Here is a 63,840-nt window from a genome sequence, read left to right on the forward strand (position 1 = left end):
ACTGCTGGATCTCCATGAATGACATGGATACTTATTATTTATTATAAAAGCTTGGCTGATAGCTCATGCTTGTTACTAACTAGCTCTTACAATTTAAATTTACCCATTTTTATCAATCTACTTTTTATCTTGTGGCTTTATTACCATTTACTCTGTACTGCCTATGATGCTTCCTCTCTGTCTGGCTGGTGACTCTGCCATCTTCTTCCCAGCATGTGTGTCTAAAAATCCTGCCTAGCTATTGACCATTCAACTTTTTATTAAACAAATCAGAATGACACATCTTCACAGTGTACAAAAAGATTATTCTACAACAGGTAACTCTAACAAAGTAAGTGAGAGACCTGCATGAGAAGAACTTCAAGTCTTTGAAGAAAAACAATGGAGATCTCAGAAGATAGAAAGATCTCCCATGCTCATGAATCAGTAGGATTAACATAGTAAAAATGGCCATTTTACCAAAAGCAATCTACAGATCCAATTCAGTCCCCATCAAAATTCCAACACAATTCTTTATAGACCTTGAATGAACAATACTCAAATTCATATGGGAAAAAACAGGATAGCTTAAAAACAATATACTGTACAGTAAAAGAACTTCCAGAGGTATCACCATTCCTAATTTCAAGAGTTACTACAGAGCTATAGTAATAAAAACAGCATGGAACTGGCATAAAAACTGACAGGTGGAATCAATTTGAAGCCCCCGATATGAACCCACACATTTATGAACACCTGGTTTTCAACAGAGAAACCAAAATTATACAATGGGATGAAGAAAGCATCTCCAAAAAATAATGCTGGTCTAACTTGATGTCAGCATGTCTAACTGGATGTCAGCATGTAGAAGAATGCAAATAGCTGTCACCCTGAACAAAATTCAAGTCCAAGTGGATCATAGACCTCAACATAAATCCAGTTACACTGAACCTGATAGAAGAGAAAGTAGGAAATTGTTGGACCCCAATGTTTAGGGTCTCAAGTGGGTGCCCCAAGAACCCAGACTCCAGTTCAGTTGGTGCAACAGCATGAGGATTTTATTGAAGCTTCTGTACAGAAGGGCTCCTCTGCTCCCAAGAGCAAGAGTCGCATCTTACTGCAGCCCCATAAGAGCTTATAAAGGAAAAACCCACAAGATTAGAATTCCCATAAAATTTCATGGCCTGATCACAGAGTGGGTACAGTCACGTCCGCATGTACATTCTTCCTGAAACCTCAAGGGGGGTATCAGGGCAAGAGTGGAGTTTACACAAAGGTCACAGTGGTCCTTCCTGAAACACCTGCAACTATCCCAGTCACAGTTGAGCACATCTCTTAACAGAAATCTTTTTACATTGTTACATTGTGGCAGGGGTGGTTGAACCAACGCTGAAGTCAGCTTGCCCTTGGAATTAGATTTTTAGTTTCTCATTTCCTGGGGCTTGGGGGGTGTAAGCCTGAAGGGTTAGGGTCTTTCAGAAATAGTCTTGAACACACTGACACAAAAGACAACTTCCTGTATAGAATATCAGTAGCACAGACACTACAATTGACAATTAATAAATGAGACCTCATGAAACTGAAAAGCTTCTGTAAGGCAAAGGACACTGTCAATAGGACAAAAAGGTAGTCCAAAGAATGGTAAAAGATCTTCACTTATACCATATCTAACAGAGGGCTAATATCCAAAATATACAAAGAACTGGACAAACTAGACATCAAAAAACCAAATAATCCAATTAAAAAATGGGGTACAGATCTAAACAGAGAATTCTCAACAGAATATCTCAAATGGCAGAAATACACTTGAAGAAGTGTTCAACATCCTCATCCATCAGGGAAATGCAAATCGAAATGACTCTGAGATACCATCTTACATCTGTCAGAATGGCTAAGATCAAAAACATTGATGACAGCTTATGCGGAGAGGATGTGGAGCAAGGGGAACACTCCTCCATGGCTAGCGTGAATGCAAACTTGTACAGCCACTTTGGAAATCAATATAGAGGTTTCTCAGAAAACTGGAAATCAACCTACCACAAGACCCAGCTATACCACTTTTGGGCATATACCCAAAGAATACTCAATCATAGTACAAGGACACTTGCTCAACTATGTTCATAATAAGCAGCTTTATTTATAATAGCCAGAATCTGGAAACAACCTAGATGCCCCTCAACTGAAGAATGGGTAAAGAAAACGTAGGGCATTTATACAATGGAGTATTACTCAGCTCAGTTGTTAAAAGCAATGACGTCATGAAATTTGAAGGCAAATGGATGGAACTAGAAAAAAAACATCCTCAGTGAGGTAACCCAGACACAGAAAGACAAATATGGAATATATTCACTTATAAGTGGATATTAGTGTAAAGTAAATGATAACCATGCTACAATCCACAGACCCAGAGAGACTAGGTAACAAGGAGGGCCCAAGGGGAGATGCATGGATCTCCTGGGGAAAGGGAAATAGAAGAGAGTTTGTAGATGAACTGGGTACAGGTGGAGATGGGAACATGAGGTATCATGTTGTGGGGTAAATGGAGGGAGAGAGTACTGAAAGAGATGACTGGAAGGAGGGAAGCATTTCAGTGTCAGGTAGAAACATGGTGCAAGAGAAACTCCCAGGAATCTACAAGGATGACCCCAGCTAAGACTCCTAGAAATGGTGGTTGCATAGCCTGTACTGGCCAACTCTTGTGACCAGGTGGGACTTCCAGTAGAGGGAGTGGGAAACCAACCCTGCCACACAACCTTGGACCTACAGTTTGTCCTGCCTATGAGAAATGCAGTGGGGGTTGGGGGGGTGTAAGGGTGGCACAGAAATTGTGGGAGTGGCTAACCAATGGCGGCTGTTCCAGCCTCAGACCCATTCCTGAGAGTCCGTCCCCGCCATGACACTACTAGAAGTGCCAGAAGCCAGAGGCTGGGTGGCCAAGAGACCTAGGATAAGACCAAACATGAATAGGAGGAAAAAAAGTCAACATAATGTTGCCTAACAATATTCTGCTATACTCATAGTTTGGTAACTACCCCAATTGTCATCAGAGAGCCTTCATCCTGTAACTGATAGAAACAGATGCAGAGACCCACAGCCAAGCATTGAGCTGAGCTCAGGGAATCCTGCTGAAAGGGGGAAGGAAAGATTGTATGAGCCAGAGCAGTCAAGGACATTATGAAGGAACCCACAGAAACAACTGACCTGGGCTCATAGGAACCCAGAGAGTCTAAACTGACAGTCAGGAAGCCTGCATGGGACCAACCTAGGACCTCTACATATGTGTGACAGTTGTGTAGCTTGGTCTACTGGTGGGAATTCTAGCAGTGGGAGCAGGTGCTGTCCCAAACACTTTGACTAGCTTTTGGGAGCCTATTCCTCATACTAGGTTGCTTTGCTCAGCCTTACTACAAGGGGAGGAGCTTAGTTCTACCTCAACTTGATATGCCATGCTTTGTTGATACCCATGGGAGACCTGCCCCTTTCTGAAAAGAAACAGAGGAGGAGTGGATTGGGGGAAGAGGATATAGGGGGAGGGATGGAAAGAGAAGAAGGAGGGGAAATATTGTTTGGAGTGTAAAATAAATGAATAAATTTAATTAATAATTTTTTTAAAAGAAGTCTACCATCACACATGCATTATTTGATTCTTTCCTCACGGTGTTTTTCAGATCTTTACATTTGATTTTGAAAGCTTGATTGAATCTTACTGAAAACATTCCAGCACTCAATATTTACATATCCTCCAGAATTTGAGTTTATCAGCTATTACATCTCCAGTTTTCCTTTGTCTTTGTCCCTCTCTAACATCAATAACTGCAATGTTTTATCTTTTAATTATATCTAATAAATCTGGAATCTTTACCCTTACTCTTCATTCCTTTTTTCATATTTCTCTTTTGATGAATATTTTCAAATAATGTATTTTCTAGTTCACAGATTCTATCTTCTACTTGATCAGTTGTTATTGATGCTCCTTATTGCACTTTTCATTTTGTTCACCACATTTTTCAACTGTAGGATTTCTATTTTATTTCTTTAATTATTTCAATATTTGTTAAGTAAGTTTCTCTAATAAATTCTTGAATCACTTCTTGTATTTCCTAAAGTTTGCTGAGCCACCTTCAAGCAAACATTTTGAATTCTTTGTTGACTGTTCATTCATCTCCATTACCTTGAAGTCGGTCGCTAGTACCTTATTTGGTTCATTTCATGAAAAGTAAGAAGTTAACTGTCTGGAGCAACAAAAGGGACGTTAGGAAGCAGGAAGAGTGGAGGATAACAGGGCATAGAGGACTATGCTCAAGGTATATTATATACTTATACAAAAATGGCCTCATGTAACCCAGAATAAAGAAATTTTAAAACGTTGAAAAAGCCTCTCCACTGAAATACATGATATTTTCCAGCATATTCCAAGATAAATGCTACTTTATTCTCAGGTTAGCGCATTTTGGTGGATTTCTCTGATTAGTCATTATCCTTGACATTTATAGCTATCATTCAGTCATGACTTTTTTCAGTCCTACAGTCTAGGGAGGCAGTGGTCAGCCTTAGTCACAACTTTTGGGATTTTCTGAGCAGTTTTCTTGCCTCTGTGTTATTAATAGTAGTTAGATTTCCACGAGAAAAAGTAAATCTGGTGAACAACTGGTATCTTCCTAATCAATCTATCCTCTCTCTTTCTTTCTCTCTCTCTCTCTCCCTCTTTCTCGTTTATAAATTTATATATTTATATAAAGATTTCACAAACAGGAAAATGTGAGTGAGTCAGATGCTTTGGGAGAGCTGAAATGTTTAGTAAGTAGGAAAATTGATTACATCCTTGTGGTGGTATTGTGTCCCCAAAGGTGGTATTGTGTTCCTCAAAATATTGTGCACTCTAATAAACTTATCTGGGGTCAGAAAACAGAACAGCCACTAGATACAGAGGCTAGAAAATGATGGCACTCACGCCTTTAATCCTAGCATTCCAGAGGCAGAAATCCATCTGGATCTCTGTGAGTTTAAGGCCACATTGGAAACAGCCAAGCATGGTGACACATGCCTTTAATCCCAGAGAGTGAGCCTTTAATCCCAGGAAGTGAGGGCAGAAAGCAGAAGGTATATAAGGCCTGAAAACCAGGAACTGGGCTGGTTAAGCATTCAGGTTTTTAAAAAGCAGTTCAGCTGAGATTCATTTGGATAAGGACTCAGAGGCTTCCAGTCTGAGGAAACAGGATCAGCTGAGGAACTGGCAACTTGAGATGGCTGTGGCTTGTTCTGCTTCTCTGATCTTTCAGCATTCACCCCAATAACTGGCCTCAGGTTTGATTTTTATTAATAAGTACCTTTAAGATTCATACTACTACACATCCTCTATGTGCAATTATCAAGTAGCAATTCCATAACCTAAAAGATGTCCATGCCCTGAAGTTTAAGAGGTTTGATTAAACATACGTAACATCTTAGCTACTAGGAGTTGTTGCTTCCAGATGGCATCACAATGATAATGAAATTAAAATGAGGCATTCTGAAGTCAGACAGCTTGTAATAAATATTTGGTGGTTGCAGAAGGAGAATGTCAAGGAACAGTAAAGAGTTAAAATGTAGAAGAAGGAAAAGATTAAGAGGAGTTGATATCTTAATGGCATACACAGATTGCTCCCAACTTACAATGATATTATCCTAATAAACCTAACACAGGTTGAAAATCTGTCATAATGCATTCAATACATCTAGCCTACTGCACATCACAACTTAGCCCCCTTAGTACTTACTTCAGCCCACAATTTGACAAAAGCCACCTATCATAAAAAGCTGTTTTATAGTGAAGCACTGACTGTCCATACATTGAATTCAGTATCTTACAGACTCAGAATCCGCTGCTTTCCTTTGCAATCATGTAGTTGGCTGGAATCTATGCCTTCCTGCTGCTGTTTTGCAGCATGAGAGTATCATGCTATAAACTGCTTGCTTGGGAAGAGATAAACCCTAATATTTCAAATTTCAGTTCAATTTGTATTTAGCCTCTAATACACTATCATAATTTGAACATTGTAAATCAGGAACCGTCTTAGCATGTGTATGTGTACATATATCTGACTTCAAAACTTTGTCATGGTCTGGAGTTACTATCAAAGAGACAAATCAAACATTGAGTCCTCATTCTTTCTGGGTAAATGAATCCATTGAAATACTTCTCTAACAAAGTTACAAATTGTTTCTTGCATTTTCTTAAAGTCTTCAAAGCTAATGTTTTAAAATTGTCAGGCAGTAAACTTTGTGCTGGACAGTAGAGTGACATGTTTCTATCATGGATTCAGCCACTTGAATACACAAACAGAATATATTCTAATATATGTAACTAGAGGTTTCCATGTGGAATCCATTTGTTTTCTTTTGACCCTGTGCTTATCTAACTTTCTGTCCCTGTACACCCTCTTCCATCCCAGGCATTTTCTTCTGGTATCAGTATGAACTCACTACACTCATAAGCACTCTGAGTAAGTAACTAGTATTTTTACACATTGTGGCTTCGTGGATGAAAAATAGTCACCCTGATTTACTAGTCTGTCCTCATCTCCATACTTTTTCCCCTTGTAGAACACAGCTAATTAGCTATTTCAGAGAAAATGTGAACAACATAATTTCATTTTTAACTTTTACACTGATGCCCTTGGAATGACGTGGACCTGTTGGAAGAAGTGGGTCACAGTGTGGTAGCCTCAGTCTTTGTTATAGACCACTTACACCTCATGCCTTTGTGTGATACTCTGAGAAAGTGAAGTTGTACGTCAGATCTCATGGTCATCATCAAGTTTTTCCTCAAGGTTTTGATCTGTATCTGACAATAATTCTGTAGGACTATTATTTCCTTTGAAGTCTTCATCCCCTCTGTCCTAATTTCAATTTCCCATTGTGGATGATCTGGGTTACTTAATTTCTGCCCAAAATAGTGTAGATGAATATCCATATTGGAAATGGGGTTAGATTACATAAGCAATTCTCAACGTTCTCTGCACCATGGGGATTTTACAGTGTTCTCTCTGAACAGCATAGTAATTGTAATAGAGCTAATAGTGTGCTAAGTCTTGTGATTAGCATTGCCCATGTGTTATCTTAGTCTTTCTCCAGAACTACTAGCCCATGAGGGGAGGGGAATAGTATTACTTACAATTTGCAGATTAAAAAACTGAGGATTTAAAAAGATAAGTAACTTATTCAAAAGCATGCAACTGATGGGTAGCTATGCCAAAATTTCAATTCAAAAACGTCTGAATCCAGACCTTTTGGGTGTGTGTGTGTGTGTGTGTGTGTGTGTGTGTGTGTGTGTGTGTTGCCCAGAGGTTGACATCAGGTAGCTTCCTTTGTCACTGCCTTATTTTCTGAGACAACGTCTCTCTCTAAACCTGAAAGTTTCTAATTTAGCTAGACTGACTGGCCAGCAACAGAGATCTTCCCGCCTCTGTCTTCAGTGCTGAGATTACAAGTGTTTTACCTCAACTTTTTAAATGCATGCTAGTGATCAAAACTCCCAAACACTTTGCCAGCTGAGCCATCTCCCCAGCATCAGACCTGCACTATCTTTTAACCATTCTTGTACATTGCCTCAAACCCTATTTCGAAAAATAGTCTACCCAATTTAAGCCTTTAAAAACAATAATCAAACAAACAAATGGTTTTTTAGGTAAACTAAGTGGAAACATTAATTTGTCTTGCCCCCAACTGACCTCATCACTGAAAACATGAACAAGTTAACTAAAATACAGTCCTTAGGGAAATTGTACCGGTGGAATAGCCCTGATACATGTTAACTCTTGGGTACAGTGTTTTTTCATCTTGCTAATTTATGCTTCCCAAGCTGACCTCAGTCATCTCAGGGGACCAACAATGGCTTGTTAGCTAAGTTAGTTATGATTGTTGTTTAACAATATTTTCAAGTCTGAATACTAGTGCAACTTCAAGGCTAAGTTCCAAGCTACAAAGATGTCATTAGTAAAAGTCACTTGTCACTTTGAACAAAGAAAAGGGTAGGATGGAATGTACACTTAGAACTCATGGGGTAGGAATTTTGTCTGTTTTTTAAATGCTTTACCATCATGTTGTCGATTAGCAACACGTGTGATCTAGAAGTAGTCACCATTGCAGCCTGAAGATTTTACAAGAACAAAAAAGCCTTGAGGCACATCCCTTGAGATCTCAGAATTTTGCCAAGGATTCTTGTAAATTCATAATGTATAGAAGTCCAAAGGAGTCCATCAAAAGGTAAGAATTTCATCCCTTACATCAGATTTTATATTAGAAAACTCATGTGCCTGTCATCAGGTCAAGGCTTGAGTAGCCATTGTTCAAAGAGAGGCTGAGTGTGGAGCTTTGCAAAGGAAGCCACTGTGTCATATTCCTACTCAGAAGCAGCATTTGATACTTGGAAGCTTTGCAAGAACTCAAGCATTGTGAAGCCGTGCTTGTCAAACTGATGCCAGGCAGGGAGAAACATCTGTTCCAAAGAGTAAGAGGTCACACATCCTAAGTCGGATAATATATACTCAACACTAAATCAGCCCTAAAACAGAGATATGAATATGTTCAAGGAGTTCTCTGCTTTTTGAAAATATCTACAATTTTAATTTCACAGCAATAGAAAATAGAAAATACCAGTATTAAAAAAGAAATAATCAAATGTTTTTGGATCCTCCTTTTGCATTAAAAATAAAAACTGTGATGGCACACATCTTGTTCAAAGGCATTGCTGCAAAGAGAGGAAAATGCCTGGCAGCCATAGCACATTGTCCTAGAGCAGGCCTCAGCTGGATTTGCCTGGTGTGTTTTTCACTGTCTTCTGCATTCAGTGTTGAGCTCTCTCATTTTCAACTCTTCTTTCTCCAGAAACTAGAGCTAGGCCTTGTACAAGATAAAGTCTCCAAAAAAAAAAAAAAAGGAAAGAAAAGATAAAGTCTCAATAATATTTGTTAAAATAAAGCCAAGTGTTGTAATGTACACCTTTAATTCTAGCACTCAGGAGGCAGAGGCAGACTGAACTCTGTGAGTTTGAGGCCAGCCTGCTCTATGTAGCAACTTCCAGGCCAGATAGAAATACACAGTCGGAGCCTGTCCCGCAACCCCCTTCCCTCCCTCCTTCCATCTCCTCCTTCTCCTCCCCTCTGTGTGTATGGAGGGGGATGTGCAAATTTCCCTGGAAACATCACTCTCTCCCCAAAATGTTTATAATGTACACACATTTGTCAAAATTATTCAAGAAAATAAATATTAAGTAGGTAATGAAAGAGTAAGAAGATTGGAGAGGAAGTAGAAGTTCAAAATCAGCATGATTTTTTAAAATTTATTTATTTTTGTTTTATGTGTGTAGGTGTTTTGACTGCATGTATTTATATACACTGTGTGTGTGTCTGGTGCCCATGGAGGCCTGTAAAGGGCATTCAGTTCTCTAGGACACTGAAGTTAGTAATGATTGTGAGCTGTCATATGGGTGCCACACATACTCAACCATTGAGCCAACTCTCTAGCCTGAAAATCAACATAATTTTGTGATGGGATGCTTGGGTGTACAAATTTACAGTGGTATAGTTTATTTGTTAATATATATATATTAATTATATATTATTATATATTATAATATATATATATAATTAAAGGACTTCTACTCTCCAGGACAGCTGTCACTTACTCTGCATCTAGTGCATTGTTTAATGAGCTATCATTTATGACAGACTTAATTCCAGGTTGATCTCAGCATTAACTCCTGACCTGTCACTTACCAATTGGGCAAGCTAGTTAAACTTTTAAACCTCATTTTCTTCATTCAGAAAATATGAGGGGCTGAAGAGATCACTCAGCAATTAAGAACATTGGGTACTTTTCCAGAGAAACCCAGTTCAGTTCCCAGCACCAACATGGTTGTTCACATCTATAACTCCAGTTCCAGGGGATCTGACTTCCTCTTTTGCCCTCACATGGGCATTCACATGGTCCACATTCATACATGTAGGCAAAACACCTATACACATAAAGTAATAATAATAATAATTTTTAAAATTAAACATACATGAACAATAAAATCACAAGTTTTATGTGATACCTTCATGGTTCACTTGTAGACATATCGTATCAACCACATTAAATTGCCTGCCTGGATACTGCCATTGTTGAACTTCAGGAGTATGCTATCAATAAAAGGGTCCAGCTTTGGCTCTGCTTCCTTTCTAGATGCTACTGACCAAAAAAAAAAAAAAAAAAAAAAAAAAAAAAAAAAAAAAAGAAAAACAAAAAAACAGCAAATCATACATAACTTTTATTCAAGAATGTCACAGCTGAAACCTGGCAGTGGTGGCACACGACTTTAACCCTAGCACTTCAGCCTACTCTATAGTTTCTGGCAAGTCAAGGCATCATAAGGATGCAATAGTTTTTGTTTGGATGCATCTAACATCGAAACCTGCAGTACTGCTGCTGCTGTTGCTGCTGCTGCCACCACTGCTGCTGTCGTTGTTTGGGAAGATCCAGTGCTTTTGTTTAACAAAAGCTGAGGCCAGAGAGATAAAGGGATTTTCACTGATACAAAATTGTCTTGATCCTTTTCCAACAAGATCATTATAAAACAGAAGAATAATTAAATGGGCGAGTGAATAGCAGAGGGGTCCAATTTTGTTTTATCTCCACTTTGCCAACCTCTTGTCCTCTGCTGCTATTAACTAGACATCAGCAGCTCTTCCAACAGCTGCAGCCAGTGTGTCTCCACAAGCTACCACATGCTGTATTGCAGGCAGAGCTTTTGCCCTGGCTATGATGGTTATGATGCTGTTCCTCCAGCCCTGCTTATCTCACAATCAGAATCTCCAAACTAATATTTTATTCCCCTCCTTGGGTAAGTCCAGATTGATGCCAATATCTAAACTTAGGTTAGTCCTGCCATGCAGATGGACTTAAAGTCAAAATATTTTAAGATGGGGCTAGGGAAATGGCATGGGGATCTGAGTTAGAATCTTTAGCATCCGCGTGAAAAGCTGGGCGTGACCACACTGTTGTGGGGCAGAGACAAGATCACTGGGACTTAACGACTTTTAGCATGGTTCAAATAGTGGGCTCCAGGTTCAGTGAGAGACTCTGTCTTGTGGGAATAAGGCAGAGTGCACATACATGCCCATACCGCACACCACACACACACACACACACACACACACACACACACACACACACACACTTTTATATAAGCTAGTATCTTTTTAACAGTAAAAGGTGGTATAGAAAACTAGAAATGGAACCAAGTGAGCCACAGAATCTCTTCCAGAAAATATGAGATAGGTTGCCACATATTCTATCCACTCAGAAATTATTTTCATTGCCAGGACAGACAACGAAGGAATGAATCAATGAATCTGCCCACTTTACTGAATACTTCATAGATGCTAAGCATTTTAGATTATTTTTCTCATAGATGTTGTTTCATTTACACCTAACAATAACCTTATAGTGAAGTAGTGAGATGCTAGTCCAAGGAGATAAGGTAAACTGATTTACAAGATTACAAAACTAGTTAAGTGAGAAAGATGGAATTCTAACACACCCCATGTAATTCTATCATAGCCTACTTTCTGTCATCTTCCCTGGAAACATCACTCCCAAATTTATATAATATATAGGAGCATACATATGTAACACACACACACACACACACACACACACACACACATACATACAACTGAAATTACATTATCAAGAAGGCAGTTTTATTGACCTACAGCCACTGAGATTTTCTTTTGAGGTTTTTAGCAAATAAAGTTTCTTTCAATATACCCTTTTCTCACTGCAATTAAATGTTGTCTACAAATCAAAACTGACAGAAACTGACAAGGTGGGATTGTGCAAAAATTTTGGTAAATGGTGTTGTCCCATCAATCCCATAGAGGAGATGGCATCTCTATCATCTTTGAGTCCCCTTTAGCATCTTGTGTATTTAAATGACTAATTTTTAAACTGATCCATCATCAATCTTGGACAAATCAAACACTCTCTTCCTCGAAGAGATAGACTGGGTAACCTACAGAATTCTCACTCTCCAGGCATCAGAGAGTTTCAAAGGCCACTAGCCAACTGGTACAGGGGTAAAGCGATGGGCAAAGAACTTGTAAGCTGTTGCTCTTGGTTCATGCTGGTGAATAATCTCAAGAGATAATAATAAACTATCTTTTTAAAAAGGAGAAGCCTCTTGGGAGTTTTCTGAGTTGTATCTGTCTCAGAAGAAATTGCCTGATCCTTTAAAAATAGTTTTCTTTAAAAATATTAAGAGAGGAGCTGTTCCAAGTGAAGATTCTTGAAAACTTTGGGGAATTGTGTCTTGCACTAGGCGATAGTCAATCCATGCTCTAAATCAACGCACCTAAAATCAGCAACAAAACAGTTTACACTCCTAAGAATTTAGCCACAAGGGGAAGGAAAAAAAAACTTTACTTGAAATCTTATGGTTTTGATCCTCCCAAAGTCACACAAACAAACCAATGTTTGTTTTGATATAAAAATTATTGCCCCCAATTTTTCAAATTAAAAATGATCCTTAAAAGGTCCTGTGGCTTCAGTTTTCCAGGAACATAGCTTTGTACCCTTTAGATCCTAGAGCATAATACATTCCAACCCAGGAAGGATGCATGGATTCAGTGCCACCCCAAGACTTATATGAAGAATGAAATCAGCACTGTTTAGGGCTGTGTGTTTTCACAACACCCAATGTTTGGCTCAATATTTTGCCCATGTATGACCTAACTTACAGCTTTGCCTCATCACCAGGTAGGAGAGGAAATGATGAATGTGAAGCATTTTCATAAAGAAACTAAGATGGGTGGTATGCCATAATGCTATGATACTTGGAGTTCTATTTTGTTTAGTGAAGTACCCTGGACTATGCAATATTTTTCAATGATTGTCCTCTCCTTTTCTCTAAACATTATTATGAAATGAAAGTTTTGTCATCATTGAAATACAAATGCTTTAAAATTAGGTACATTTATGCCTAAATGGTGACTTCCTGAGCCTAGGAAGGCTAAAGAGAACATGATCTCTAGAGTCCCAGTGAATTGAGTAGTTCATTGTGTATGGGTTTACATTAATTTCAAGACACTGTTCTGATCTTTGAACTAGAATCTTGGCAACCAGGAGGCAGGTGTTTCAAACCCTAGGCACCTAATGAAAATTCTTGGGGCATTGCACAAGGCATCAGGTCCTAGCTCACAGAGGACTCTTTGCTTCATCCCCATTCTGTCCCTCATGAAGGATAAATTGAACCACCCTCCCTCTCCCTCTGTCCAGAAACAGCATTGCCTTTAGACAAATATTTTCCCCCATGATTAGGAGACAAAGAACAGAGGTTCTTTCTGCTGCACTGGCGGGCAGCCCTTACTGGATAAGTCACAGTCTAGGTTATGGCAGCATTTTGAGTCTAAAAACACTATAACCTATCAATTTGTCCTTAGCTCCATCTTAGCTGTATTTTCCCCACAATGACCAACTAGAGTTCTTCCTAAGGCTATAAACGTCAACCACTCAACAAAGCAACTTAACAGATAAAGAGTGAGGCAGTACAACATAACCTAAGGTTAAGTAGAAATGCTGCATAACCAAATTGATCAAACCACGGCTTTCCTGTGTTATGGTTTTGGAAATTCCGACACCTTCTTTTTCTTTCTTTCTTCCTATTTCTTTCTTTAGAAATAAACATAAAGGCAGTTTATTGACAAAAGGAATACATTTTTGAGAATGGGAGTGGGCTAGTGAAATGAGGAAAAAGCACCTGCTCAAGTGCTGGATGACAGACACCTCCTTTGATTTACATATCATTTGCATAGTGGCTGTCTCTTCCACCTTTGTATGTCACTGGGTTTTTTGTTTGTTTGTTTTTTGGGGTTTTGTTTTTTTGTTTTGGTTTGGTTTTGGTTTTTTGGTTTTTTCGAGACAAGGTTTCTCTGTGTAGTTTTGTTGCCTGTCCTGATCTCGCTCATAGACCAGGCTGGCCTCGAACTCACAGAGATCCACCTGGCTCTGCCTCCTGACTGTTGGGTTTAAAGGTGTGCGCCACCGCTGCCCAGACTGGCTTTCTTTCTTAATTTAGAGTTAAGTTCAACAATGAAGGTCAGCCATATGGCCGATAAGCACCAGCGGGACAAAGGGGGACTATGTGGTCAAGAGAAGGAGTAAGGAAACCCAGAGTGTCAAGGAAAGCATGCATAGGAAAGAGACAGAAAGAAGAAAGGGAAAGTTATGCTTTTCTGCATCACTGACTTCCTTAATCTCCTATGTGTGTCTTCACCTGTTAGATTGGCTTGGTGTTGATCATACATGACTACTGAAGTAGTGTTATGAATTAAGTGAGCAAATTCATAATAAAGCATGTTTCATTGTGCCTATTTGTCGTAAGAAAGAGTTCCTGACCTCAGAACCCCAGCCCTGATTTGGAAAAACTAAAAAAATAATAATAATTAGGAGCTGGGTGGTGGTGGTTCACGCCTTTAATCCCAGCACTCAGGAGGCAGAGGCAGGTGGATCTCTGTGAGTTCAAGGCCAGCCTGGTGTACAGAGTGAGTTCCAGGACAGCCAGGGCTACACAGAGAAACCCTGTCTTGAAAAATCAATATATTTATTGATAATAAAATAATTATTATGTTATATGTATTATATGTCCTATATCCAATTATATACATATACAGGATACAGGACATAATGATACAAGAAAAGGCAGTGTGATGCCACTTAAATCATAATGTCATGAATAATTTCAGGAGGGGAATTTTGAACTACAGTACCCTATAGTGATTTCATGGAAGAAGAACAGATCCTAGAATTTGAAAAGTGGATAGCTTTAGACTAAGCAGAAGAGAGGAGACTGAGAGAGGAAGTGGATGAAGTTGAAAGCAAGACTGAGATTAGAGTAAACCACAGAGTACAAACATGAGTATTTCATTGTCAATGTGAACAGTGAGGTCCAAGAAAGGCAGATGTATATGAAAGTAGACATTTAAGCATTTAAAGAGGCAGTCACATTTGCAGGAAAATTAATGGAACTACAGATCATCATGTTAAGAAAAACAAGGTAGATTCAGGGCTGGGGATTCAACTTTGTTGGTAGAGTTCTTGCCTAGTGGGTACAAAATACCAGCACCCCATAAAACTGGGCATGGTGGTCCACACCAATAATCCCAGCATTCAGGAAGTAGAGGCATAAGGACAGAAGTTCAAGATCAGGTTCAGCTCCACAGTGAGTTTGAGGCCAGCCTGGGCTACAGGAGACTCTTTCTCAACAACAACAGCAAAAGCAAAATGAAACAATACTCTAGGTTTTGAAAAACAAGAGTTTATGATATAATATCATAAAATACCAACAGCACAATTCTATCTAAATTATGAAACACATTTGCCTATTCAGTTCTAACTTTTTTATTTCAAGTTTCATAGAATAAATCAATATCCTGTTTCTCCATTTTGCAGCTTTGAACTTTTAATTGGTCTTATTCATTGATTTGTTCAGCACATACTTTGGAGAACTCCTCTACATCAGGAACTGTGGTACGCACTTCATTCAGATGTCATCAAAGCTCCCACCACTGAGGATTTCTCAGTCTTCGGCACTTGGAGAGAAAGAGAAGAGAGACAAGGAGATAGCAAATGTACAGGTCATACGTTCCAAGGACTTCTGTGAAATGAACTGTGCATGTTGCTGCTGAGGTACCTTGGAAGGTACTCTAGCAGTGAATGGAGGTGTTAGGAAGGCATCATATTCAGTAAGAGATACCTTGAGACTCCTGTCATTTTACTTTGAGGTAGGTCTTACACACTCCCCGATGGAAACAACAAATAAAACTGCCAGGATCCAATTCTTCTTTCGTCCATTCTCACCTGACCCTGGGGTGCAGATGGTGATTTTTGTGGCCTTTTTGGTGATGTACCTGACTAGCCTCAGTGGAAATGCCACAATCGCTGTGATTGTCCATATTAACCACTCACTCCACACCCCCATGTACTTTTTCCTAGCTAACTTGGCAGTTCTGGAAATCTTCTATACATCATCTATTGCACCACTGGCCTTGGCAAACCTTCTCTCTATGGGCAAAACTCCTGTTTCCATCACTGGTTGTGGCACCCAGATGTTTTTCTTTGTCTTCTTGGGTGGAGCTGACTGTGTCCTGCTTGCAGTCATGGCTTACGACCGGTTTGTCGCAATCTGCTACCCTCTGAGATACACACTCATCATGAGCTGGTCCTTGTGTGTGGAGATGATGGTGGGGTCCCTGGTGCTGGGATTCCTGCTGTCACTGCCACTAACTATTTTAATCTTCCATCTCCCATTCTGTCATAACAATGAGATCTACCACTTCTATTGTGACATGCCTGCAGTCATGCGCCTGGCTTGTGCAGACACACATGTTCACAGGACTGCCCTGTATATCATCAGCTTCATTGTCCTAAGCATCCCCCTATCTCTGATCTCCATCTCCTATGTCTTCATCATTACAGCCATTTTACGGATCCAGTCTGCTGAAGGGCGCCATAGAGCCTTCTCTACCTGCTCTTCTCACATCATAGTGGTCCTCCTGCAGTATGGCTGCACCAGTTTTATATATTTGTCCCCCAGTTCCAGCTACTCTCCTGAGATGGGCCGAATGGTGTCTGTGGTCTATACTTTTATCACACCCATTTTAAACCCTTTGATCTATAGTATGAGGAACAAGGAACTGAAAGATGCTCTAAGGAAGGCATTGAGAAAGTTCTAGGTAGGATTATCTTGTGATTTATTTAAATAAAGGCACTTCTGAAAGTGAAATGGGATGCTATTACTAATTATGAAGGTTCCAGGCAAACTGATGCAATCCTGTAATTCTGGCACTCGGGAGGCAGAAGCAGAAGGATTGCAAGTTGGAAGCCAGCCTAAGCTACATAGGATAATCCCGTTTCAAGACAAATAAACCAACTAATTATAATAATAAAATAATGGTAGGATGACATGCATAAATTAGGAATGTCCTCAGCACTTAGAGACATGTGGTCTGATACACTAAGTCTAATTTGACTTCCAGAGAAAATTTATGCTTCTGTCTTTCTGAAAATAAGGCTATATCACATAAGGCAATATTATGCCCTGGGATGGAGAGAGGCAAAGCAACATTCATTGGGCAGCTACTATATACCAGGCAGTTTGTATGAATTAACTCATATACCCCATACTAAACATCATCATTGTAACTTTTCAGAGAAAAAAAAATTTAAGTGGCTAAAAAATCATGTATCCAAGATGAGAACACAGTATCTACAAAGCTAAAGGCTAAACTCTCTCTGGAAGATGTTCTTATAATTCTGGGCTTGCTTTGCCAATAGGACAATATGTAACTGCAGACAAGTCTCCTCATGTCTGTGGGCTCTAGTTTGCTTATTGTACAACGAGGCCATGAATGGAAAAATAATAAAAATATTTAAAGCTTTATAGTTAGCAATATGTAGGATAATTTTTCTTTTGTATTTTGTCGTTGTTAATCAAAATGAAAACTCACAACAGTGTTCAGAAATTTTAGAGAGACTTTCAATAATGAAAAAAGTGGCAATAAAGGGGAAAGTTGTTTAATTTAATAAGTGAAAATAATGGAAATGATGAAAGTGGGCATCACTGAATCTTATAATTTTTGAGAATATCTCCTCCTCCTCCTCCTCCTCCTCCTTCTTGGAGCTAAAGAGATGGCTCAGTGGATAAGAACACCTGTTGCTCTTGAGAGGACCTGAGTTCAGTTCCCAGCACTCACACAGTTGTCCATAACCATTCCTAACTCCAGTTCTAAGAAATATTATGCCCTCTTCTGACCTCTTCAGGCACTGAACACATGTGGTACACATACATTCATGAAAGAAAAGCACTCATACACACAAAAATAAGTCAAAAAGGATTTCTTCTGGATGTTCATCAGGATCTGCTCTGGCTCCCGGTAGGAGAGATCACTACCTTGTAAGATGGACCATCCCTTACAAGATAGCTCAAGTCGTTAAACTTCATCTCAGGCTAAAGTCTATCTACAACTCACATCCTTCTACTGGTCCCTTTGTTTCTCCTCTCTAGAGGTTACTTCTATCTGACAGTTCTTCAAAGATATGTGGCAGATTTTGTATTTTATTTTACACTATACACAAAAATCAACTCAAGTTTTGGAAGTGTAACTTATTGGAAGAATCTCCACCTGGCATGCATGAAGCTTGATTTCCAGCACTACATAAAACTGTATGGTTCATGCCCATAATCCTAGTTCTTGAGAGGTGGAACTAGGAGAATCAGGAGAGCAAGCTCATCCTGAGGAATGACAGTTGACTTCTGACCTCTCCATTCATACACATGCACATATGCCTATACACATGTGTGTTCGTGCACTTGGGTGGGGGCGGGTTAACTCAAAATGGATTAAAGACTAAGGGCTGGAAAGATGCCTCAAAGGTTAAGAGCACTTGCTGTTCTTCAAGAGAACCACAGTTCAGTTCCCAGCACCCAGTTCAGTGGCTTACAACAGTCTTTAGCTCCAGCTAAAGGGGATCCGATGTTTTCTTCTGGTATCAGTGGGTATCCCACACATATGTGTACACACATATCCATACATACACATACACACACACACACATGCACATAAGTAAAATAATAAAAAAAATCTTTAAAATGGATTTAAGACTTAAACATAAGATCCAAATTATAAAATGCCTACAAGAAACATAAAAGGAAATATTCCTGATCTTGGTCTGGGCAATGGATTCAAGGATGACACCAAATACATTAGCCACAAAGTGAAAATAGGTAAGTCAGGCAGCATCAAGCTAAAAAGCTTATGCATAACAAAGGAAACAACAGAGTGAAAAAAGGACACAAAGTAAGATATTGTATTTGAAAATTATACATCAGAAACAGAGTTTATCTCCAAAACATGTATGGAACTCACATAACTCAATACTGAACATCTTAAAAACTAGCAATTTGATCTAAAAATGACCTAAGAACATAAACAAACATTTCTCTCAGAAGACATACAAATAGTCAACAAGTATATAAGAAGATGCTCAGAGTCATAAGTCACCAAGGATTTTGTAAATCAAAACCACAATTCAGAACCTCAATCATGTTAAGCTACTATCAAAAACAAAAGATACTAAAAGTATAATAATAAATAAGGAAACAAACAAACAAAACAAAAGATAGGGCTGGAGAGATGGCTCGGCAGTTAAAAATATTGGTTGCTCTTCCAGAGGGCCTGGTTCAGTTCCCAGCACCCACATGGTGGTTCACAACCTTTGTCAAAAATTATATGTTCATAGGTGTGTGGGTTAATGTCAGGGTCTTCAATTCGATTCCATTGGTCCACATATCGGTTTTTATGCCAATACCAAGCTGTTTTTTATTACTGTAGCTCTATAGTAGAGCTTGAAGTCAGGGATTGTGATGCCTCCAGAGGTTGGTGTCCACGTTTTAAAACTATTTTCCTCTGAAAGTTTATTCGCTATTAACTATTATCCATATGAAAACACAAAGGACTCTGAATAACTAATGCAATAATAATCCAGAAGAACAATGCTGGAGGAGGATAACAATGTAGAGGCACACGTCTTTAATCCCAGCACTCAGGAGACAGAGGCAGGGGGATCTCTCTGAGTTCAAGGTATACTTCACACAGTGTGTTAATATATAGACTACATGAAGGACTGAGAAGAGAATTAAATGCCAAAAACTCACCCAGGGGCCGGAGAGATGTCTCAGCAGTTAAGAGCACTTGCTGCCCTTGCAGAAGACTCAGTTTGGTTCCCAGCACCCACACAGCAGCTCCACTTCCAAGAGAATCTACCTGCAAATCCTGGCTTCTTTGGGCACTGCAGACATGTAGTGCACTGACACACATGCAATCAAAACACCCATACACATGGAATGAAAATAAGTAAAATCTCAAGTTATTGTAAGTTAAATCCACGTTCATTTACATTTGAGTCGTGCTAAGGATTGACCCCAGAATCTTGTGCATTTTGGGCAAGCAACTTAACTGCTTAGCTATTTCCACAGTCCAAAGTTAAATTTGTAAGTACTAATGGGTGAATAAATATCAAATGGTTATGTGTTCTAAACACAGAGGAGTTAAGCTGCACTACACCTATAAAATAAATATTTCTTTACATGGACGCTTAAGTACCATTTCCTAAGTTTAATCTTCACCTGGTTATTAAAAAGCCTTATTTATTTATTTGAAAAACATTTCTTCATCATCATGGCAGGCATGAAAAAGAGTAAGATACAGTTTTTCCACTGAGAAAGATTATATATCTATGAGGAATAAAGATACACACAGAACGAATTATCATAAGGCTAAAGTTTATATTTTAAAAAATATGCAAGGGGCTGGTAAGACATCTCAGCAGGTAAAGGCACATACCACCTATCCTGAAAACCTATGTTTCATCCCTGGAGCTCACATGATAGAAGGAGAGAACAAACTTCTGCGAGTTGTCCTGATGTCCACATTGATGACATGACACCTGCATGCCCACACACATACATATATGCATACATACATACACATAGAGTAAGTAAATATAATTTTAATATTTATTTTTAATTGTGTGTAGCTGTGAGTATGTACATGTGAGAATAGGTGCCTGAAGGCCAGAGGCATTGGACTGGAATTACAGGCCATTGTAAACCATGAGGGTACTGGGAATCAAACGTGGGTCCTCTCTTCCTTCCCTAAATATGGTTTGTTTGTTTGTTTGTTTGTTGTTTGTTTGAAACAGGGTCTCACTATGTAGCTCTGGCTGTCCTGGAACTAACTCACTATGTAAACCAGGTTGTCCCTGAACTCACAGAGATCATTTTAATTCAAGTGATGGGATTAAAAGCATACACCACTATGCCCGACTCCTAAATATACTTTTAAAGAGATATACAGTATATGTTTTCTTTACCTTAAAAGAAATGTGACCACCCACCTAATTGTGATGGAATATCTATAAACTCCTCAAAGCCTAGTGATTATATTGCTTTTTGCCCAATTTCTGCACTTTCATTGACTTGTGGTTAGAAGCATAGAAGATGTTTACAAACTTTACAAGCTAATTCTTAAACAACAACAACAAAAATGAGGTCAGTGTCTTGATTTCAGTTGCCCACAAGGGGCAAATTAATTTGACTTATCAATGGTGATGAGCTTGGTAGTTAGACTCAATCAGAAGTGTAACCTGAACAATATAAGTTCATCTTCAGAATTGTATTTTTTTTTGTAATTTAATTAGTTTTTATTGTATGGGTTTTGCCTGCATGTATATCTGTGTATGACATACAAGCAGTATCCATGGAGGCCAGAAGATAGCGTCAGATCCCCTGGGACTGATGTGAGCAACTTTGTGGATGTGGGACTGAAACCTGGGTCCTCTAGAAGAGCAGTCAGTGCTCTTAACCACTGAGCCATCTCTGCAAGCCCCATCTTCAGAATAGCTAACACTACACATGATAAAAACAATATCTTACCTTTTATCAGCTGGAGCTCCCAGCTGACAGCACCAACACTCTGCCTCTTAAAAATTTTTCTTCTGTTTAGAAAACCTGATGCATCATATTCATGGGGTCGGGGGAGGGGGACCACGGTGCAAAAACCAAACTAGAGAGACCAGATCTGTTTCCACCATCCTGAAAATACAGATATTCGTTTTCATGGGTTTCCTGCTAATGTATACTGGCAATAAGACTTGAAATGGTAGTCTCTCAGGGTCTGGCAGCTCTCAAACTCTTTCAGTCTCCCACCAGTGTCCCCCCAGGCTTGGTCAACCTCCTGACCATGAGAAGAATACTGTCTTTCCGTTTCAGACCTAGGTGATAAATGTTGTACATCTTCTCACTCGCTTTGGGGGGGACTTGTTCTTGGAGTCCAGCCATCACTCTGCAAATAAATTTGGGGACCATAAGAAATACCCACAGCTGAGTGCCTCAGCTGAGAACTTCAGATCTCCCAAATGACAGACTGTACCAACTTCTAACTTCAGGTGATTCCCACTCCCAACAACTGACTGACTCTCAGCTTCCAGGCAGCACCAGCTAATGGTCCATGTTGTAGAGATGAGAAGTTCCCATGGTGTCATGGTCAAGTTTTAGATTCATTAATAAAATAATTGTTTTCATCCTCTGAATCCAGGATGGTGTGTTGTACACATTAGATAACTACAACAGTTCCAAAAGTTAAATAATTTTTATATATTGTTATATAAAGTTATATATTGAGTTATATAATTGTATGTTTTATATAATGAGTGTCTTACGGTTTCTGTTTCTGTGCAGAGACATCATGACCACAGCAACTCTTATAAAGGAAAGCATTTAACTGGGGTTGGCTTACAGTTCAAAGGTTTAGTCCATTATCATCATGGCAGGAAACATAGCAGCATGCAGGCAGACATGGTGCTGGAGAGGTAACTGAGAAGTCTACATCTTGATCTGCAGGAAGCAGCAGGAGACCTTGCCACATGGTCATGGTTTGAGCATATGAGATCTCAAAGCCCGCCCCCATGGTAACACACTTCTTCCAACAAGGCCACACCTACTCCAACAAGGCCATACCTCCTAAGAGTGCCACTGCCTATAGGCCTATGGTGGCCATTGTCTTTCAAACCATCACAATAGGGAACTAACTCAATAGGGAAGAAACACAATGCTAGATAAATACCAAAACTCATTTTGAATATACCAATGACTTATACATACCATATGCTATAGGCTGAAAAATAGCTCCCCAAAGCTATCCAGATCCTAATTCCCAGAACTTTTGTATGCATTATTACAAGGGCTTGTGTAGGGGTTGGGGGGGAGATGGGGTAGAGTCCCTGCAAGCTCTACTGCTGGCAGAGAAATGAACCATGAGAGAAAGAAGGAAACTTGGTTCAGCACAACTTAGCTAGCCAATCTGGTTAAAACTTCTAGAGTCTGTTTTTTGTTTTTTTTTTCATATTTAAACACAGTACAACTTTGGGAGTAAGTTTCCTTATGACAATTATTACAATAAAACTTAGGGCATGACTATATCAAAACTCCTTGGTAGAGTACGTGTCTTTTGCAAAGCACTTGTGACTTCTTTCTAGGAATGTGTTCTTTTGACTGAGAATGCTCAGGATAAGGGTCTAGGGAGGAAGGGTTTGTAGTAAGCATGGTAGTAAACTTGTTTGCAAAGTACATGGGACCTCTCTCATAAGGATGGATTCTATTGACTGAGAAACAATGCTCAGGAGTGTGGGGGATTGGTGAAGCCTTACTCTACAGAATAGCAAACATCACTAGGCTGTAAACAACATCCACTCCAGCCTTCTGGATGGAAAGCAGGTATAAATCCCTTCCACCTCATGCCCTCTACCCAGTATGTTACTTGACATTGTAGAAGAAATTCTGGGGGCTGAAGAGATGGCTCAGTGGTTAAGAGCACTGCTTTTCTTCTAGAGGACCTGGGTTCAACTCCAAGCACCCACGTGGCAGTTCACAACTGTCTCATGCCTTCTCTGGACTCTGTGCTCTGTGGGTACCAGACATATACATGATGCACAGACATACATTACAGGCAGAACACTCATACACATAAAATAAAAATAAAATGAGAAAAAGAAGGAGGAGAAGAGGAGGAGGGGGGAGGAGGAAGAAGATGAAGACAAAGAAAAAGAGATTGTGAAGATTAAACTCCTGGGATGGGGATTTTATTCTAAGTTTTTCAGGTATACCCATTATCACAGAGTATAATAGAGGGAGGCAGAAGGGTGGAAAATAAAAAATGTCACAATATGAGTAGAGAATGAGAGTTTAGAAGATAAGCCTTACATTTTCCCATTGCACAGAGACTAGACAACAAATTATACAGCTAACTCTCCCAGGACTTGACGATTATCCCAATTTTCCCAGGGTCTCCTAAAGATGCCAGCACCCTAGACAAGAGGAAGCAGTCTAGAGAACACAATGTCCACACTCCCAAGAGGTGGGGTGGATGGCTTTTGGTCCTTTGATGGGTCATAGATGTTTGTAATCATTTAGGGGGGTTAGTTACAAGTTGTTATTGGTCATGACCAGGAAAAAAGCTAAACAAGGGAGTTAGATTCAAGGATCTCTTTCTGAAGAAACAAAGGGGGGTATAGTATAAAAATAATGAGATAGAAGGGTAGATTGTTGAGTCTACTTTTGAAGAACTACTAGTCTCAAATATTTTACATTGATATGGATACTGTGTACCCTAATAAACTTATCTGGGGTCAGAGAACAGAACAGCCACTATATATAGAGGCCAGAAATGGTGGCACACACGCCTTTAATCCTATCACTTGGGAGGCAGATATCCATCTGGATCTCTGTGAGTTTAAAGCCACACTGAAACAGCCAGGCATGGTGACTCACGCCTTTAATCCCAGGAAGTGAGCCTTTAATCCCAGGAAGTGATAGCAGAAAGCAGAAAGGAATATAAGGACCAGGAACTAGAGCTGGTTAAGCTTTTAGGTTTTGAGCAACATTTCAGCTGAGATTCATTCTAGATGAGGACTCAAGAGGCTTCCAGTCTGAGGAAACAGGATCAGCTGAGGAACTGGCAAGGTGAGGTGGCTGTGGCTTGTTCTGCTTCTCTGATCTTTCAGCATTCACCCCAATACCTTGCTCCAGGTTTATTTTCATTAATAAGACCTTTCAAGATTCGTGCTACATTATACTGTATACATATTTCTATTCTTGTTTAAGGTATTGTACCTATGCAGCTCATTTTAGAAGGTTATGTAAAGTTCTAGTTTAAAAGCTATTTAGGGTCAGGCAGTAGTGGCACACGTCTTTAATCCCAGCACTAGGGAGGCAGAGCCAGGTGGATCTCTGAGTTCAAGGCCATCCTGGTTTATAGAGTGAGATCCAGGACAGGCACCAAAACTACATAGAGAAACCTGGTCTTGAAAAAAAACGGGGAAAAAAAAGCTATTCAGGATAATAAATAAATACAGGTTAGTAGTTAGTCATCTATAACTATCAAACTTATAGTCATGTTAGATATGTTCTCAAGGTCATATAGAGATATATTTTAGATAGGTGATCTTCTAACACTTCAAAGACCTACAGAATATGGTATTTATAATGTTTTAATAAAATAAGGCTTTTCTTGACAATGAGTTATGTCTGCTCCTGGCAGCACCAATCTACTTCAAAAAAGGATGGTCATCAAAGAACTTCCAGCTGGAACTTACTTTCTTTATGGCAAAAGCTAGCCATTTAGTCAAGAAACTGCCCTTGCCTCGACTGCTGACAGTATGCTGTCCAAACTGGGCCAGCAGGACACAAAGAAAAGCAGCTGCCAAACATTGCCAAGACAGGGTAGGATGGCCCTTCCAAAATTCCTGCTTCACAGAAAAGTCTGTTAGATATTCTAGACCTGTAGACCAAAGATGGAGCCCCAATGTTGCACGGGAACTGTGGGTGACTGTCTAAGCAGCCAGCTGTTTTTGTCATTTTTTTAGTTTTGGAAGTTGCTTGCTCTGCACTTCCTGTTTATTCAGGTAATATTATATCCTCCTGGGGTCTTTGATGGAATTGAAGACTAGCAGTTATAGTTATAGCTTTCCTTAGTTATGATAAAAGGTAAATTAGGCACAGAACTTTGGACTCATCAAGATAGATAAATATTAGAGTATTTTCTCCAAATATGCAGAATAAAAATGGACTGGACATTGTAAATGTAATTACATCTGTCTTCTCTATGGCTAATTCCTGTCAACTAGTCACTGGCTTCACCCTCTGATCCAAGGTTAATTTTTTTTGGGGGGGGGGGATTGAGACAGGGTTTCTCTGTGTAGCTTTGGGCCTGTCCTGGATCTCGCTCTGTAGACCAGGCTGGCCTCGAACTCAGAGATCTGCCTGGCTCTGCCTCCCGAGTGCTGGGATTAAAGGCATGCGCCGCCGCCGCCGCCGCCGCCGCCGCCGCCACCACCACCACCACCCGGCCAAGTTAACACAGTCTTGGAGTTTCACAGTGCAATCAAATATCCTGCAACACTTCACCATAGCGGGCCAACCTGTGAATTTTCTGCTGGACATGGTGCTGCTACTCATTAGGTATTACAGGAGTCCCTAGGACCCCTTACCAACCAAATAGTGGAAGTACAGAGGGCAACAGGGGATGTCAAAGAATACAAAATGGACCATTGACCAGACTGTTAACCTAGGACAAGGACCTGTGACTCATTCTTTTATTGTTATTCCTGAATGTCCCTACCCTTTATTGGGACAGGAACTCTTGAACAAACTACAGGCAACAATATAGTTTTCAGGAAATATTCCTAGGTGGCAATTGGGAGGCTCTGCTAAGGCTTAACTATATATTTATATCCTGCTCAATAAGTGTAAAATATCTGCTAATCCAAAATCCAACCCATTCCCTGGAAGGGGAATGGAAAAAGTTATTGATCCAGGAAATTCCTACATTTTGGTCAGAGGACAATCCTCCTGGCTTGGCAAAACATATGCCAACATCATAGTGTAACTAACATCTGGGGCAATGCCCATTTGAGTCAAGGAATGCCCCATCAGTCAGAAGCCAGGTGGGGACTAGGACTCACATCAAGCGCTTCTTTGAAGCAGGCATACTTATTTCTTGCCAGTCAGCCCAGAATACCCCTTTGTTGCCTGTCCAAAATCCTGGAATTTGAGACTATAGACCAGTGAGGAAAGTGAACAAAAGGGTAGAATCCATTTACCTGACTGTTCCAAATCCCTACAGTTTGCTCAGCTCATTACCACCAGAGCATATTTACTGGAATGTGCTGTTTTAGTATCTCTGACTTCTCTCATGTTATTGACAACCAAACTGATGACCTACGTAAAACATAAAATCTCGCAAACAAGTTTTCACAGGCCAATATGGCTAAGATGGTTCTCTCCCTTCACTGGCCCTCTAATATTATTTCTACTGGTTATCATAATCAGGCCCTGTGACCTCCAATGTGTCACTAACTTGACTACCCATCAGGAAGACAATGCTAGAATCATTGCCACTGGACATTATTAAGACATCCCCTATCAAAGATTTGACGGGGAAACATAAGGGGGTGGGGGGGTGAGGAACCTGCCTGACTCCATTTTGAAGGCAGGAGCCATCATGCTGTATTGTTAAAAGTAAGTTTCTATTTACTGTAAAAGATGAGTTGTTTTTGTCTGTTTTCTCCTGGAGCCTGACCCTGCCCCAACCCATGACCTTGACTTGTTTTTGAGAATACTCTTACCCTCCCTGCCCCTCTCTAATCACCCTCCCTAAACACATGGTGACGGAGTGGTGGGGGTTTTTGTTTGTTTTTTGTCTTGAGATTTTTCTGTATTTCTTTATTGCCTCATTGTTGTAGGATAATCTTTTTGTATACTATGATGTCTGTTTTACCTCATTTGCCTAAGGCACCTTCTGATTGGTTAAGAGCTAAACTGCAAATAGCTAGGCAGGAGAGGGTAGGCAGAACTTCCAGGAAGAGAAAGGAACTCAGGCAAAGAATCTGGCGCCTGGGATTCCACAGCAAGATGCGAAGGAATTTAGAAGTACTGTACTGAGAAGTAATGAGCTATGTGGCAGAATGTAAATAATATAAATTGGTTAATTTGTTGTTGTTTTTGTTTTTCAAGACAGGGTTCTCTGTGTAGCTTTGCACCTTTCCTGGAACTCACTCTGTAGCCCAGGCTGGCCTTGAACTCAGAGACCCTCCTGCCTCTGCCTCCTGAGTGCTGGGATTAAAGGGATGCACCCCCACCGCCCAGCCTGGTTAATTTAAGTTTTAAGAGCTAGTTGGGAGCAATCCTAAGGTAAGGCCAAACTTTCATAATTAATAAGAAGTCTCTGTGTCATTATTTGGGAGCTGGTGGTCCAAAGGGACCTGCTTACCACACTCCATTGTCCCTCTTCTGTAAACCTGCTTTGCAACCACTTACGATTTTACTCCTTACAAGAGCCCGAGAAATGGATTTGGGCTGCTCTCCTTAACCCGACTTAGGAGGCACTTGATGGCCAGCTCTTGGGTGTATCCCAGTAAAATCAAGCTTGCTTCAAATTTGGCTCAAAATTGTGATGATGGCTTTATTCTTTCCCAATGTAATTAACACTTCTCTCAGATGTTTCTCACTTTCCCACTATATAGTAATAAAAAGAGCATTTCATCTCTTTTCCAATGTGATAAGCAGGTTTTACAGAAGGCAGCTGTTAATGCCTCACGGCCCATTATGCTATTCTTATCTCATCTGCAGGGCACTAGCATCTCCAAGGCATTCCAGAGCAAAGTCAATGGTCCTTAAGAGATGCCTGGCTCCTTATTAAGTTGCTTGAGTCATCACAGGGGGCCTGTGTAAACTATTACTCAGGTCTGAGCACTCTAATGACTGGGATAAAGTAATTCATTTCTGGGCAAGCAAAAACAGTGCCATCAGGTTAGGGCTGGCTTTCACATCCTCACATATGTCTGTATACCACGTACATGCCTCATGCCCCAGAGGTCAGAAGAGGGCATCTAATCCCCTGGAACTGAACCTACAGTTGTGACCCACCTTGTAGGTACTGAGATTTGAACCCAAGTCCCCGGAAGAGTAGCCAGTGCTCTTAAATGGAGACCATCTCTCCACACACCCAATATTGTTTTTAAGACAGGCTCTTATTATTATTAGCTTTGGTCGGCCTAGGTCTCATTATGTAGAGCTGGCCTCAAACACACAGAGATCCACCTACCTCAGCCACCTGAGTTCTGAGATTAAAGGTGTGTGCCACCACATTCAACTGTTTTACAAGTTTTTTAAATGCATGATATATGTATAAAGTAAATAAAATTACCTTTACAAATTGGAGAAAACATGAAACCAAAGAAAGTTGGTTTTGCTGTGAGGTCTCCACAAGAGAAGACTACTTGGACATGGGTTTAAGCCAATAGAAGGTCTTTATTAGCTGGCTTCCGACTACAATGGGTGTTCAGGACCTCAATGCAGTGCTGAGCCTTTCTCAAGGTGAGATTTAAAAACAAAAACCATACCCTGAGTTGGCACACCTTAGTTAACAAGGACAGTTAGCCAGAAGCCAAACTACAGAAACCAAAAAGCAAGGTCAGTACATTTAGGAACTTTCCAATCTATGGGACTTTGATGGATTAGATCTTTGTTGTCTCTCTTTTTTTCTTTTCAGCAGGTGTTGCTGCCTACATACATGCTGAGTTTCAAGGCTTGAATGGTGTTTCCATTATGTCATTAGTTGTGTTAAGCTCTGGGGGCCTGTAATAGTATGGTGATGTCTGATTCTCAGCTTGATTATTTTTTTTTAAGGCAAGGTCTATCTCATGTAGCCCAGATGACTTCCAATACTTCACTAAAGTATTCTTTAACTCCTGATGCTCATGCCTCTATCTTGATCTGAGTTCTGGAATTATGGATGTACAACCTCAATACCTGGTCTCTTCTCCGCTCTTCTTGAGACAAAGTCTCTGTATCCCTGGTTGTCCTGGAATTCAATATGTAGATCAGGCTGGCCTTGAACCTACAGAGATACACCTGCCTCTGCCTCCCAAGTGCTGGGATTAAAGGCAGGTGCCCCCCCCCTTGAGGTAGATACAATTATATCCATTTTACAATAGAAAAATCCCAAGGGTCAGGTGTTTAAAAAATAAAAATAACCAGTATCTCACAGCAGTGAAAATACAGACATTCCCCACCCAGAACGTCTATTTGCAAACCCAATGGTTACAGTAACCTAGTTGATTAATCCAGTCACAGTTAACATGTTAAAGAATTTACAGTCACGCGGTGGCGCAGACCTTTAATCCCAGCACTCAGGAGGCAGAAATAGGCAGATCCCTGAGTAGGAGACCAGCCTGAACTGTGAGAGGTACATAGAGAAACCCTATCTAAAAACTAACAAACGAACAACAAAAACCCACCCAGTCCTTGAGGTGGGGAAGGAGAGGTGCGTCAGGGCAACAGCAGAAACGCTATAGGGCAATAGAACACCAAAGCACTAGACTTCCAGAACCAGGTATTGAGGCTTGCAAGCTTGTTCCTCAACGGAAGTGGCTGTCGCCTTGCTGTGAACCTAGGCTTGCAAACCTTGCAGCGTTAACCCCAGCCCCCAGGCTGCGCCGCCCTTTTTAGGGATCTCCCGCTTCCCACCAGCCTGAAGTGTGTGGCGCCTAAAAACGCCATAAAGTAACCCTCCTAAAATGTGCCTCGGGCTTTTTCCTAAGAAAAGAGACGCCGTCAACACTTTGACCCCTTATCAATCACAGCCTCGGCCTCCCGCAGATTAAGCCAGCGACCTTTCCCTTTCCAAGAACCCTGGCTTTCCATATTATCCACCCCCGCACAGGCAAAGTCAAGGCACCCCGGTAAGGACGTTAAAGAAGACCACCCAAGAATAAATCCCCGATTTTCTCAGCCGAGACGCTTCAGGGACGAATCCTGTGACAATCACAAGGCTTTTCTCCGCCCAATCACCGACGGGAACCTCGTGACCCCGAGCACCGCGCAAGGTTGCCTTTGGAAGCTCGGAGGCGGAGCCGCAGGCCCAGGCTCCCTAGGTCGTCCCCGACAGCCCGCGCGTGCGCAGTGTCTCGCCTCGGGATTTCCTTCCCGCCGCTCACACTAGGAAGCCAAACGCCAAATCTGTCCCCGCGTAGCCGCCGCTGCCGGGACGCCCGCCCAGCCCGAGGCGCGCCTGCGCACGTCCCCACGCACGCTCCGGCGTACGGCGGCGGCCAGGGGTCGCGAGCCGGTGGAAGACCCGCGCGCGCGGAGCAGCCCGGGGAGTCGGCGCTTCTTTCCCTCCCTCCCCCCATTCCCCTCCCCGCTCCCTTCCCCCCTCCCCAAGAATGTTCCGCTACGAGGTGAGTAGCTGCGACCGGAAGTGACCCCTCCCTCGCCCGCGCGCCCCTTTTTCTTCTGCCGCCCGCCGCGTGGGTCCTGTTCCGCTGAGGAGGGGGGCAGGGCACGGGCGGCCGGGGACCCCGCATCGGCCGTGGGGCTCGGGCGGGGCCCGGAGCGGACCTCAGGGGGCGGGACTGGCGAGAGCCGGCCGCTGGGTTGCGGCGGGGAGGGCCCGTTAAGTGCGGTAACCTGACCCTACACTTGCGCCTCCGCTCCCGGATCTGCCGAGGTGATTAGCATGGCTCCTACCCGGTTGCTTTTCCTGAGGCAAGATCCCCGAGGAATGCCCACGGAAGCTTTTCCCGCCCTGCACTCGGAACCCCTTCGCCCCTATTACACACACCCCTCTGCACGCGGGCAGCCGTCAGGTGGAAGGGCTGGGACTGGCCTTTGGGCTGAGACTTTAGTCCACTTGTAAAGCAGGCTCGGAGTGGGGAGGGGGGCGTGTCCAGCAGAAGTTTCTTCTGGGTGCGTGGAGGAAAGTGGGTTTGGTGACGTTGTCCACAGAATGTCGCTGTTTGCTGACCATCGCCCACTGCTGCGTGACCTTGAGCAACTCCTAATCTTGGGACGAAACAGATTCCGGATTTATAGTTTAAGGACTGAGCTAGGGAAATCCTTACAGAGCCATCCTGATTGGGTCAAGTAGATCGTTGTGATTTCGTAGAGAACTGCTAGAAGTTGCTTCTGGTGTGGAGGCAGTTGCAGGGCGGGCTGGCTCTGTGGAAGTTTGAGAGGACCGTAGCATGGGTAGAAAAGTTCCCAGGTGCGGTATATCACAAGCCGTCCCACTAGAGTGTGGCATTCCAGTTTGGAATCTTTGAACATTGAAAACAGTAGGTAGGATACTTGATTTTACAACTTTTTACACAACTCACTTTGTATAAACATGAAGAAAGATGATGAGATACAGTGAATAGAAATTGCCAGAAGCACGCCTTTAATCCCAGCACTCCGGAGGCAGAGGCAGGTGCATCTCTTGAGTTCGAGGTCATCCTGGTCTACAAAGCAAGTTCCAGGAAAGGCACCAAAACTACACAGAGAAACCCTGTCTCGAACCCCCCCCCCCAAAAAAAAAAAAAGAAAAGAAATTGCCAGAAGCAGCAGTGGTGCATGCCTTTAATCCCAGAACTGAGGAGGCAGAGGCAGGTGGAAAGGCACCAAAACTACACAGAGAAACCCTGTCTCGAAACCACTACCAAACCCCCCCCCCAAAAAAAAAAAGAAAAAAGAAATTGCCAGAAGCAGCAGTGGTGCATGTCTTTAATCCCAGAACTGAGGAGGCAGAGGCAGGTGCATCTCTGTGAGTTCGAGGCCAGCCTGGTCTAAAAAGCTAGTTCCAGGACACCCAGAGCTGTTACACAAAGAAACCCTGTCTTGAAACAAAACAAAGTTGCCAGAAGCAAAGGAAACTTGGTAAAATGAATATAAACTGAAGTGGGAGGAATGACTGAAATTAAAAACATCAAGCTAATCTGGTGACAGCTTTATTTACTCGCTGGAAGGGGAGGCAGGAGGATCTAAGCCAGCCTGTACCTAGAGAAATGGTAGAACATACCCAAGGTATAATGGTGATTCTGGCTTTTATTCAGCATTCTACAGTCTGTGCCTTGTTTGGTCTTCACACAGATTTATTTGAATCAAGTTGTATTTGGCTCAAAATTACAGTTTAAGGCCCTGAGGTTTAGTACCTAGCACAGAGTCTGAGACATAGAGGCCCTCAAACAGCCCTACTATTTAAATTAATTTAAAAAGTGAGTTGCTGGGGCTGGAGAGATGGCTCAGTTGTTAAGAGCACTGGCTGCTTCCCAGAGGACCCGGGTTCAATTCCCATCAACCACATGGCAGCTGACAACTATAACTCCAGTTCCAGGGGACCTGGCACCCTCACACAGACATACATGCAGGCAAAACACCAATGCACATAAAATAAAAATAAATTATTAAAAGGAATTTTTAAAAGTTAAATTGCCTATGATTAGACTGTTGCGTAAGAGTAGAGCAAGAACCTTTGACTTTTTCTGATGTTCAACTTAATTGTGGGTGAAAATGTTTTGAGTTCTGCATTCTGGCTAGATTTAATTCTACAAGAAAGAGGAAGAAAAATGGAAAGATTTCAAAGGGTTGGGAAAATGACATGGATGTAATGAGGAAAATGTAATTTTGTTGAGAAAGCTATATTAAACTCACCGCTATCTCAGCTAGTGGTTGTAAAGGAATTGTGTGCTTATTTATAAAAAGTCTTGAGATGTTATAGTCATTAAAAAGAACCAATACTAGGACTTACTTGAAATGATCACATAAATGTCATGAGAAGTTAACTGTCTTTCTCTTTTTTTGTAGTCTTTAGAGGATTGTCCTCTAGATGAAGATGAAGATGCATTTCAAGGCCTGGGAGAAGAAGATGAAGAAATTGATCAATTTAATGATGATACATTTGGGTCAGGTGCAGTTGGTAAGTGAAATCTTTCTCTTTATGGTGTCTGTTCATCTTATCAAGTGCTTTGGTCTTAGTAAAGTCAATCTCTAATTTAAATTTTTGTTGTTCTGTGTGTATATGCATATGAGTATGGGTAAGCATGTGCTGGGGCTGTCTTGTGGAGTTCAGAGGACAGATTTCAGGAGTTGGTTCTCACATTACACCTTGTTGAGAAATGATCTCTCTTGTTTCTGCCTCAGAGCTACATATTACAGGATAGGTGACCCAGAGACTGAAGTTATTCTTGTGTCTCCACCTCCTGTCCAAAAGTAGGAATGTTGGGTTTACACATGTGGACCCAGTGTATCCAGCTGTGCTCTGGGGTTCAGACTTAGGTTGTCAGACTTGTGCATGAAGTAGTTTTGGTTTTTTGAGACAGGGTTTCTCTGTATAACTTTGTAGCCTGTCCTGGAACTCTTTCTGTAGACCAGGCTGGCCTTGAATTCACAGAGATCCACCTGTGCCTCCCAGTGCTGGGATTAAAGGCATGCACCACCGCTGCCTGGTTAGTGAAGTGGTTTTATCTACGAGATGGGCCTTCTTCCTGGCCCACTTTGTTCTTTATGTACTACTACAACCTTCACACAGTCATAGTAGTTTACCTTCTGTTCTGTTCACCTGGGCCTCTTTGCCTTACCTATAATAACAGGTAATCTCTATGCATTGTAGCTCTAGGTTGCCAATATAAGGAATTTAAATAATGGAAAGGTAGACATTTAAATGATGTTGAAAATAATTGTAGATGAAGGGAGTGTTTGTAGAGCATGCAAAGAAAACTAATGGACTTGTAGAAAATTCAGTTTCTATGTAAGACATGTTTTAAAATTCAGTCTACCACAATCAAGTGGAGGAAGAAGGAAAGATCTTAAGTTCTAGGCTAGCCTGGGCTACATGAAAAAGAACCCTGTCTCAAAAAGGGGGAAAACATTCTAGACCATTACTAGTATATTGTATAATAATTTCTGCTGTCTCAAGGTTTCTTTAGTACAATGAAAACACTTTCTATACAAAGAATTTTGGTGATAGAATGTCTTCATGAGTTAATAAAAGTACTTAGAACAAGTTGGGAGTAAGTAAACTAATAAGCTAAAGTTTATGCTTTAAAAAAGAACAAGTAGAGTATACAGATGAGAACATGGAATGTAGATATTTGCTGCTTTGGCTGTTGGGACACAGCAGTAACAGTGTTTAGATTGGGGATGTGTATAAATATTTCTGATTTCTTCGGAATTGCTGAAGTTCAGTCTGTGCAACAAGTGTTCCAAGTTAAATAATAAGAGAGCCAGGAAAAATAAAGCAGTAGTAGATGATCCTAAGGTGTTCAGTATCAGAAAACTTTAAAAATGTTATAGTGGTTACTGGTTTTGCAATAATTTAAACAGCTTAAATTCTTCAAAGCTCACAAAGTTGAATGAAGTGGTAAAAATAGAAAGGTTTGCTCCTGTCTATCATTTACAAAATTCAGTAGAAAACCAAAATTGTCGCAAGGGAAAGCAACAAGAAATGCTAAAGTAGAAGCAATGCTTGGTAGAAAAGGGAATTAAAGAACTTTTGGAGGATAGCCAGAGTTCAGGAGATGAGACTGTCCAGGAGAATGACATGATCCAAGATGCTGTTGTCTGTCTCCATGGAGATAGCAAAGGAAGCTATGTAGAATAGAATTACAAGCACTGAGAAGTGATATGAATTGCAAATCTTACTTAGGAGGTAGTTTAGCAGTAACCCCTAAAATACAATACAAGCTGCAAACAGTGTATATATACTTCTCTCTAGATTTTTCTATTATTTACTGGATTTCTAGATTTCCTAAAATGAGACAGCATAATAATGTGTTCTCAATTTTGAACCGTGACAGAATGATTTTTGCCTCTCACTGACAGAGTTTTGACAGGGTCCCCACTGCCCCCTTATGTTTTTGTCTGTCATCACAAGATGACTTGAAAAGATCACTGACTTGAAAAGGATACTAGAATATGTAATCTATTTTATGTGATTGGGTGAATGTTCTTGGGGTGCATAGTAGAAGAACAGTTGTAGACTGTAGAGGCAACAGGGTAACATGGCTAGCTTACTTTGCACCTGAGAACAAAAGGGTGATTAAGGACTTCTTTGCCAACAAAGGTTATAATAGAGAAAAGTTTTCCAAAGGTCTTCTCTTTACGTCCAGAGTTTGGTATGCTGGAATTGTAAACTGAAATTCTTAATTCCTTTACAGCATCTTTGTTATGGAAAAAAATAATGCTTTCTAAGTTGATCTGTAACTTCTTTGGAAAAACCATTGTAGATACACAGAGTTGATAGGAGTTTAAACCAGTGGGTGAAATGTTAATTTGATGATTTGTAATTCGTGGAGTTGGCACCTTGAATAAGGCCTGTTAGTATAGTGGATACCTTAGGTCACTGGCACCAAAAGTTCTGATGTGACCTTTCTGTAAGAAACTTAACCTTTATCTTCTGCATAAAAGTTTGCAATATCTCAGAGCAACAAATTGTGTTAAGTAATCCCTGTCCATTCTCTAAAAATAAAAGCTTAAACTTACCTGGTGGTCACAGACTCCATTCTCAATAGTTAACATATTGTTAATCTTTACAGCAGTGTTTGTTTTCCCTGTACTAGGGGTTGAACAAATGCCTCACAAGGTGAGTGCTGTACCATTGAGCTATATCCCCAGCCCCAGTATTGTCCTAATTTTAACAGGTAAGCACAGTGACCGAGGGCTCAGAAACCATAAACACAATTAGTGTGAACTACTGGCTGTAGTACAGGTGTCTTTGGGGAAGTCTGGAAATCTCCATTGAGGTGGAAGAGCTCCCTGTTCCTTCTCCCCTCTTCTCATTAGCGTAAACTTAATGACTTAGATGATCTCCACTTTCTGTTTTTATTTAGAAATAGCCTGAATATGGGCTTCAAGTGTGGTTAAAGTTTATGGAAAAAGTTCATTCCGGGTATGCAGGTTAATTAAGTGAAGGAATCTCTCCTTCCTTTTATTATTCTTTACGTCTTATCTGTTTGACCAATAGTATACTTAGGTCAAACATTGGCATATAGCTAAGCAACTGTATTTTTACATTGTGTTCATGTTTTAGTTCATTTGTATGTGCCTGTTGTTTGTGAAGGTGCATATGTGTGTGTTTTTAATTTCACTTTTTATGTGTATTTTGTGTGGTGTACATGTGTGTTCATATTTGCATGTGTGAAGGTGCATGTGGAAGCCAGAGGTTAATGTTAGATTGACTTCCTCAATCACCCTCTGACTTTATTACTGAGATAAGTTTTCTCGCTGAATCCAGAGCTTGCTAGTCTTTCTAGCTAACTTGGCCCTAGGATTCCTCCCCATCCCCACCTCCCAAATCTCTGTACCACTGGGATTACAAATGGGACACACACACAGGTTTTTATGTGGGTGCTAGGGATTTGAATTCTTGACCTCATGCTTGTGTGCCAAGTGCAGAGCCATCCACTGAGCTGAGCCAACTCTCCAGTTCAGTTACTCTATCTTTTTTTTTTTTTTTAATTTTTATTTTATGTTCATTGGTGTTTGGTCTACATGTATGTCTGTGTGAAGGTTGTCAGAAGCCCTGGAACTGGAGTTACAGACAGGTGTGAGCAGCCATGTCAGTGTTGGGAATTGAACCCAGGTCCTCTGGAAGAGCAGCCAGTGCTCTTAACCACTGAATTGTCTCTCCAACCCCAGTTACCCTTTTCTTAATGTTTCACGATTAGCCACTTGAATTCTATAATTTTATTTTATAAGTTATAATTATTTTATAATTTTATTATATATATATATACTTATAAAATAAAATGTATTATAAATTTTAAAATAAAATATAAAAAAAGTAAAATATAAATTTATATAGATATATCCCCCAAGACAGGGTTTCTCTATGTAGTGACTGTCCTAGAACTAACTCTGTAGATCAGGCTGGCCTTGAACTCAGAGATCTGCTGGCCTCTGCCTCCCAAGTACTGAGATTAAAATTTTTATGCACCACCCACCCACCTAAATTGTATAATATTTTTGTTTGTTTGTTTGTTTTTTGAGACAGAGTTTCTCTGTGTAGCTTTTGAATCATGTCCTGGAACTCACTTTATAGATTAGGCTGGCCTCGAACTCACAGAGATTCACCTGCCTCTGCCTCCCAAGTGCAGTGATTAAAGGCATGCACCACTACCACTGCCCTGAATGATCCACAACTTTTTAATTTATTTTATGTATATGAGTGTTCTGTTGACTTTATGCCAGAAGAGGGCATCAGATCCCACTATTGATGGTCATGAGCTATTGTGTAGGTGCTGGGAATTGAATCCAGGACCTCTTGAAGAGCAGCCAGTGCTCTTAACCACTGATCTCTCCAGCCCCCATGATCACATCATTTTAAGGACACAGTAAGAAGACTAATAAGTTCGGAGCTTTCATGGAGTTCCGAAAGAGCAGACCTTGAGTCCTTTAACATCCAAATCTTAAATTTGGAAGTCCTACCTGCTTTGCTTTTTGAATTATTAGTATTATATATTGATGCATTTCTGCTTGATAAATAGTACATTTTAAATACATAGCCTGACCCTAAAAAACGAGTTAGCCTACATAAATACTTAAGATTCTAAGATATGCATCGTGTTTCCTACAGTATAGTTTTAAATCCTCGGAATGTTTTTCACTAGGGAATAAGCTAAATTAGTTTGTTGATAGAATGGGATCATATATAGTAGTTTAAAAGAATGAGAAAAAAAATAAATATACCTAGTATTTATACATGAGAAGATATCCAAGGTACATTGTACAGAGGGAGAGTTAAAATTTTGCCTCTATTGTCATCTTCACAGTGTGACCTTCTTTGACCATCTATTTATTTACATTTTTAGTCTACCTTTCTTCTATATTCCCATGGAATTTTCTTCTAATGCAGTATGTCATTTGCTTATTCATTGTGTATATTTTCTTTATCTGTCTGTCTTCTTGTTTGAATGAAGGCTATGTGAGGGTAGCATCCCTGTTGTGTACATTGGATCCTGTGTTCCTGAAACAGTGCTTGTCATATAATAGAGGCTTAAAAAATACTGAATGAAATTAATATATTCAAAGACTTAGAGTCTAAGTGGTTCTCAACCTTCCTAATGTTTTGATCCTGTAACACAGTTCCTCATGTTGTGGTGACTCCCCAACCATAAAATTATTCTCGTTGCTACTTCATAACTGTAATTTTGCTATTGTTATGAATTATAATGTAAATATTTTTGGAGATAGGTTTGCCAAAGGGTCCGTGGTCCACAGGTTGAGAACTGCTGACTTAGAAGAAGATGGCAGTTAAAATATGAGAGAAGTTCTTCTGTTAGTGCTATAGGATTTTACTTTTTCCTGAAGTTTTTTCCTGAAACCTTTGAAATCCCAAAGTCAGTTTCAGACTGGGATTCAGACACTGTTAGTTAATACTTTAAACCGTTGATCCAAAAGCTTGATTGATTTTAGAGAGAGAAATCGTGTGTGTGTGTGTGTGTGTGTGTGTGTGTGTGTGTGTGTGTGTGTGTATTCCCACGTGTATGTCCAGGTGCATGCCTTTTTGTGTGGAGGCCAAAGCAGGTGTCAGAATCCTTGGAGCTAGTGTGCTAAGCATCTGCCGGACCCCTGGCTTGTTATGCAGGTTCTAAGATCCAAACTCCAGTCTTGATGATTATACAGCAAGCACTGTTATCCGCTAAGCCATTTGTCTAGCCCCCTAGAACTTGTATTTTATTCCTAATATAATGTTTTTTTCTTTTTATTAGTGAAAAGTTCACTTTATGTATATCCTGTCTGCTTACAGAAACTTAAATGTCATAAAACCGTTTTGTTATGACAGACAGACAGATAGATATATAGATATAGATAAAGGGTTTTTTGTTTTGTTTTGTTTTGTTTTTTGTTTTTGTTTTTTTGAGACAGGGCCTCATTGTGTTACCCTGGCTGCTCTGGAGCTTACTATGTAGGCCAGGCTGATTCAGAGCTCACAGACATCTGCCTGCCTCTGCCTCCCAGGTGCTGGGATTAAAGACGTGCACCACCCTGTCCAGCTGAGCTACATTTCTTATATGAACTGACCTGTCTTACAGATGATGATTGGCAGGAAGCACATGAGCGCCTGGCTGAGTTGGAAGAGAAGCTACCTGCGGCAGCTGATGAGCAAACAGGCAATAGAGAGAGGGATGAGATGGACTTGTTGGGTGACCATGAGGAGAATCTAGCAGAAAGGCTCAGTAAGATGGTGATTGAAAATGAGCTAGAAGATCCAGCTATCATGAGGGCAGTGCAGACCAGGCCGGTTTTACAAGTAAGTTACTCTGATTTGGGAACTAACAATAGCTCAGATAACAACAGATTAATAATTAAAGTACTGAGCTTTGTCATTTGTTTTCTGTTTAATAACAGAATTACATGTGCCATAGAAAATTATTAATTGGTCAGATGGGGTGACTCAAACATAAAATCTCAGCACCGGGGAGGCTGAGGCATGCAGATTACTGTGGGTTGGAGTTAGCCTAGCTACCTAGCAAGTTCAAGGACAGCCTGGGCAACAGATAAGATCCTATCTCAGAAAACAAACCAAAAGGTTGATAACTCCTGATGTTGGCAATTCTGTAGATAAAGTTGAGGAATCGTGTATTCTGGGACACTGTGACTTCTTATTCCCAAGTAGTTGAGGTTAAAGTCTGAGAGCCATCTAGACTCTGTATGTATGTTCTTTTTTTGGCAGCCTCAACCCAGAAGTCTAAATTCCAGCATCTGGGATGGATCTGAAGTTCTGAGGCGAATCCGTGGACCACTACTTGCTCAGGTATTAAATACTTAACCTCTTCATGTATAATGACTTGTATCCACAGATAAGTTGGCTCCTCTTGTCATCCTTCTTACGGTAATAATATAGTATATTATTTGTAATAATACACTGTAATAATGTAGCAGTATGTCTCATTCATCAGTGCTAACCTTGACTGCTACATCCAACACTTGACGGTTGGGCCTGCTGATGCCCTTCCTTAGCCCTCAGTTTAAAGGATGAGAGGGAGTTGTTAAAGCTCATCAATGTCAGTGTGTGATTTGAGCTAGTTAGAAATCTAGGCACAACTGCAGATCAAGGACAAACTGTTGGACAGTGGTCGGGCACAAGGCCAGAGGGATGATTATAAACAGATAATGTAAAGGAATTTTATGGGAATGATAAAATTGGTCTGCATATTTATCAAGAGTCAGAGAATTGTATACTAAATAAAGGATAACTTACTGTATATGAGTTAAAATTTTAAAAAAATTAAGATAATTTCTCAAAGTATCTGGCATCTGTAGAGATTATTAAAATATTATAATCAACTTAGCTAATTTCTCTGTATGCTTTTTAACCACTTCCTCAATTAGGAAATGCCTACAGTGTCTGTATTAGAATATGCCTTGCCTCAGAGGCCCCCACAGGGCCCAGAAGATGATCGGGACCTTTCTGAGCGAGCTTTACCAAGGCGGTCAACATCACCTGTCATTGGAAGTCCTCCTGTTAGAGCTGTTCCTATAGGCACCCCACCTAAGCAGATGGCCGTTCCCAGCTTCAACCAGCAGGTACCTTTCATTAACGTACACAGCCCAGAATATTGGGAATCTGGGCAAAATTATTTGGGATACTGGGAGGAGGGTGGGCATTGTGGGTAGGCATTAAAAGAATAGCCAATTAGAGAAGAAGTTAGTACGAATGAGACACATTCCCTAGTACCATTTGCTGCTGCTGCTGCTGCTTCTGATATCTTTTAACTGGGGGAGAAAAGAGTAGTTAGCCACATTAGTGCATATATCCTTTTTTAAGTGTTTTGCTGGCTGCCGGGTACATTAGCAGAGAGATAACAGAAAGCTGGGGGGAGTGGGAACACTCAGCATTGTCCACATCCCTTTTTACCTTTAAGATATCCCTGCTTTCCCTAGAGCCTGTGCAGTCCTGTTCCATAGACTTTCCTCCACCTGAAACCAGCAGCTGAAAAGGAAGGCCAATTTGGAAGGTATGGGGGGAGGGTGGTGTTGGTATGGCCTAGTTAGGCTCAATATCCTAAGAAATGGTGGAGTCACAATGTATCACAGCATTGCTGAGCATGGCGGCCATATCACTGAGGCTTCAGAATAGGACTTAGTTAATCCTCCAGCTTTCTTATCATTCCTTGCCCCTCACTAGAACCAAAATATATCCTCTTGGAGAAAATTTTCAAGTCAGAATGTCTGCTGGTACTTCCCTCAGATAGCATGGAAGGGTGGGGATACTGGAGAATTAGCTAAATCTTCCTCAGTTAAGATGAAACTGATTTGTGAGAGGAAGTAACCAAAGTTCTATGTTTGAACCCATAGCCAGAGCAATTTGCTTAGCAGTAGGGCTTTGCATTGAGTTCTGTGTCTCTACCAGTACTCGAGGGGAGGGAGTGTAGGAAGGCAAAAGACTGATTTCATTGAATGTAGTTGTGTATGTTTGTCTTAATAGATTCTGTGTCCGAAGCCTGTTCATGTACGGCCCCCGATGCCACCACGTTATCCTGCTCCCTATGGTGAGAGGATGTCTCCAAACCAGCTCTGCAGTGTTCCGGTATGTCACTTTACAACATGTAGGAATGTTTAATGTGAACTTCATAATCACCATTAATATGTAGTAGCTCATATTTCCTAGATTATCTGTATTCCTTGTAACCTCTCCTTATTTTCTGGGGTTTGTGGTTCCAAGGTCAAAGGACAAAGGTTTGCTTTGTTTCATGCCACTTTAAGATTCTAAGCTTAGCTGGGAATTGCTGTATATGCCTGTAATCAGGCACTCAGTAGGCTGAAGCAGTAGGATCCTTAATTCCAGGCTAGCCTGGTCTACATAGCGAGTGAGTTTCAGGCTACCAGTTTGAGCTACTTAAGCAAGACTGTCTCAAGAAAAGGAAAAGCACAGAAAGATTCTAATTTCATTTTTATTTCTGCTGCTTAAGCCTTTCATTCTACTGCTATCTTTTTCCTGTTAAATGGACATAGCGTTTCATAATTTCTAACAATCTTTTCTGACATAAGACTCTACAGTTTGAGAGTTTTTACACCTAACTGTATACCAGATGTATACTGAGTTTGCTTAATACATTGATTTGCTTGATCCATAATATGAACATAATTTCCCTTTTTTGTGTCCTTAGAACTCCTCCCTTCTGGGCCACCCTTTTCCTCCTAGTGTTCCTCCTGTCCTCAGTCCCCTGCAGAGAGCACAGCTTCTTGGAGGAGCACAGGTAAGCCTAAGGTTAGCCATGCCCATAAAGATGATCCTGCTGTCCTAAGATTCATTGCTTGACACCTAACAAAATGTACATACTTTGTTATCTCAAGTGAAGATATTAATGGAAACAGTGTTTCCATTGGTAGTGCATGCCTATAATCCCAACACTTGGGAGGCTGAGTTAGGATCCTGTGTTTGAGACCAGCCTGGGCTATACAGGGAGTTCCCAAACAGCCTGAAGTACATAATGAGACCCTCTCACAAAGTGGGGTGGGGCCAGTGGGAATTACTAATTCTATTATGTTAAAGATCTTGTTCCTCTTTGCAGCTACAGCCTGGACGGATGTCTCCCAGCCAGTTTGCACGGGTCCCTGGATTTGTTGGTAGCCCCCTGGCTGCCATGAATCCTAAATTGCTACAAGGGCGAGTTGGGCAGATGCTTCCCCCAGCACCAGGCTTCCGTGCCTTCTTTAGTGTTCCACCCCCTGGTACACCACCTCCCCAGCAGCATCCTCCTGGCCCAGGACCTCACCTGCAAAACCTAAGGTATACAAAATGTGCCTCTGTTGATCAATTGTCAGCCAAGTCCCTTTTAGTTTTATAAGTGTAAAAATTGTTTCTCATTTAGTTTTGTGATGTAAAATTCTTATGGTACTTGCTCAGTATAGTGTTTGAGAAGTTCCTGGGTCCTCAAGTTCTCAGAGAACTGCTTGAGTCTTCAAGCTCTCCACTGTCTTCAGAGTATCATGCTTCCTTTGTACATGATAATAACTGCTTCTTTTACTAAAGTTTCACTTCATACCCATTTTTTGAACATTCATGCAGTAAGATGTACAGTGCTGATGACTAAAGATTTACTACAAATAAGTAACAGATAGAAACAGGCCAAGAAGCTAGCTGATCTCAGTGCCAGCTGAGTTGCTGGTTTTATAAGGAGACAGACTTGTTTTCTGCTTTGGTAAAATTGTGTCTTATTATATAAATCATGTCAGTTCATGTTCTCAAGAGAAACATCAATAGAAGATACATAAATGTGGGGAAAGTTAATTTTATTCCAGGGAACTTACTGGCAAATTGGAAATCCATTTAGTAGGCTAGAAACTAAGATTCACTTTGCAGTCTTGACCTTGAAGTATGTCAGCCAGTAGGCTAGAGACCCAGCAGAACATCGTTTCTGGTCTTGATACAGGTTTCTTCACTGAGTGACTTCTGGTTTTGGCTGTTAGGCCTCCGAGATTATGGAGGGCAGTTTCATAAAGTCAACTGATTGTAAATGTAAATTTGTCTCTAAAATGCTTTCATAGCAGCGTACACTGGGGTTTGGTTAAACTTGGGTATCATAGCTAGTCAGTTAACATGTAAAATTAACTGCCACACATACAATTTCTGTGTCATTCCCTCAAAAAAATTAAAGCTGAATACATTAAGCCTGGTAGGAACAAGAAGAATTGTATTGTTTTACTACTAATGCACTGGAGTAGTTCACTGAAGGAACACTAAAGGTGTTTCATAGTCATCCTCTTAGGTTTAAGAATTGGTCATTGTGGAAGAAATAAAAACTTTCACTTCTAAAAGTTTGTTTAGAATACACTCTGGCCATCCCTTGAGTGAACCTGTATCCTGTATTGACAACCTTTTTTAAAGTGAAGTCATCAAGATAAGATAATCAAGAACCATTTTCTTTTTTCCTTAGACCTCAGGCCCCAATGTTTAGACCAGACACAACCCACCTTCATCCACAGCACCGGCGCCTGTTGCATCAGCGGCAACAGCAGAGTAGAAAGTGAGTACTCGTCGCTCTCCTGACGTGTCAGAGGAAGCTGCTGGCTTGGGCTGCTTTTTTGTTTGTTTGTTTTTGGTTTTGTTACTACATTTACTGAAGGTGGAATATATTTTGTTGGCTTGAATGCTGTCCTTTATGTTTTGTTTTATTACATTTAATTTATGCTGTGTGTGCATATGTATATCTGGAGGTCAGAAGACAGCTTTGCAGGAGTTGATTATTACCTTCCATCAAGTTGGTTCTGGGGACTGAACTCATCTGTCAAGTGCCCTAAACCCCTGACTGAGCTGTATTGCTGGCCCTTCTCTTTGTTCTTTTTGGGGAGGAAGGTAGGAGAGGGGAAAAAAACATACGTGTGTGTGTGTGTGTGTGTGTGTGTGTGTGTGTGTGTGTGTGTGTGTGTGTGTCACTCACTCCCTCTATATGCTAGCTTTCTCTTACATTTATTTACTTACTGTATATGACAGTCAGTTTTCTTCCAGCACATGTGTCCCAGGAGCTGAACTCAGGTTATCAGTCTTGTTGTCAGTTACTTTAAAGACTTGAGTCATCTGGCTTGTCCAAATGACCCTATTTTTATCAGTGAATTCATAGTTAAAGTCATGTTGACCTTAAGTCATAGTTAAAGTTGAGCTCTGAAATTTATAGTCCTTATCATATTTATAATCTCCATCTTAACTACCTTTTTCTTCGTCTTCTAGTTCAGAAAGAATCTTAAAACACAGTAGCCAGTTGTAAATGTAGGTGTTATGTGAGCACAATGGCCATCTTTTCCTCACATTATTTCATCTTTGTTTAGATGTAAATGTATTTTTATATATGTACCCCTGGCTGTGTGGCCAAACTATGGTAGGCTTTGAAAACTAAAAACAGCAGGATACATAAAGCCTCTGCCTTCTGTGTCTGTATCAAGTCATTCTATAATTATTTGCCTAGATAAATTATCTAGATTTATATATCTAATTAGGAAACTAGATAGAGCTGTAAGGGGTCCTCAACATCCGTTTTTGTTCTCTTTGTATAATTCCTTTTCACTTTCAAAAATGTTCTAGAATATATTTTTCCAGGGGAGAATAAGGAAACCAATGTGGACTTAGAAACAAAACTCCAAGTATTAGCTATATAGAGAAAGATTAATACATTTAACTATATTAAAATATTAATCCTTGGTTGATGACACATGCTTATAATTTTATCACTTGAAGGCAAAGACCTAAAAAAAAGAAGAAGCCAAACAGTAATAAACAAAGACCACTAAAAACAATATTTGGGTGCTCGCTTCGGCAGCACATAGACTAAAATTGGAACGATACAGAGAAGATTAGCATGGCCCCTGCGCAAGGATGACACGCAAATTTGTGAAGCGTTCCATATTTTTAAAAAATTAAAAAAACCAATATTTTGAGGAAGAAATGAAAACACTAACAAAACACTTGCCCAAATATTCAGTTCTCAATAGAAGAAAATTTATTGAGTGGTTCCTAAAACTGTAGAGATGTTCAAGCACACTTATTTCAGAGTAACGTTAAAATTAGATAGTTACCATCATCAGACACATAGAACTTGAAGTGTCTCACTACTTCATTTGGGGTGAGAATTGAGTATGTAGCTCCTCAGGAGAGGATTTAGGCAGTAGAAAATAAAGTTAAAAACATGGCTAGACCACACCTCACAATTTCACTTTATAGTATTCCTAGGATACTTTTGTGATGTAAAGAAGCAAGGAGTAAAATTATGCCCGTTACCATTTATGTAATCAAAAGCATACAGAATAATGTTGTGTAAGACTCAAAGCCCAGCAGTGGTGGCGCACACCTTTAATCCCAGCACTTGGAAGGCAGAGGGAGGCAGATCTTTGTGAGCTAGAAGCCAGCCTGGTCTACAAAGTGAGTTCCAGGAGAGGATCCTAAGCTATAGAGAAACCTTGTTTCAAAAAACAAAACCAAAAAAAAAGACTGAAAGTCAAAGCAAGTGTGGTGGCTCATGCATTTAATCCCACCACTGAGGAGGTAAAGGCATTGTGGGTCTCTGAGTTCCAGGACAGCCTGATGTCCATAGTAGGTCAGGCTAACCCGGTCTGCATAGTGAGATCCTGAATCAAAGAAAAGGAAAGAAAGAACATTCAAAGACAGATGAACAAGCAGTATAAAGGTATGGACATGCGGAAGAGAATCCATGTAAAGACAGCTTGGTGGTTCTTTTAAAAGAAGACCAGAGGTCAGTTCCTAGCAGCTACATCATTCAGTGCATAACCACCTATCACTCCAGCTCCAGGAGATCTGACACCCGCTTCTGTCCTGTACATGCACAAGTCACATCAAATTTTTAAAAATAATCTTGAAGGCCTTCAACTCTCACCTGTATTACTTGGTTTTTTGAGACAGGTTCTTACCGTGTAGTCAAGACTGGCCTCAGACTCTATCCCAGGCTGGCCTCAAACCCACAGTTCTTAGTAAGCCTTGAGTGTGTTCTTAGTAAGCCTTGAGTGTTGGGAATATAGGGCTGTATCACCATGGTTGACTGTGTGACTTCAAAGTGAACCAAATTGGCCTAAATACATTTTTAAATCTGAACGATAGGTAGATATTTATTATAGTATTTGCTTGAGCTAAATACATTAAAATGTTTTATGATTTTCATTGAGTTAAAGAAAAATTATACAGACTTCAGGATCAGATTAGCCAGTATTCAATCTTACTCTACCACCTGTTAACCAGCTTTGATTTCTCCTGGTCTCAGTGTATTGTCTTAAGTGAAGAAAAGAAATCTACCTTGTGTGTGTGTGTGTGTGTGGCTATAATTTACACAAAAGTCCAGATGTGCTTAACAAAGGGGAAGGTACTTAGATCTTAGTTTGATTTCTGTGATTATGTATCACGTAGCTTTTTCCCCTTTGGTTCTGTTAGGGTGCAGTTCTGTTTTTCTTCACAAAGGCAAAGAGGGGTGTTTTTGAACCAGCAGTACTGTATTCCTGTATTTCGAAAAGCATGGTCTATGTGCTGATTTGGCCTGAATGCATCGACTGTTTGCCTTTCAGTCAGCATCGGAATCTCAATGGTGCCGGAGACAGAGGAGGTCACCGGGCCAGTCATCAAGATCATCTCCGGAAGGATCCATATGCTAATCTCATGCTGCAGCGGGAAAAGGATTGGGTCTCTAAAATCCAGATGATGCAGCTGCAGAGCACTGATCCCTACCTAGATGATTTCTATTACCAGGTAAATAGCCAGTGCTTGTTTTGAGAACAGTTTGTCTACTTATGCTGTAATAGAATTTTCTTTTTCTTAGACTTTTCTATGGAGATATTGTCCCCTGAATGCAAATTGACTAAGCGATTCCATCCATTTTTTAATATTCAGTGTCAAGCTATATGTGCTCAGATTGATATTTTCATTTTGGCATTAATAATCTGGTTCTTCCAATTAAGAATATTGGTGGTGTGGGGCTGGGGATGTAGCTCAGTGGGAGAGCACTTGGCTTAGCATGTGCAAGTCCCAGGCTTTTATCCCTAGTACTCCTCATTACATGCCAGAAAAGAAACATTCAAAGACAGATGACAGATGAGCAGAAAAGAATATTGGCAGTCTAACTTTAAAGACATCTTCATTAATTCACACTTGTAAAATAATCTTTTAAAAACATTTGTTTTGTGGGCAGTGCGGCATAGCTGTCAAGGTCCGTCCACATGTGGATGTCAGGGGGAACTAGTTTTTTCCTTTCACCAGGTGGATCCCAGAGATTGAGTTTAGGTCATTGTTAAGTCTCAGACTCCAGGACAAATGACTAAGGTGCCTATTTAACATCCAAATGGACCTGGCCACCAGTTTCTCCCAGAATCCTTTCCTACCTACTTGTTATAGGGTATGACTGGCATATCCCACTCTTTATCCCTCCCACCCCACCCCCTACCCCCCAGAACTCTCTAGCCCAGGGCCTGGGCAGCTCTTCCCTGTATAATGCAGCCATTTTGGTTACCTGCCTTTTTTGTATTTTTGTCCTCTTGCCTGCTTTACCTGGTCTTCCTCTCTCCTCTCTCCCCTCTGCCCTCTGCCCTCTCCCTTCCCCTCCCCGTCTCACATGGCTCAGTCTTGTCCCCTCTGGACTCTGCCAGATGTCCCTGTCTCTGCCTATGCTCTCCCATTTATCTACAATAAACCTTCTCCTCCACCATTCCTAGGAGCAGTGGCCGAGGTACCTATTTAGCAGTCACCATGCTTAGTGACAAGTGCCTTTGCCCACTGAGCCATCTTATCAAGCCAGTTAATGTTTTTGAAGACTAAGGGGTTTGTGGGTGTGTGAGTGTCTGGTTTGTGGTGCATTGAAAGTTGGGCCTTGAACATGCTATAAACCTACTCTGTTGTTGAGGTTTACCCATAATCCATAGATTGGATTTTTAATGAAGCCAAGGATGTGTGTGCATGCCTTTAATCCCAGTACTCTGGAGGCAGAGACAGAAAGATATCTTGAGTTCGAGGCTAGCCTGGTCTACATAGTTCTAGGACAGCTGGGGCACATTGAAAAATCAAAAAAATAAAGTAGCCCAGCAGTGGACATTGAAAAAAATTTAAAAAAATAAATAAATAAAATAGCCTCGCAGTGGTGGCGCATGCCTTTAATCTCAGCACTTAGAAGGCAGCGGCAGGTGGATCTCTGAATTTGAGGCCAGCCTGGCCTACAGAGTGAATTCCAGAACAACCACAGCTGTTAAACAGAGAAACCCTGTCTCAAAATAACAAAAATAAACAAATAAATATGTGGTAAGCTTTCTTGTTGGACTTTCTTAGACTGCCAGCCTGCAAATAATGACACAGGGACTTACTAATTATGAAAGCTTGTCCTTTAGCTTAGGCTTTTTCCCAACTAGCTCTTACAGCTCAAATTAACCTGCTTCTGTTAATCTACATTCTGCCATGTGGCCTCTCTTCTATTCTGTATGTCCGACTTGCTTTGCATCTCCTGGCACCTAGATTCATCTCCTCTTCCTCTCTCTACCTGAAAATTCCACCTATCCTCTCCTGTCTAGCTATTGGCCATTCAGCTTTTTACTAAACCAATCAGAATGCACCTTGGCAAAGACACATCTCCACAGTGTGCAAAAGGATTATCCCACAACATAAATAAATAAAATATAACAGAAACTAGGCTTCAGTGTATTTCTAGAGTCCTCATTGTAACTAACACTGGTGTAATTAGTGTGAAGAACAGTGGTGGTCTGTATTTGTTTTGCAATGAAAAACCATCTTCTCTTTTGATAGAATTACTTTGAAAAACTGGAGAAATTGTCAGCTGCTGAAGAAATACAAGGTGATGGTCCTAAGAAGGAGCGAACCAAGCTCATCACCCCCCAGGTGGCCAAACTGGAACATGCATATAAGCCTGGTAAGGTTCTAGTTCTTTTTTTCGTGAGTTTTTTTTTTTTTTTGGTTTTTCGAGACAGGGTTTCTCTGTAGCTTTGGAGCCTGTCCTGGAACTCACTCTGTAGATCAGGCTGGCCTCGAACTCACAGAGATCCGCCTGGCTCTGCCTCCGAGTACTGGGATTAAAGGCGTGCGCCGCCGCTACCACTGCCCGGCTTCTAGTTCATTATTAAGAGAAATTTGAGACACTACTGTTTTGATAAACTTGAGATATTTATATGTGGAGAGTATGAGTAGCCTGACAGATGAGCTCACAGGTCCTTTGCTCTTTGAGAGTCTATAATCTTTCAAAACTTACTATGGTTTTTTTTTTTTTTTTAGTACTCCTAAAATGAAGAGGAAATAATTTTTCTTTTGATGATGATTTCAATGAAGGGCTGGAAAATTGATTATGCAGGGGAGTTGCTGTAGATGGCTGTGGTGGCTCTCCTCTGTAACCTCAGTGTTGAGGAGGCAGAGACAGAAGGATCACGAGTTCACAAAACCAGAAGGAAAGGGAAGGGGGTGCCTCACTGCAGACACTCTTGCGGTGAATTATTACACTGTGGGCAAAGCACAAAGGAAAGCTTACTGAATGCTGTCTGCTGTATTCCAAGTCGTTATTAACAGAGTCTTTTTTGTCCTTGCAGTGCAGTTTGAGGGCTCTTTGGGTAAGCTTACTGTCTCTAGTGTGAATAATCCTCGAAAGATGATCGATGCCGTTGTGACATCTCGGAGTGAGGATGATGTAAGTGCTAGCTAATGGGGTGTTCATTTTGGCAGTCATTGGAATGAGATGAGGCATGGTGGATTTGTCTGTAATCTAAGCTGACCTGGTATGTCCTAATTTTTTTTTAAAGTTTTTCACACATAAGCTGAAATATACCTTCATTTAAAAAAAAAAAAAATGTCTGTGTGTGGTGTGTGTGTGTGTCACATGCCATGGTGCACTTGTGGAAGTCAGAGGACAACTTTCTAGAAATAGATTCTCCTTGCAACAGGGACTCCAGGAATCAAATTCAAATGGTCAGTTATATCCATGCAGTAAGCACTGTTTACCAGTTGAGCCATCTTGCTGGCCCTAATGCCTTTATTTATGAAGCGGCCAGCCAGAGCATACAATAGCAGGAGTCTTTGGATCTGATACCTCTGGCTGCAAATAGTGCCTATTTACTCCAGTTTACTACTTAAAACAGTATTTCTATGTTTTTTAGATTTATTAATTTAGTTTAATAATTTATGAGCTGACTCAGTCAATGACCTTTGTTTCATACTGTTGTCATTTTGGATTGTTAACTTTTAAGGAGTCTGGATTCTCAAGTATTTTCACCAGTGAACCTAAAGGTGCATTCTTGGTAAAAATGGTCTCAGTAAAGGTAAAGAATTCATACCGAATAACCTTTTTTTTTTTTTTTTTTTTTTTTTTTTTTTTAAGGAAACAAAAGAAAAACAAGTTCGGGACAAGAGAAGAAAAACCCTTGTCATAATTGAGAAAGTAAGCATTTATTTCTGTATTTAATTTCAATTTAAAGAACTATCAAAATGTGTGTATCCAAGAAGTAGAAGAGTGAGCAGGAAATCAGTGTTAGTTAATTTTTTTGTAATTACATTTGATGATTGGCGATGGCACTGTGCATGCATGTCAGATGACAACTGGTAGGGTGGGTTCTGACCGTCCACCTTGTGGTTTCTGGGGCTCTTAACTCAGAGTGTCAGACTTGGGGGAGGTACCTTTACCTGCTGGGTCATCTCACTGGCCCAGTTTCTTTTATATTACCTAAGAATTGATTTGTGTTAAGTGCTTCTTGTTTACCAGAGTTTTCTAGAAATGATTGCCTATGGAATCCTGGAAAGAACACTTCACTGGGGTTTTGTTCATAGCCATCTCATCAGCCCAACTCATCTTCAGTCTAGTAAAAATTGGAATAAAAGTTTCGTTGTTACATGAACTAATTTAGTTTTACAGCATTTATTAGGCATTCCTTATGTACTAAGGGAAATGATGATACATATAGACAGTCTGTAAAGCACACATACACAGTGCAATATTACATACCTAATACCATACTACCCTACTTAGAGCACAGTAGTTTAGAACACAAGTTCAAACCATCCCTTTTCTGAGTCTAACGTGAGGCTGAGTTATTTAACCTTTTATGCTGTCCTTAGTGTCTTCATGGAGAGGATTGTAGTTTTGTTTTGGGGTTGAGTTTGCAAATGAATTGAATTCGTGCAAAGTGCTAGACCACTGGCTGACACCAGTAGTAAAGTTAACTTTAAAATAGTGCCTGGTTATGTAGTTGGAAGTTTTTCTGTCTTGCCTGGTCCCGCAGCTGCTCAGACCCAAATAAACATACAGAGGCTTACATTATTTTCAAACTATGGCCATGGCAGGCTTCTTGCTAGCTAGCTCTTGTATCTTAAATAAACCCATTTCTATAAATCTGTACCTTGCCACATGACTTGTGGCTTATTGGTGCCTTACGTCTTACTTCTCTGGCGGTGACTAGCAGTGTCAGCTTCACTGTTCTTTCTCCTCCCACTGTCTCTCTTGGATGTTCCCGCATAGCTCCATCCTGCCCTGCCATAGGCCAGTGCAGTTTTATTTATCAACCAGTCAGAGCAACACATATTCACATCGTACAGAAAGCCATCCCACAGCATGGTCAGACTGGAGAGATGGTTCAATGGTTAAGAGTACTGGCTGTTCTTCCAAAGGACCCTGGGTTCAGTTCACAGCACCCGTGTGGCTGCTCACAATCTGTAACTCTATTTCCAGGGGATCTGGCATCCTCACACAGACATACATGCAGGCAAAACCCCAATGTATATAAAAATTAAGTCTTTTTTTTTTTTTTTTTTTTTTAACTCTTGCCTGGTCTTTTGTTTTACATGCCTTTAATCTCAGCACTTGGGAGGCAGAGGCAGGTGAATCTCTGTGAGTTCAAGGCCTGCCTGGTATACAAAGCTAATTCCAGGACAGCCAAGGCTACACAGAGAAACTCTGTCTCGAGAAACTAAAAAAAAAAAAAAGAAAGAAAGAAAGAAAGAAAAAATTGCCTGGTTAGCAAAATCTTTATCAGGAATCCAGTATGGTGGGGGCTGGAGAGATGGCTCAGAGGTTGAGAGCACAGGCTGCTCTTCCAGAGGACTCAGGTTCAATTCCCAGCACCCACATGACAGCTCACAACTGTTTGTAACTCCAATTCCAGAGGATCTGACACCCTCACACAGACATAAATATAGGCAAAACACCATTAAAAAAAAGAAAGGGAGGGAGGGAGGGGGGGAGAGAGAGAGAGAGAGAGAGAGAGAGAGAGAGAGAGAGAGAGAGAGAAATCCAGTATGGTGATTTTAATCACAGAGGCAGTTTCTGAATGTGAGGACTACATAGTAAATTCCAGAAGAGCTACACAGTGAGACCATATCTCAAAGATTAGCAGGGTTGGAGAATATGGTAAAATGTTTGCTGTGTAAGTTTGAGGAACAGAGTTTGCATCCTCAGCATCCACATAAATGCCAGGCTGGTATGGCACCCCTCTCAGTGCTCAGGTGCAGAGACAGAATCCTTGGATCCTAGACAAAAAGATAGTTAAGCCTATTTGGCAACCTCTGGGTTCAGGTGGGAGATGCTGCATCAATACAGAAAATACTGAAAGATGGAGGAAAACACTTGACAGTCAAGCTCTGACCTCTTTATGCACATACATTCTCTCTTCCTCACTCACTCACTTATTACTGGAAGGTGACCCTAGTGGCATTGTTAGGAAAGTTGGGTGTTTCAGCCTAATATTGCTGCTAGGAAATTTGGAAAACAATTACTTCACTGTTTTTACTACCAGTAAAAGAGACTATCAGTCCAAGAGAGAGAAAGACTGATGCATGAAGGATTATTATTTCACTGTGTTTCCCTGCATTTAATCAAGCACTTTAAAAAAGAAAAGAAAAAAAGAAACTTAAAAAACCTCATTTTGTTTGAATTGTACTCTTGTATTTTTACTTGTTAGCCCTAAACTGTGAAGATGTTTATCTAATACTCTGGTCCTGAGCTAGCATGTTATGGCTTGTTCTGTCTCTCCCCTAGACCTATAGTTTACTCCTTGATGTTGAGGATTATGAAAGGCGCTATCTCCTAAGTCTAGAAGAAGAGCGGCCTGCCCTGGTGGATGAAAGAAAGCACAAAATCTGTAGCATGTATGACAACCTGAGGGGCAAATTGCCTGGACAAGAGAGGTAAGCATTATGCACTTCAAGGAAATGGGAGATTCCTTCCATTGCCACTAAACTCCACATACTTGGGATTGTGGTGTACCTTGTCCTACCATTTCTATAAGCTTAGCATCTATTCTTGGGTTTTGTTGTTTTTGTTTTGAGACAAAGGCACACTGTGTAGCCCTGGCTGACCTTGAATTGCTTCCCAAATGATGCTGTTAAGGGTATGTGCCACCAGGTCTGGAGAGATGTTCAAGAGATTAAGAGCACTGGCTGCTCTTCCAGAGGTCCTGAGTCCAATTCCCAGCAACCACATGGTGGCTCACAGCCATCTATAATGAGATCTGGTGCCCTCTTCTGGCATTCAGGCATATATGCAGGCAGAACACTGTATAGGTATATATAATGAATGAATAAATAAATAAATAAATCTTTAAAAAAAATAGAGGGTTGGGGATTTAGCTCAGTTGCAGAGCACTTACCTAGCAAGCCCAAGGCACTGGGTTCAGTCCTCAGCTCCAGAAAAAGAAAAAAAACAAAAGGAAAAAAAAGGTATGGGCCACCACACCACACTAGTATCTATCTTTTGTCCAGACTTGGGTGCTACTTCGTATAAAACATTCCATAATCCTTTTGAGTTCTTTCTTGCATTCATATATTCAACAATATATAGTCAGTATCTTCTATGATTGTGCTAGTGCTGCAGATACAGAGGGGACGCTACTCGATTTTGGTTTTGAGGTGACAGATTATATCTGGAGTATGATTAATAGTGTGTTCTACTTTGTAATTTTTATGTATTGACTTTTCTGCTAACGTGACGCTTACCAACATTTGTACTTTCTTGAGATTTCCATAGAGTGTATATGTGTAAGCCAGTCCATCTTCCAGTGAAGATTGTTACCTCTTTCTGAGTCATCTTTCTCCTGCTCATTGTCTGAAGCAAATCTAGTTGTGATAATGTCCTATAAATCCCAAATATTTAATGTAAGGTGACTGACTACACCTGCTGACAGCTCCTTCCCTTCGCTCAGATTCTCCTGAGCCAGAACTTACACGCACATAAGAATAGACTTCTTTTCAGCACACTTACGTGCTGTTGGTCTGATAAATGTCATTTATCCATAGATAGGCATGTTATATAACCATTAAATGCATTTAACAGAAGCAAATTTATTGATAGATTAAAGTGTTTAAAAGGTTAACTGAAGTTAGATATAACTAGATCAGTGGTAGAGCACTTGCCTACCATACAGGAGGCTCTGGACTTCATTTCTCGTTCTGGGGAAGAAAAGTGAAAGAAGTCAAATTACAAAACCATATAAATTCTATGTGCCCTGTTAACACTTATAAATTAACATTCAATTTTTACTTAAATGTGATCACATTTTTACATATAATATGGGAAATAGTTTTTCATATTTGTACAACTTAATTTTACTATTTATTATCTGGTTGGAATTGGAGAGTAATCCTCAGTTTGGGTACTACAGATGACTGTGAAGATAGGGTTGCATATTAAAAAAAAAAAAATGTGGGTTTTCTGTATTGCCCTTGTTGACATTAGATGGCATTCTTCTTGCAGGCCAAGCGATGACCACTTTGTACAGATCATGTGTATCCGAAAAGGGAAGAGAATGGTTGCCCGCATTCTCCCTTTCCTCTCCACAGAGCAAGCAGCTGACATTCTCATGGCAACTGCCAGGAACCTCCCTTTCCTTATCAAGAAGGACGCACAAGATGAGGTACTCACCACACAGGGCAACTTTCCTTGTGCTTCTCAAGTTGGAAAACTTTGACTTTTGGTTACTGTTATGGATGTAAAACATCCCTCCCTGCTCTGTTGTCAGTAGCTTCGTGTTAGCCTGGAGGTTTAGTTCAATGGTGTCCCACAGGTAAATTTTTGATTAAAAGATCTCTGCTTGCGGGGCAGTGGTGGTGCACACCTTTAATCCCAGCACTTGGAGGCAGAGCCAAGTGGATCTCTGTGAGTTCAAGGCCAGCCTGGTCTACAGGGTGAGATCCAGGACAGGCTCCAAAACTACACAGAGCAGCCCTGTCTTGAAAAACAAATAAACAAACAAACAAAAAGATCTCTGCTTATCCTTGTAGTAGCTTTTCAAAGATTAGCAAATTTTCTTGTACTTTTTCAAGTGCAAGACAAGAAATTAATAAAGGAATAGTACTATTGAGCATGGAATTCAGAGTAGCGAGATACTTGTGAGGACATTATAGTTGACTACAAATTGAGTAGTAACTGCCTGAGTTATCTGCAGAAGACATGCCTATATAACATGAAACACAAAAGAACTGGAAATTGCTACTGTAGCTTTTGAGATTTTAGAATCTACAGAAAGAAATGAAAAGTTTAAATCGTATGAGAAAAATGCAACAGAATGAAACAAAATACATTTTTTTAATTTATTAGCTTTTTCAAATTTTACTTATTAATGAATAATTTACATGTGCATGTGTGTATGTGCATGATTGGTATCCATGGAGGTCAGAACAGAGCATTGGATCCCCTACAACTGTAGTTACAGTTTGTAAACCACCATATGGATGCTGGGAATTGAATCTGAGTCTTCCATAAAAGCAACAAGTGCTTGAGCTGTCTCTAGCCCCAAGAGACTCCCAAGAATGAAAAATGGGATGGAGGAAATTTTAAAGATTTTAGATTTATCCTAGAGAATAAAAGGCCAGAATAAAAAGGTATGCCTATTTTAAAGCATAAATGCCAAAGGAAAAGAATGGCACTCTGTCAGTCATGATCTCACAGAAACTCATCAGTGGAAGCAAGTGTGGGAAAATCTTATCCATTTGGCAAATACTCGCTGAATATCTCTACATGCCAGGCACCATTTTATATTATGGAAAGAAAGCTAGGAATAAAAAAAATACCTTCATAGAGCTTACTTGCTAATAAAGAACACTTAGTTAACTATGGTTAACTATGTGGTAACTCATGCCTGATTTCCCCACATTAGGTAGGCTAAGGCAGGAGAGTTGCTGTATATTCGAGGGCAGCCTAAAAATATGTTTGTAGAATGTAGTTCATTCTCTCTTTTCTTCTCTCTTTGTCTCTGTTTGTGTGTATGTATACATGTGTATGTGTACATGCATATGCTGAATTTTTAACCTATGTGAATTAAAAAGTAATTAACCATGTCTCAAGAATCCATTTTCTTCCAGTAAGAACTGGTTCCAGGTGTAAAGCATGGGAGTACAGATAACCCTGGTCTTACACCAGAGACAAGAGACTAATAAATTACTAGGGATACACAAACCAATTTGAGAGGACTCCTGTTTGCCAGAAGTGGTATACTTAATATCAGAAAGAAAAATTACAGCAGTAGACTGCATTAGATTTCACTTAATGAGTTCATAAATGATACCAAAAATATATCAATCATTTGTAGTGAGTGCTGGGCCAGTAACTCATCTCGAAAACTGAAAAAGGAAGACTCAAGTATTTATCCTGCCTTTCCATTACAACCAAATGTCCTGGCCACAGTAATATCATAATGATTTTGTATATAGTGAGCATCCTGTTGGCCACAAGCACTGGTGGGAGGTAGTGAAGGACCAGTTGGCAGAAGGTAACGCTCTTGTTTGTTTTGTAGGTGCTGCCATGCTTACTGAGTCCCTTCTCTCTTCTCCTCTATCATCTTCCTTCAGTGACTGTCACCAGCCTTCTGCAACAGCTAATGAACCTACCTCAAAGTGCAACTGCACCAGCACCCTCCAACCCTCACCTCACTGCTGTGCTCCAGAACAAGGTGGTCTTGTCCTTTAGTGTCCCTAACTTATGTGGCATCTAAAGTTGACATAGGAAAATTATGACTGCTGTAGCTTCCTTCCACTCAGGAATTACATTACACTAGCAAAGGCTAGAAAACAAACAGTGCTTTGGAGGAAATAGTATTTTATGAAATTTGTGGCATCAAGCATCCCGTCTTTTTTACAATTATTCCTGTCCTCTTTAACGGTAGATTCCCATACTCATGAGGTTCCTGTTTCAAGACAGTTCTGAAAGTTAAAGCTGTCGTGGCATGAGGAACAGAACTGGATGTGGATGATTAAAGTATAGACTAACTGCCTGTCCTCTTTGTTAGGACTTTCCCAGAAATTCTAACAAGCTTCTGCTGAGTAGCAGTGGCCAGGATTTAGTCACATGGCATACCTAGCTGCAGGCAAGCTACGTACAGCTTTCATTTATGTTCTGTTAAAGATGCAAAGGTTAAGGCAAAGCTTGGTGCACTTGTGTTTAATCCCATCATTCAGGCTGTGATCTCTGTGAGTTCGAGGGCAGCCTAGTTTACATATCAAGTTCCAAGACATAAATCCTACCCCAAAAACAAAACCTTTTTTTCTTTTTTAGTTCAAAGCCTCTTAGAGGAAACCTAATAAGAAAAGAGGATTGTGAGTTTCTAAACAGGCAGTGTCGGTCCTTGCCTGCCCTTTTCCAGCCTTATGATCCTGAGTGTTTGCTCAGCCAGTTTCCTGATCTGTGATGTGCAAGTGTTGATGCAGGCTTTGCACAGTTGTCCTAGTGTTTAGAATCTAGAGGAAAGACACACCTCTAATTCCAGGCTTGCCTGACCCTCTCAACCTGGCTACACAAAAACCTTGGTGTACAGCCATTCCCATCAGTGCCAGGGTCCCATCAACTGAGGTGTAAGAGGCTTAGATGCACTGTTTTGGGTTTTGCTGTTGTTGCTTTTAGATTTATTTTATGTGTATGAGTGTTTTGCCTTGTAGATGTCAGTGAATGGTTGTGGGCCGTCATGTAGTTTCTGGCAACAGAATCCTGATCCTCTACAAGAGCAACAAGTCCTCTTAACCACTGAGCCATCTCTTCAGCCTCCTAGATGCATTGTTAAGTTTGATTCTATCTGGCTTTTCTTCCAGTTTGGCTTGTCACTGCTCCTAATCCTCCTAAGCCGTGGGGAAGACCTACAGAGTTCAGGCCCTGCTATAGAATCAACGCAAAATAACCAGTGGTCGGTACTGATTGTTTATCTTTTCTTTCAAATTCTTGTAAATAACCTTTGCTCTGCTTTCTCTTCCCCTTCTGCTTCTCATATTGTTTTGGGTTTTCTCTATCAGGACAGAGGTGATGTTGATGGCAACCCGAGAACTTCTACAGATCCCCCAAGCAGCCCTGGCCAAGCCAATCTCTATACCCACAAATCTAGTGTCCCTTTTTTCTCGCTATGTTGACCGGCAGAAACTGAACTTGCTGGAGACAAAACTACAGTAAGTTCCAAATACATTTCACTACCTTGGTACTTTAGACATCATATTGTGGGGAGGATGAAGCTAATGGGAGTGAGAGATGGAGACATCCATTAAACGTGTGTGCTGAAACAAACCACTGTGTTGTATGCCACAGTACCTCAGAAAATGACAGAAGCTGAGAGAACAGATATATCTAGGGTCTTTATTATGAGAGTTCTCTGGAAGATGTAACTTGAATGCAAACGATTCATCCTACTTTAACTTACTTATACAAAAAGTTGTCTTTCTCTCTCTCCATCTCCTCAGGCTGGTCCAGGGGATACGATAAGCCCCCGGTGTGTCCTGTACCTCCTTTTTGGCTGCCGCCTGCACTGCTGCCATCACCAACGGAGTGTTTTTAATGAGGGGAGGGAGGTAGCTTATGACCCAAAGGAAAGTCTGTGGGATCGACCTGTTTGCAGAGGTTAGCTCTGAATGCCAGGTATTTCCCCACTGCTCTGATACTTCTGCTGGGTGATACTTCTGCTGGTTTCTTTTACCTTCTGTGTTACACTCTGCATGTCCTACTTTTACTCAATTCTTCTCAACTTTGCATTTTCTTTGCCCTAGAGACACAAATATAATATCCCTTTATCCCATCACCACTATTACAGTTCAAAGTAGGTTGTAGTCTGCCAAAGGTTCCCTCCACCTTTATTAATATGACTATAGGAGAGCCAAAACTAAGTAGAAGTCAAAATATAGGTAAATGTACACACACCCCTACACACACATTCATGTGGTCTCCAGAGGGTCCTTAAAGGATGAGTTTTAGTTTGAAAAATATTTAGTTGACATATACCTCTAAAAATAAACCAGCTGATATATTTTAAGTCTGTTTCTGTTCTATCTTGTAATTTGGTGGATTCTACTTTTTTAATATATAATACAGGGTACACAGCACATTACATTAAATCAAACTTGTTAAATGGCTGATGCCCAGCTCTAGGCTGAGAAGTCTTCTTTCTCCCTACCGGTATTTCCTTTGTTCCTGACCACCGTAATGGAAACAGCACACACACAGTTAAGCCTTTTCCTGTGATGACTACAGCGTGCTTGAGCCTGTCCCTCAAGTGCATTCAAGAGTACCCAAGATGAGCCTCACCTAGAGCCTGCTTCTGCAGTGTGGCTTCTGTGCACCTGCACTGTCTTCCTGATGTGACTTCTGTAAGCCATGCTTCTGCTTCTCTTCCCCATTTTCATTTAGTGTCTTGGGTAGAAGCCTCCAAATGTAGCCATGGCTGCTAAGCTTGGGCTGCTCAGCTCTTCGGTCTCCTCTGCCCTGCAGCAGAACCGCTGTCCTGGCTGCTTAGTCTTGCCTGAGCCCCCATCCACTGGCAGCCGGGGCCTGGGTTGGAATCTTAGGGATACTGTCCTTCCACCTCTCTGACCTTCAGCAGTCAGCCAGGGTGAGGGACCTTGCTCCCTAGTAGTTGCAATTCTGAAAAACTAAATTGGATTTATTTTATATTCCCATCCTGATCCTGCTTTCTGCTCTTCTCACCTTTTTGAATGTAGTCAGGGGACAGGCTATGATATTTAAGGAGAATAAACGTTTTGCACATACATGTATTGTATAACAGTAAAGCCCTCCGTTACAACCAGCTGTCCTTGTTCTCATCTCCATTTCTTCTCATTCTGTGGCCTCAGGCTCCACCAGCTGCTCCCAGTGACAGTCTCTAGCTTCCCTCTACCATCTGCTGACTGTCTCCACTGAGCCTTTCCTACCTTCCCTTCACACCTGAGCAAGTAAACACTTGATTATTTTTCTTCCTTATTGTGCTTTTTGTTCAGTTCTAATAAATAAAAGTTTCTAAATTTACATTTTTATAGGGTATTGTAAATAAAAACAAATTGTATACTTGAAAACGTGTACTTGTATTTTATACCTTTTTTTGTTTCTGAATTTGTTTTTAATGGGTTTTCCATCATACTTGGATTCACTAGCAAAACTCCTTTTTGTTGTTGTTTGTTTTGTTTTTTTCCAGAGCTGAGGACTGAACCCAGGGCCTTGTGCTTGCTAGGCAAGCACTCTACCACTGAGCTAAATCCCCAACCCCAGCAAAACTCTTGATGTTGGAGAAATACCACTTTGCCCTCAACAAATTCATGTATTTCTAGAAAGATGCCTCTCTCTCTCTCTCTCTCTCTCTCTCTCTCTCTCTCTCTCTCTCTCTCTCTCTCCTTTTAAGAGACTTGGGTAGCTCCTTTAAGCATTTAGCTGCCCTCATGATTTGTATTTTTCTTAGGTATAGCCCTGCAGCTTGTTTAATCTTTAAAAACAAAAAAACATTTTGCTAGGCACATATCTATAATCCTAGCATGCAGGAATGTGAAACAGGAAGATCATTCATCATTTTTACTCTTAAAGTGAGCAATATTGAAAATTAAGCAAACTAGTAAAATCAGAGGAGGATAAGGAATGGAGAGAATGGTTAAAGGCACTTGCTGTGTTTCCAGAGAACCCGAGTTCAATTCTCATCACCAACATTGGCAGTTCACAGCCCTCCATAACTCCAGTTCTACAGGATCTGATACCCTCTTCCGGTTTCTGTGGACACAAAGGCGTGGTGCCAACGTACGCATGCAGGCAAAGCACCCGTACACGTACTTTTTCTATTTTTTTTTTGAATCGGAAAAACAGTGGGAAGGGAAGTTGGATCCAAGAGCAGAGTACTAGATGGAATGTTACTTTTGTTAAGAGTAGAATTTATAATGGGTAGAGATGTGTTTTTCAAAAAGGGTTTCTCTGTGTAGCCCTGGCTGTCCTGGAACTCACTCTGTAGACAAGTCCTCAGAACTCTCAGCAGTCACCCTGCCTCTACCTTCTGAGTGCTGGGATTAAAGGCATGTTGCCATTACCTCAGAGGTTTTTGTTTGTTTGTTTTTTCAATTTATTTTACATCCCGAATGCAGCTTCCCCTCCCTCCTCCTAGCCCCTCTCCTCTGCCTCCCTCCTGCTTCTGCCCCCCTCCCGAACCCCACCCCCCATCCATTCCTCCACCATTCTATTCAGAAAAGGGCAGGCCTCCCATGGATATTGACAAAACATGGTATATCAAGTTGTAAGGCTAAGCACCTCACCTTGTATTAAGGCTGGGCAAGCCAAACCAGTTTGGGGAGTAGAATCCAAAAGCCAGCCAGAGTAAGAGACAGATCCCACTTCCATTGTTAGGCCTACAAGAAGACCAAGCTACACAACTGTCACATACATGCAGAGGGCCCAGGTCAGTCCCATTCAGGCTCCCTGTTGGTTGGTTCGGGCTCTGTGAATTCCTATGAGCCCGGGTTAGTTGATTCTGTGGGTTTCCTTGTGATGCCCTTGACCCCTCTGACTTCTATAATCCTTCCTCCCGCTCTTCAGCAGGATTCCCCAAGCTCCGCCCAATGCTTGGCTGTGGGTCTCCACATCTGTTTCCACCCGTTGCTGGGTGAAACGAGAGATGAATTTTTAACGTTAGCATAAACCCTGTTGTTAGGTGGCTAATCTTGGGGAAGATCCACAAGGCTAGATTCAAAAGTGTTCAGTGGGAGAACATAGGATGCAATACTTCACAACTTAGAGACCTGGAAACTGAAGTTCTAGGAGGTGAAACTTGATTGAGGCCCTGGGTTGACTAATGGTAAAGACCCAGAGAATGTTGTAGTTACTTTAAAAGTTTGTTTTTGTTTTTGTTTTTGGATTTTCGAGACAGGGCTTCTTTGTGTAGTTTTGCGCCTTTCCTGGAACTAGCTTTGTAGACCAGGCTGGCCTCGAACTCAGAGATCCGCCTGCCTCTGCCTCCCGAGTGCTGGGATTAAAGGCGTGTGCCGCCGCCTGGCTAAAAGTATTTTTTAAGCCTAGGAATAACGAAAGTAGTCGATAATTATATTAGGTGATAGTTTGCAGTATAACAGTTAAAAACTGGCATCAAGATTTTTTATGAATTTTTTTTCTACAAATGTATGTGCAGCCATATGTAGGCTGGTGCCTGCAGAAGTCAGAAAAGGATACCAGATACCCTGGAAGTAGTTAGAGATGATTGTGAACTACCATGTTGGGTGCTGGGAACTGAACCCAAGTTCTCTGAAAGAGTAAGTGCTATTAACCTCTGAGACATCTCTTCAGCCCCAGAAAAATTGCTACATGGGAAAATACAGTAAAAGGATAGAGCATACCAGCTGAAAAATCAAAGATCTACTTTATAAGTCCAAGCTAGAGGTACTTAAGTAAGGTCCCATATCTACCCTAAATTGCATTTTTCTAAAACCATAGCTATTGAATCACTGAAGTGCCTTCTTAAACTTTAGGAAGACAAGACGTGGCTTATGAAATTCTACTTTGGGAGGATAGTGAGGTCTACTGTGTGGGAAGGTCAAAATGATGTTACATTTTACCTCTTCTAGCTATGCTTGAGTGCATTGGCATTGTGATCTCTGAGAAATGGGTGTGTCGGATCTCAGCAAGCAAAGCTTTGCTCTGACAACTCCGCATCTTACAATGATCTAATAGCATTATGTTGACTTTCTTTCCTCTTGCATTAGAGACACAGTTATGAATAGCTTGCAGGTC

At 40.8% G+C, this 63,840-nt stretch overlaps 2 protein-coding genes and 1 non-coding gene across 3 annotated transcripts; all 3 read left to right on the forward strand.

The window, feature by feature from the left end:
- Positions 1-15,225: 15,225 nt before the first annotated feature.
- LOC114703493 (olfactory receptor 10V1) lies at positions 15,226-16,730 on the forward strand. Its single transcript, XM_028884338.2, has one exon. The coding sequence runs from the start codon at positions 15,801-15,803 to the stop codon at positions 16,728-16,730; it is 930 nt and encodes a 309-aa protein (XP_028740171.1). The 5' UTR covers positions 15,226-15,800.
- A 13,965-nt stretch (positions 16,731-30,695) lies between these two features.
- Positions 30,696-60,272, forward strand: Patl1 (PAT1 homolog 1, processing body mRNA decay factor). Its single transcript, XM_028884214.2, has 19 exons — positions 30,696-30,852; positions 33,236-33,347; positions 39,463-39,680; positions 40,104-40,184; positions 40,763-40,957; positions 41,859-41,960; positions 42,541-42,630; positions 42,946-43,163; positions 44,311-44,400; positions 47,438-47,618; positions 49,656-49,779; positions 50,447-50,544; positions 51,232-51,291; positions 53,881-54,029; positions 55,594-55,753; positions 57,632-57,787; positions 58,920-59,011; positions 59,118-59,267; positions 59,556-60,272. The coding sequence occupies exons 1-19, from the start codon at positions 30,838-30,840 to the stop codon at positions 59,575-59,577; spliced, it is 2,313 nt and encodes a 770-aa protein (XP_028740047.1). The 5' UTR covers positions 30,696-30,837; the 3' UTR covers positions 59,578-60,272.
- LOC114703512 lies at positions 45,672-45,778 on the forward strand. Its single transcript, XR_003736140.1, has one exon. It is a non-coding gene; the product is annotated as a U6 spliceosomal RNA (small nuclear RNA).
- Positions 60,273-63,840: the final 3,568 nt, after the last annotated feature.

Source organism: Peromyscus leucopus, chromosome 1 (genome assembly GCF_004664715.2).
Source record: "Peromyscus leucopus breed LL Stock chromosome 1, UCI_PerLeu_2.1, whole genome shotgun sequence".
NCBI lineage: Eukaryota > Metazoa > Chordata > Mammalia > Rodentia > Cricetidae > Peromyscus > Peromyscus leucopus.

What these genes read in the sequence shown, in the direction of transcription:
- Patl1 (XM_028884214.2), top strand. An exon ending in ACCAGCTCTGCAGTGTTCCG is followed by an intron (nt 41,961 to 42,540) that starts GTATGTCACTTT and finishes TTGTGTCCTTAG; the next exon opens with AACTCCTCCCTTCTGGGCCA. An exon ending in AAATTGCCTGGACAAGAGAG is followed by an intron (nt 54,030 to 55,593) that starts GTAAGCATTATG and finishes TTCTTCTTGCAG; the next exon opens with GCCAAGCGATGACCACTTTG.
- LOC114703493 (XM_028884338.2), top strand. Translation starts at nt 15,801, where the DNA reads ATGGAAACAACAAATAAAACTGCCAGGATCCAATTCTTCTTTCGTCCA.